Source organism: Phyllobates terribilis, unplaced genomic scaffold, assembly GCF_046119375.1.
Source record: "Phyllobates terribilis strain yellow unplaced genomic scaffold, ASM4611937v1 Scaffold_8__6_contigs__length_399053987, whole genome shotgun sequence".
NCBI classification, from domain to species: Eukaryota; Metazoa; Chordata; class Amphibia; order Anura; family Dendrobatidae; genus Phyllobates; species Phyllobates terribilis.
Window position 1 is genome coordinate 158,123,691 of NW_027362768.1, and position 71,646 is coordinate 158,195,336.

The window sequence follows — 71,646 nt, forward strand, 5'->3', positions numbered from 1 at the left end:
TGACTTGCACTTTTCAACAACTTCGTCCATGACTTGTTTGGAGATCTCCTTGGGCTTCATGGTGTTGTTTGGAGATCTCCTTGGGCTTCATGGTGTTGTTTGGAGATCTCCTTGGGCTTCATGGTGTTGCAGCCTCTGTGGCCTTTCAGAAAAGGTAAAGTGTATATACTGATAGACATGGGACACTTAAACTGCTTAAAAAAATAAAGGGAACACTCAAATAACACATCCTAGATCTGAATGAAATATTCTCATTGTATATTTTGTTCTGTACAAAGTTGAATGTGCTGACAACAAAATCACACAAAAATCATCAATGGAAATCAAATTTATTAACCAATGGAGGCCTGGATTTGGAGTCACCACCAAAATTAAAGTGGAAAAACACACTACAGGCTGATCCAACTTTGATGTAATGTCCTTAAAAGTCAAAATGAGGCTCAGTATTGTGTGTGGCCTCCACGTGCCTGTATGACCTCCCTACAATGCCTCAGGTCACCGATAGGAGATTGATGGAGACCCGACTGATATCCGGCACCCCCAATGATCAGCTGTTATTTGCTCTGGTGACAGCCGGATGTAAATTTTTTGAACAGAGCTGCAAAGCACAACACTATTCAATGTGTAGCAGCTGCTGCCAGGTACTGCAGAACAGCCCTTACCAAGAGAATAGTAGTCGTTCGGCAGAACCTGGCAGTGGCCGCTACACGTTGAACGGAGTTGAACCTACAGCTCTGTTCAAAGTGTTTACATCCAGATGGAAATAATAGCTGATCGGTGAAGGAGGAATGGACGCCAGACCCCCACCCATCTCATACTGATTACTACAGATAGATGTTGTGCACGAACAACCCCTTTAAACCATACATGCAAACTTTTGAAAAATTCTACGCAGATCAAAACTGAAAATGACATTTGCTGATAGTTTGGGGTCACAAAACCAGTGGTCGGGTGAGAAAATACAACCACTATATAGTAGTATGAATTAGCCCTAACATAGTATATACCAGGGCCATAACGATAGAAGGTGTAGGCGTTGCAGGAGACTAGATAGGTCCGAAGGTCCCTTTGCTCCAAATGAAGACTATTACTATTAAAGACCTGTAATTTGGGGGCCCCGTTAGAGATTTTGCAATGGGGCCCGCAAGCTTCAAGTTACTGTGGAAAAGGAGACTGTAGCTGAGGGGGTATGCTTGGAGTTGTAGTTGTACAAAAGGCTATAAAGCCACTGGTTGGAGGCTGCACATGCTGCTACTATGGAGCTCATGAAGTTTGGGGGGGGTCCGGTGGTTTGCCCTATCTACACAGGGTTAAAAGTTGAGGTTCCCCCACTATATACACTCTGTAATATTAGCAGACAAGGGGAAGAACCAGGTGGGGGTCCTACAAATAATTTGAAGGAGGTTGGCCTTTATCAGTAGAAGTGGGTCCTCATTTTGGCTTTGCTTTGGGGTCCTCCATGCTACGCTGACCATATACACAATGCATTTACACCATATGAATTTATTATACACAGTGAATGCCAGCGTCATTCATAGTACAGCCCATGCACCATGGCCACAGCAAACAACGTGGCGTTAGAATACGAAGCCGAGGCGAAATTATCGTTCTGGGGGTCCCACAGGGAGCGGCTGGACACCTTCACCCCCTGGTGGCATATCTGGCCCAGGAAGACGCTGCAGACCACTTTGTACCGGGCAGGGGTGAATTCCTTCTGTTTGCTGCGGATGAGGTCGGACAGGTTCTGGGCCAGCTGCCCACTAGTGATGGGGTTGTACTTGGTGTCCACCAGGTAGTTCCTCAGGATGGTCTCTAGAGCTTTCTGGGTACTGCATGGGTTGAACCTGCAGTCCAGGTCGGGGCCCATCTTGTAGGTGTTTTCATACTGAATCTCCTTAATGGGCTGATAGAGGGGAAGACCTGAAAAACTAACGCGTCCATAATGAGCCCAGGGCCCCAGAGACAGGCGCTTGTTGGAGCCCATTGTGCAAAGCGAGTTCTTGCGGGAGAATGGGACGTTGATGTTACTGACGACCGAGCTGCGGCGCGAGTACATGGCGGGGCGCTCCTCGATGCTTCTCAAACGTGCCAGCTGGCGCGGGGGCATTTCTATGGAGTGAGAGAGGCGGCGGCTGGAGAGGGGACCTGACTTGGAATAAGAATCGCCTGCGGCACCCAGAGTCGTAATGTCCTCAGAGGGAGACGTAGGATTATCTGCCATTGTCCTGCCCTGGAGACCGGGAGAGAAAAAAACTGCATCATATAAAGCGCGACCGTCATCATAAAACGAACCGTTGTGTTAGACCTCTGCCCCACAATCAGTATTTGGTCAGTATTTTTTCTCAGGAGTGGGAGCCAAAACCAGGAGTGGGTGATAAATGCAGAATTGGTGACTTGTTTCTATTCTACCTTTTCTCTGATTGTTCCTCACATGGTTTTGGCTCTCACTCCTGAGAAAAAATACTGACCGAATACTGAACAAATACTGATAGTGGGGTAGTAGCTTAATACTCCAAAACACTCTGCCCCCCCATGCCTAATGAAGGGTGCACTGCAAACAGTTGTCGAAGCTGGACAAGACTGACAAAATACTAGTTACAAAAGTTACAAAACGTCTGTGCAACTGCAACTTACGCAGACATTTTGTAACAATTCAAACTATTTTATACCAGAATTCTTCTTAAAACTGATGATCCCTTTGTGTATTTTTTTTTTTTTTTTTTTACAGTTTTCAAGATCTCTGCTTGCTGTTAGTGAATAAGAAAATGTATTCTTTAAATATTTCTGTATGGATCTGGATGTACAGTAGGGACATCATGCGCTTTTATGACCATATTCACCAGCGGGACAGAGACGCGTGCTGCTGTGTTTAGGTCACAGAGGATTGTCTACTCTGATACATTGCAACAAACAAGACTATAGGGTCAGGCTGAACTTGCAGCCTTTGTAGATGCAGTAGTACATCTACAAGGTGGCACTAAAGGGATAGATTTTTTTCCTTAGGCCACAGCCCCACTATCAGTATTTGGTCAGTATTTGGTCAGTATTTTTTCTCCGGAGTGGGAGCCAAAACCAGGTGTGGAACAATCAGAGAAAAGGTATAATAGAAACAAGTCACCAATTCTGCATTTATCACCCACTCCTGGTTTTGGCTCCCACTCCTCAGAAAAAATACTGACCAAATACTGATAGTGGGCCGTGGCCTTATAGAGTTAATTTTGTTTTTTTCCCATCACTTGTCCCCTACAAGCAGCTGCTGAATATACACAGCTATCATTTCCATTCACTGACAGCAAGCAGAGATCCTGAGAATGGTCTGCAGAGCAGAAACAAATCATTGATGTCACCGATTTCAGATGACGGTCTCTTTAATAAATGTAGAGAACCCATGGAGAAGTATATTATTATTATTATTTACTTATATAGCACCAAGTATATAGCAGCATTAGTAACAATGGCAGGAAACAGCAGAGAACATTCACCCAGCAGAAGCTCCGCTACAATGTACCAGCAGGAGTCCCCAGTAACGTGTTCTCATGGAGGCGCTGATGCCCAGCAATGTCCTGGGCGGTGGGTAGGTGGCAGCGGGTACAGGGCAGGAACCTGAGGTAGAAAGGGATCATTCACTATATCATATGACCTTCCTCCGCGGCAGCTCCCCCTGTATCTAAGCCCGTGATACATGTCCTGCCCATTATCCGGCGTAACCAGAGATGGAAGGCAGCAAGTTACAACATGTTCATTATTTGTGGAGACGATCAGATACTTAGGGGTTTAGGATAGAAGATACCAAACATTTATCCGCATCACTGTCATCTTAGCAACTAATATACTAATATGTCATTCACAGGTGAAAGTGTCTGCAGACCCCCGACCACGGAAAGTCCATTCATACCCGAAAATCTGCAGCTAACCCACATCCACTGCTACTGTCTGCTGAGCTGTGTATCTAATCCTACCATGTGTGATACTGTCTGCTGAGCTGGGTATCTAATCCTATCCTGTGTGATACTGTCTGCTGAGCTGTGTATCTAATCCTACCATGTGTGATACTGTCTGCTGAGCTGGGTATCTAATCCTATCCTGTGTGATACTGTCTGCTGAGCTGTGTATCTAATCCTACCATGTGTGATACTGTCTGCTGAGCTGTGTATCTAATCCTATCCTGTGTGATACTGTCTGCTGCACTGTGTATCTAATCCTATCCTGTGTGATACTGTCTGCTGAGCCATGTATCTAATCCTATCCTGTGTGATACTGTCTGCTGAGCCATGTATCTAATCCTATCCTGTGTGATACTGTCTGCTGAGCTGTGTATCTAATCCTACCATGTGTGATACTGTCTGCTGAGCTGGGTATCTAATCCTATCCTGTGCGATACTGTCTGCTGAGCTGGGTATCTAATCCTATCCTGTGCGATACTGTCTGCTGAGCTGGGTATCTAATCCTATCCTGTGTGATACTGTCTGCTGAGCTGGGTATCTAATCCTATCCTGTGTGATACTGTCTGCTGAGCTGGGTATCTAATCCTATCCTGTGTGATACTGTCTGCTGAGCTGGGTATCTAATCCTATCCTGTGTGATACTGTCTGCTGAGCTGGGTATCTAATCCTATCCTGTGTGATACTGTCTGCTGAGCTGTGTATCTAAACCTATCCTGTGTGATACTGTCTGCTGAGCTGTGTATCTAATCCTATCCTGTGTGATACTATCTGCTGAGCCGTGTATCTAATCCTACCATGTGTGATACTGTGTGCTGAGCTGTGTATCTAATCCTACCATGTGTGATACTGCCTGCTGAGCTGTGTATCTAATCCTACCATGTGCGATACTGACTGCGGAGCTGTATATCTAATCCCATCCTGTGTGATACTGTCTGCTGAGCTGTGTATCTAATCCTATCCTGTGTGATACTGTCTGCTGAGCTCTGTATCTAATCCTATCCTGTGTGATACTGTCTGCTGAGCTGCTGAACCTAATCCCATCATGTGTGATACTGTCTGCTGAGCTCTGTATCTAATCCCATCCTGTGTGATACTGTCTGCTGAGCTCTGTATCTAATCCTATCCTGTGTGATACCATCTGCTGAGCTCTGTATCTAATCCTATCCTGTGTGATACCATCTGCTGAGCTGCTGAACTGCTGAACCTAATCCCATCATGTGTGATACTGTCTGCTGAGCCGTGTATCTAATCCTATCCTGTGAGATACTGTCTGCTGAGCTGTGCATCTAATCCTATCCTGTGTGATACTGTCTGCTGAGCTGTGTATCTAATCCTATTCTGTGTGATACTGTCTGCTGAGCTGTGTATCTAATCCTATCCTGTGTGATACTGTCTGCTGAGATTTGCATCTAATCTTATCATGTGATACTGTCTGCTGAGTTGTGTATCTAATCCCATCATGTGTGATATTCCCTGCTCAGCTGTATCTAATCCTATAATGTGTGATACCTTCTGCTGAGCAGTGTATCTAATCCTCTCCTGTGTGATACTGTCTCCTCAGCCAGTGTATCTAATCCTATCCTGTGTGGTACTATCTGCTAATCTGTGTATCTAATCCTATCATGTGTGATACTCTCTTATAGGCGGACTTATCATTGGTGCAGTTGTATAGGGGCCCAGGAGGTAAGGGGGGCCACTACCACCTTCCAAAGCAGGTGGAATTGTGCATTATGATGAAATATTGGATTGGAAAGGGCTCGTATATTGTTCTTGCACAGGGGCCCTCGTCTGTCAGTGTCCGCTCCTGTACTGTGTGTTGAGCCGTTTATCTAAGCCTGTTATGTGTGATACTACTCTCTGCTGAGCTGTGTATCTAAGCCTGTTATGTGTGATACCACTCTCTGCTGAGCTGTGTATCTAAGCCTGTTATGTGTTACCACTCTCTGCTGAGCTGTGTATCTAAGCCTGTTATGTGTGATACTACTCTCTGCTGAGCTGTGTATCTAAGCCTGTTATGTGTGATACTACTCTCTGCTGAGCTGTGTATCTAAGCCTGTTATGTGTGATACTACTCTCTGCTGAGCTGTGTATCTAAGCCTGTTATGTGTGATACTACTCTCTGCTGAGCTATGTATCTAAGCCTGTTATGTGTGATACTACTCTCTGCTGAGCTGTGTATCTAAGCCTGTTATGTGTGATACTACTCTCTGCTGAGCTGTGTATCTAAGCCTGTTATGTGTGATACTACTCTGCTGAGCTGTGTATCTAAGCCTGTTATGTGTGATACTACTCTCTGCTGAGCTGTGTATCTAAGCCTGTTATGTGTGATACTACTCTCTGCTGAGCTGTGTATCTAAGCCTGTTATGTGTGATACTACTCTCTGCTGAGCTGTGTATCTAAGCCTGTTATGTGTGATACTACTCTCTGCTGAGCTGTGTATCTAAGCCTGTTATGTGTGATACCACTCTCTGCTGAGCTGTGTATCTAAGCCTGTTATGTGTGATACCACTCTCTGCTGAGCTGTGTATCTAAGCCTGTTATGTGTGATACTACTCTCTGCTGAGCTGTGTATCTAAGCCTGTTATGTGTGATACTACTCTCTGCTGAGCTGTGTATCTAAGCCTGTTATGTGTGATACTACTCTCTGCTGAGCTGTGTATCTAAGCCTGTTATGTGTGATACTACTCTCTGCTGAGCTGTGTATCTAAGCCTGTTATGTGTGATACTACTCTCTGCTGAGCTATGTATCTAAGCCTGTTATGTGTGATACTACTCTCTGCTGAGCTGTGTATCTAAGCCTGTTATGTGTGATACTACTCTCTGCTGAGCTGTGTATCTAAGCCTGTTATGTGTGATACTACTCTGCTGAGCTGTGTATCTAAGCCTGTTATGTGTAATACTACTCTCTGCTGAGCTGTGTATCTAAGCCTGTTATGTGTGATACCACTCTCTGCTGAGCTGTGTATCTAAGCCTGTTATGTGTGATACTACTCTCTGCTGAGCTGTGTATCTAAGCCTGTTATGTGTGATACTACTCTCTGCTGAGCTGTGTATCTAAGCCTGTTATGTGTGATACTACTCTCTGCTGAGCTGTGTATCTAAGCCTGTCATGATTGATATTTCTGTAACACTCCCCAGAGATACAATGTTGCACTAAATTCTGCTTCCACTGACATTTCAGGGATTCCAGACATGACACAGTGACCGGGAATGTGTCACATCTCACTGTGGTATGTTCATGGTTAATGGACGCAGATCACTCACCCCAAACCTCTCATGTCCGGTGACTGTACAATTGGGGTCCGTTCACACGGTGCGTTTACAACCACATTTGATAACTGCGCTCAGTTTTACCGTGAATTTCCGCGCTTTGTGATTCTTTATTCTTCGTGCAGCTTTTACAGGTGAATCATGTAACAGAAATGTGTCAAAATCGCAAATTTCGAAACCAGTAGGACAGATTGATAGTCGTCCCTCCGCCCGCTCCTATCTGTAGTCACCTGAGGGGTTAATCAGGATTAATAATTTGGATTCTGGTTACCTGTGTGCCCAGCAGCAGGGAGTCACGTATGTCCGGGGGTCCGGGGTCCTCTCTGCTCCTGCGATGCCCGTCCAGCCCTGATCTTATAAGGGGCAGCAGCAGCATGCCTGGGCTCGTCCCCAGATTAATCATTTTTCCGGCTACTGTAAATCATTGCCAAACTGGAGACAGCTCGATGCCAGCTGAGCGTGCAGAGCCCAGGCCCGCGGCCAGCCCAAATACCGGGTCACCGTGGACACCGCGCGTCCTGTCCTCCTCCTGCGCTCACATTTATTTGTTACTGAGCTGTTAATTGGGGAACAGTTCACATTTAATTAACACCCTTTGTTCGGGACTAAGATTCCTGCACGGATGCACCAGTGACGCTGCGGACTCTCCTGAAATACTCTGTGCTGCGGTGGGATCTGCTCCTTCTACTGTGTTACAGCCCAATACACGATAGATAGTGATGTACAGTGTATCTCTCCCGATTCCTCCATACACAGGAGTGCTCACTTATCACTGCCAGACAGATCGCCAAGAACCAGTGGCGTACCGCCAATGGCAGCAGGCCACGCGACACGTGAGTCGGGGAGGGCCCCATAGCAGTCCAGGGGCGGACATACCACCGGTGCAGCTGCTCCGGGGCCTGGAGGGTCAGGGGGGCCCTTGCCGGGCGGCTAATATTGAAGGCAATCTGGCCTTTTTCTCGGAGCCCGAAGCTCCGGGTCCCATGGCCAGACTGCCCTCATCACACGCGGCGGGCAGGGAGTGATCCCTGCTGCTCCGCTGCTGATAGGAGAAAATGGCAGCAGAGCTGGAGGGATCCGTCCTCTGCTTCCTGCCTGATGCTTCCTCCCATGAAGTCATCATGCATCACGCGCCTGGGTCAGGGAGAAAGTTGCCGGGAACGAGGATGCTGCAGGGGAGCGGGCTGAGAGGTAAGTTTTTTTTTTTTACTGAAACGCTGGGGAGAGGAACGGGAGAATGAGGGGATGTGTCGGACAGAAATGATGGGGATGGTGGCGATGGGGAGAGCAATGATGGGGCTGGGGAGAGCAATGATGAGGATGGTGGGGCTGGGGAGAGCAATGATGGGGATGGTGGTGATGGGGACAGCAATGATGGGGATGGTGGCGATGGGCACAGCAATGATGGGGATGGTGGCGATGGGCACAGCAGTGATAGGGATGGTGGGCTGGGGAGAGCACTGATGGGGCTGGGGAGAGCACTGATGGGGATGGTGGCGATAGGGAGAGCAATGATGGGGATGGTGGCGATGGGGAGGGCAATGATGGGGATGTTGGGGCTGGGGAGAGCAATGATGGAGATGGTGGGGCTGGGGAGAGCAATGATGGGGCTGATGTGGCTGGGAAGAGCATTGATGGGAATAGTGGGGCTGAGGAGAGCAATGATGGGCTGGGGAGAGCAATGATGGGGATGGTGGGGCTGGGGAGAGCAATGATGGGACTGATGGGGCGGGGGAGAGCAATGATGGGGATGGGGAGAGCAATGATGGGGAGAGCAATGATGGGGCTGGGGAGAGCAATGATGGGGTCAGGGAGAGCAATGATGGGGCCGGGGAGAGCAATGATGGGGTTGGGGAGAGCAATGATGGGGTTGGGGAGAGCAATGATGAGGATTGGGAGAGCAATGATGAGGATGGTGGGAGAGAGCAATGACGGGTTGCTAGGAGAGAGCAATGATGAAGGTGCTGGCAGAGCAATGGTGGGGATGGGGAGAGCAATGATGGGGTGCTGGGAGAGAGCAATGATGGGGGTGCTGGGAGAGAGCAATGATGGGGGTGCTGGGAGAGAGCAATGATGGAGGTGCTGGGAGAGAGCAATGATGGGGGTCCTGAGAGAGAGCAATTATGGGGGTTTTACTTTGCTTGTACTGTAAAGCCTTGTATATTTTCTGTGTGCACATAGCCTTTCAGTTAATTGGGGAGAGTCACAGAGACTGAATAATTTATGTTAATGGGGGGGAACAGTGCTGCTTATCACTTTATATTTTGATTACTAAGTGGCTAATAGTATATTAATGTTGGGGTACATATGTACATATCTGTAGTCAGGGACGCAGTCTGGGGGAGACACGTGTATACAGTTGGTACGGAAAGTATTCAGACCTCTTTAAATTTTTCACTCTTTGTTTCATTGCAGCCATTTGGTAAATTCTAAAAAGTTAATTTTTTTCTCATTAAAGTACACTCTGCACCCCATCTTGACTGAAAAAACCCCAGAAATGTAGAAATTTTTGCAAATGTATTAAAAAAGAAAAACTGAAATATCACATGGTCATAAGTATTCAGACCCTTTGCTCAGTATTGAGGAGAATGAGGAGAAGCCCCCTTTTGAGCTAGTACAGCCATGAGTCTTCTTGGGAATGATGCAACAAGTTTTTCACACCTGGATTTGGGGATCCTCTGCCATTCTTCCTTGCAGATCCTCTCCAGTTCCGTCAGGTTGGATGGTGAACGTTGGTGGACAGCCATTTTAAGGTCTCTCCAGAGATGCTCAATTGGGCATAGGTCAGGGCTCTGGCTGGGCCAGTCAAGAATGGTCACAGAGTTGTTCTGAAGCCACTCCTTTGTTATTTTAGCTTAGTGCTTAGGGTCATTGTCTTCTTGGAAGGTGAACATTCGGCCAAGTTTGAGGTCCAGAGCACTCTGGAAGAGGTTTTCATCCAGGATATCTCTGTACTTGGCCGCATTCATGTTTCCTTCAATTGCAACCAGTCGTCCTGTCCCTGCAGCTACAAAACACCCCCATAGCATGATGCTACCACCATGTTTCACTGTTGGGATTGTATTGGGCAGGTGATGAGCAGTGCCTGTTTTTCTCCACACATACCGCTTTGAATTATCACCAAAAAGTTCTATCTTCGTCTCATCAGACCAGAGAATCTTATTTCTCACAGTCTGGAAGTCCTTCGTGTGTTTTTGAGCAAACTCTATGCGGGCTTTCATCTGTCTTGCACTGAGGAGAGGCTTTAGTCGGGACACTCTGCCATAAAGGACCGACTGGTGGAGGGCTGCAGTGACAGTTGACTTTGTGGAACTTTCTCCCATCTCCCTACTGCATCTCTGGAGCTCAGCCACGGTGATCTTGGAGTTCTTCTTTACCTCTCTCACCAAGGCTCTTCTCCCACGATTGCTCAGTTTGGCTGGACGGCCAGGTTTAGGAAGACTTCTAGTGGTCCCAAACTTATTCCATTTAAGGATTATGGAGGCCACTGTGCTCTTAGGAACCTTGAGTAATGCAGAAATTCTTTTGTAACCTTGGCCATATCTGTGCCTTGCCACAATTCTGTCTCTGAGCTCCTTGGGCAGTTCCTTTGAGCTCATGATTCTCATTTGGTCTGACATGCACTGTGAGCTGTGAGGTCTTATATAGACAGGTGTGTGCCTTTCCAAATCAAGTCCTATCAGTTTAATTAAACACAGCCGGACTCCAATGAAGGAGTAGAACCATCTCAAGTGTCTGAGCAAAGGGTCTGAATACTTATGAGCATGTGATATTTCAGTTTTTCTTTTTTAATAAATTTGCAAAAATTTCTACATTTGTTTTTTTTCAGTCAGGATGGGGCGCAGAGTGTACTTTAATGAGAGAGAAAAATGAACTTTTTAGAATTTACCAAATGGCTGCAATGAAACAAAGAGTGAAAAATTTAAAGGGGTCTGAATACTTTACATATCCACTGTGTATACAATATACGTGACCTTGTTATTTTCTAGGCTGGAGATCATCGTGACAAGACGAGTCGTGGCTGGGAGATGTCGTCATGAAGGTCTGACCAGACGGAGAAAAAACAGCAGAAACCGTCTCTGATCAGATGAGACGTCAGCGGTAAGTGCCTGGATGTAAATATTATTCTGTATCTGCACTGTGTGGCTTGGAGTGATAATGTTATCTGTAAAATCTCTTAGGCTGCATTCTCGCATTTGTGTGAAATGTCCGTGTGCTGCCAGATTTTTTTATCGGATGGTCCACGGACTCGTAAAGTTTCATAGATCCATTCACACATCCATGAAAATCACGCATCTGAGAATGAGATCTGTGAGGGTCAGAGAATGTCCTGTTCTGATCTGATTTTGAGGATTAGAATAGGACATGCTCAATGCATCTGTAAAAGCGGTAGCACACCGACACTGCACACAGATGCAGGAATGTAACCTTATTATGTATAGCACAGTCCCTTAGTATATAGTGTACTCACTTATTATGTATAGCGCCATCTTTAGTTATATAGTTTCCTCTTTTATTATGTATAACACTCTCACACTCTCCCTTATTATGTACCATTCTCTCTAGCTCTAGGGGGCCACAGTTGGGGGATCATACTGTGTTGGGGTCACCATACTTTGCCCTGGGAGTTGAGGTGGGGTACAGTAGGGACATTATACTGCGCAAGTAGAGGAATTCACCATGGGGGGATCATTCTGTGTTTGGGGGACACTTTTGTTGGCATCACACTTTATGGGGGAAATGAAAGAGGAATCTAGGACTTCAGCAGGAGGAAAATTACTATGTAAAGGATGGAAAGTTGTGAGATCTGCTCTTCTGTGACCCCAACAATTATTTACATTTTTGGGGGTGGGTGGGGGCCCAATTAGTACTTCTGCTATGGGGACCCATGATTCCTATGTACGCTCCTGCCAAGAACAAAAGGATCGGAGGTCCAAAATCACGCCAGACACTTATCAGGGAGTCGGGACTGTCGGCCGAGCCCCCCCGATATCTGTGATTTCGGCTGACATTAGTTTAATGTGTATGGGGGGCTTAACTGTCAGTCTGTGACCATGCAAAGGACTAGCACATTCCTTTCCTGAAATACTCTGTGCAGCTGAGGACCCTGCTCTTGTCACTATATAGCTTTCAGCCTGTAAACTCCGAGTATATTAGCACACTCCTCTCCTGAAATACTCTGTGCTGCTGGGTCCCTGCGCCTTCTACTATAAAACTGTCAGCCTATGACTTACCACAGGACTTGCACATTGCTCCCCTGAAATACTCTGTGCAGCTGAGGACTCTGCTCTTGCCACTATGTAACTCCCAACTTATAACCTCCCAGTATATTAGTATATGTTTTATCTGAAATACTCTGTGCAGCTGAGAACTCTGCTCCCTCTTTTATGTAGCTCTCAGCATATTAGCAGACTCCTCTCCTGAAACACTCTGTGCTGCTGGCGACCCTGCACTTTCTATTATGTAGCTCTCAGCCTGTAACCTCCAGTATATTAGCACACTCCTCTCCTGAAATACTCTGTGCTGCTGGGGACCCTGTTTCCTCCACTATATAGCTCTTTTGTCCTCCCACAAACAAGACCTGCACATTCCCTCCCTTCTGAAATACTCTGTACTGCCTGGGCCCTGTTTCTCCTGTGAATCTCTTTGTCAGTTGCCTCTCACAAGGTCAGAATAGTCCCCTCCAAAATACTTTGTGCTGCTGTGGGGCTTTGGTTCTTTTACTATGTGAGCTCCCACAAGACAGCAAAATTCTGTCCTGAAATACTCTGTGCTCCTGTAAATCCTACTTTTTGGGAATTTACACTCCTGCAGGGGCCAGTACTTTAGTCAGGTAACACTGACCCACAAAAGCTTCTCATAGCTGCATGGAAGCGACGCTTTGTGGGAACTTTCCTGGTGGCCATAATGGTGACCACCCAACTTTTCCGGAAGCAGATAAAGCTCCAGGGTTTGTAGGCTGAGGATTGTCTGCACATTGTAATGCTATGACCATGGTGCAGACTGTGAGTCATCGCTGTACCAGAGACTGACCCGCTGAGTCTGCACAGGAATGTCACATCAATGAGCATCCGAGACTGGAAATACACAGAGGATCACCGCAGAGCCACCCGAACAGTATCACACAGGATTGGATTAGATACACTGCTCAGCAGACAGTATTACACAGGATATGATTAGATACACAGCTCAGCAGACGGTATCACACAGGATAGGATTAGATACACAGCTCAGCAGACAGTATCACACAGGATAGGATTAGATACACAGCTCAGCAGACGGTATCACACAGGATAGGATTAGATACACAGCTCAGCAGACAGTATCACACAGGATAGGATTAGATACACAGCTCAGCAGACGGTATCACAGGATAGGATTAGATACACAGCTCAGCAGACCGTATCACACAGGATAGGATTAGATACACAGCTCAGCAGACCGTATCACACAGGATAGGATTAGATACACAGCTCAGCAGACAGTATCACACAGGATAGGATTGGATACACAGCTCAGCAGACAGTATCACACAGGATAGGATTGGATACACTGGCTGAGCATACAGTATCACACAGGATAGGATTGGATACACAGCTCAGCAGACAGTATCACACAGGATAGGATTGGATACACTGGCTGAGCATACAGTATCACACAGGATAGGATTGGATACACTGGCTGAGCAGACAGTATCACACAGGATAGGATTAGATACACTGGCTGAGCAGACAGTATTACACAGGATAGGATTAGATACACTGGCTGAGCAGACAGTATCACACAGGATAGGATTGGATACACTGGCTGAGCAGACAGTATCACACAGGATAGGATTAGATACACTGGCTGAGCAGACAGTATCACACAGGATAGGATTAGATACACTGGCTGAGCAGATAGTATCACACAGGATAGGATTAGATACACTGGCTGAGCAGACAGTATCACACAGGATAGGATTAGATACACTAGCTGAGCAGACAGTATCACACAGGATAGGATTAGATACACTGGCTGAGCAGACAGTATCACACAGGACAGGATTAGATACACTGGCTGAGCAGACAGTATCACACAGGACAGGATTAGATACACTGGCTGAGCAGACAGTATCACACAGGATAGGATTGAATACACTGGCTGAGCAGACAGTATCACACAGGACAGGATTAGATACACTGGCTGAGCAGACAGTATCACACAGGATAGGATTAGATACACTGGCTGAGCAGACAGTATCACACAGGATAGGATTAGATACACTGGCTGAGCAGACAGTATCACACAGGATAGGATTGAATACACTGGCTGAGCAGACAGTATCACACAGGATAGGATTAGATACACTGGCTGAGCAGACAGTATCACACAGGACAGGATTAGATACACTGGCTGAGCAGACAGTATCACACAGGACAGGATTAGATACACTGGCTGAGCAGACAGTATCACACAGGATAGGATTAGATACACAGCTCAACAGACAGTATCACACAGGATAGGATTGAATACACAGGCTGAGCAGACAGTATCACACAGGAGAGGATTAGATACACTGGCTGAGCAGACAGTATCACACAGGATAGGATTAGATACACTGCTCAGCAGATAGTATCACACAGGACAGGATTAGATACACTGGCTGAGCAGACAGTATCACACAGGATAGGATTAGATACACAGCTCAACAGACAGTATCACACAGGATAGGATTGGATACACTGGCTGAGCAGACAGTATCACACAGGAGAGGATTAGATACACTGGCTGAGCAGACAGTATCACACAGGATAGGATTAGATACACTGCTCAGCAGATAGTATCACACAGGACAGGATTAGATACACTGGCTGAGCAGACAGTATCACACAGGATAGGATTGAATACACTGGCTGAGCAGACAGTATCACACAGGATAGGATTAGATACACTGGCTGAGCTGGACTCTCTCTGCTCTGGCTGCAGCCTGTGTCCGCCCAGACTTTCCTTCCAGCCTCCACATCAGGCATTTCCTGGCTGTGTCTGGGATCTCTGTGGGGGGATTCCATGTGCAGCTATGTCACAGCCTCCTGAGAAGGTTGGGGTCTTTCTGCAGGGGGACACTTCATCCCTCCCTGCTGCATTGAGGGGCCTCATTAACAATGAACAGTTCAGGTAAGTGGCCCTGCCAGGCTGAGTAGCTGAGACTGGGGCCCCTGTGTGGGCAGTGCAGGCCACCCTCACTGGCAGCTCTGTGTGCAGCTATGGAGGGGGCACTGCTGCCACACAGGAGGGCAGAAGGGAGGTGGCACCACCCACTGGTCTCCACAGCAGAGGGCATCCTGGCAGCAGATACAGGGCTATGGCCACAGAGGGGGCACCCCGTATTGGTAGGAAGGGTCCTCTGTGCCCTCAGGTGTCCTGTGGCCAAGAGCAGCAATGTTTCTGCAAAAAAAAAAAAAAGTGCCCACTTTTCCTAATCTTGCACTAATCCTTAAAGTACCAGGTAGTCTGTGCTTTCCTGAAAATCTCTGTGCTGCTGGGGACCTTGAGCCTTCTATTCAATTTCTCAAACTCTGACTTCCCACTTCTCTACTGAAATACTCTGTGCTGCTGGGGTTTGCCCAGAGAGTGTTCACTAGTAACTCTGGTAAGGATAGGGTTAATCGCCTCTTGTCGCTGAGGTTTTGGCGCTGTGTCTATTTCTCTTCAGAGTTGCTTGAGAGGTGGAAAGACCCAGTTGTGGTCACAGTGAAAGTGCAGCACGTCAGCAGGGTCCTCTGTGCGGGGCGGCACTGCAGGGGTTAAACAGGAGGGCTCTTCTTTTTTTTTTGTGGCACTTTTCCCACAAAGTTCTGACAACCAGCACAACCCAGCTTTTCTAGAATGGGATACTCCTGAGTGGCCGAACACGTGGCATCAGTACGAGAGCGGGGACGGTGGCTTCGGCGGGATCACACGTGACGGTCGGGTATTTTCTGGCCGCCCCCTGTTTCTTCGGTCGCTGACTTTCATCTTCCTACACGTTGCAGCAAGTGAAATTTTGCTGCGACTGCAGGAAGTTGTCGGTGTGGAGCGCGGGCGTGAGGTAAACATGATGGAGGGACGGTTTGTGGTGTGACGCAGATGTTGTGTCATTGTCTGCCACAATCACATCCCACACAATACAATGGCGGCCGCCGCTAAATATATCTCATAGGGGTGTGTGCTGGATACATATGGCGCAGGCAGGAACCTTGTGCCCAAAATAGGCACATGTGAATTACATGAACTGGAGAGGGGGGTCCGAGACCAAAATGTTATGGGGGGCCACTTTATTTAGAGGGTTACTGTCGCTGCTGTGTAGGAGCCCCATGGCAGTCTGTGCTGTTGGGGGCGCTGCGGTTGTCGCTCCTCTGGGGGGTGCTACGGCTGTCGCTGCTGTTGGGGGCCCCGCGGCTGTTGCTGCTGTTGGGGGCGCCGCGGCTGTCGCTGCTGTTGGGGGCGCCGCGGCTGTCGCTGCTGTTGGGGGCGCCGCGGCTGTCGCTGCTGTTGGGGGCGCCGCGGCTGTCGCTGCTGTTGGGGGTGCCGTGGCTGTCGCTCTTGTGGGGGGCAACGGGGCTGTTGCCGCTGTTGGGGGCGCCGCGGCTGTCGCTCTTGTGGGGGGCAACGGGGCTGTCGCCGCTGTGGGGGGCGCCGGGGCTGTCGCTCTTGTGGGGGGCGCCGGGGCTGTCGCTCATGTGGGGGGCGCCGGGGCTGTCGCTCATGTGGGGGGCGCCGGTGCTGTCGCTCTTGTGGGGGGCGCTTCGTCTGTCGCTACTGTTGGGGGCGCTATGGCTGTCTCTGCTATTGGCGGTGCTGCGGCTGTCGCTGCTGTTGGGGGCGCCGCTTCTGTCGCTGCTGTTGGGGGCGCTGCGGCTGTCGCTGCTGTTGGGGGCGCCGTGGCTGTCGCTCTTGTGGGGGGCAACGGGGCTGTTGCCGCTGTTGGGGGCGCCGCGGCTGTCGCTCTTGTGGGGGGCAACGGGGCTGTCGCCGCTGTGGGGGGCGCCAGGGCTGTCGCTCATGTGGGGGGCGCCGGGGCTGTCGCTCATGTGGGGGGCGCCGGGGCTGTCGCTCATGTGGGGGGCGCCGGTGCTGTCGCTCTTGTGGGGGGCGCTTCGTCTGTCGCTACTGTTGGGGGCGCTATGGCTGTCTCTGCTATTGGCGGTGCTGCGGCTGTCGCTGCTGTTGGGGGCGCCGCTTCTGTCGCTGCTGTTGGGGGCGCTGCGGCTGTCGCTGCTGTTGGGGGCGCTGGGGCTGTCGCTCTTGTGGGGGGCGCCGGGGCTGTCGCTCTTGTGGGGGGCGCCGGTGCTGTCGCTCTTGTGGGGGGCGCTTCGTCTGTCGCTACTGTTGGGGGCGCTATGGCTGTCTCTGCTATTGGCGCTGCGGCTGTCGCTGCTGGTGGGGCTGTCGCTGCTGTTGGGGGCGCTATGGCTGTCTCTGCTATTGGCGGCGCTGCGGCTGTCGCTGCTGGTGGCGGCGCCGCGGCTGTCGCTGCTGTTGGGGGCGCTGCTGCTGTCGCTGCTGTTGGGGGCGCTGCGGCTGTCGCTCTTGTGGGGGGCGCCGGGGCTGTTGCTCTTGTAGGAGTTGCTGAGGCTGTCGCTCTTGTGGGGGGCACCGGGGCTGTCGCTCTTGTAGGAGTTGCTGAGGCTGACGCTCTTATGGGGGGCGCTGCGGCTGTCTCTTATAAACTTAAAACATACTGTTCTCTACCTGATGAGCTCAGGAGCTGATACTCCCGTGTGCACAAGAATGATCCATCACTGCCGCCATCAGTGAATCGCTCTGCCTGGAACATTTCTGTTAATATTTAATAATCCGTTGATAATATTGTATCTGCAGCGGTGACCTGTGCGAAGAATTATTAACTTCGGGCCTGTCCGTGCAGGTTCACCCCCTGGGGCATCTGCTAGGTGAGGGTCATCCCCTGGGGCATCTTGTAGGTGAAGGTCACCCCCTGGGGTGTCTTGTAGAAGGGGGCATCTTGTAGGTGGGGGTCAATCTTTATTTTTATATAGTGCTAACATATTCCACAGCGCTTTACAGACATTATGGGCGCTGTCCCCATTGGGGATCACAATCTACATTCCCTATCAGTATGTCTTTGGAGTGTGGGAGGAAACCGGAGAATTCAGAGGAAACCCAGAAAACATGGGGAGAACATACAAACTCCTTGCAAATGTTGTCCTTGGTGGGATTTGAACCCAGGACCCCAGCGCTGTTGATTCTTTTCTCTTCTGGAGTTACCTCTCCCCACATTATAGAAAAGGGGCTCATGAGGCAGTATCGCACATGATGGGATTAGATACAGCATCTCAGTAGACAGTACTATATAGAATACAATTAGATACAATGGTTTTACAAACAGTATCACACATAATAGGATTAGATACAGCAGCTCAGCACACAGGATTGGATAGAGCTGCTCAGCTCACAGTATCACACATGATAGCATTAGATACAGCAGCTCAGCAGACAGTATCACAAATGACTGGATTAGATACAGTGTCTTGACATTTGCTCAGTCTTATAAGCCGCTGTTGGATCTTGTTTTCTAGTGACGTCTCGTTCGTGGTGGGGAAGCAGCGGCAGGTGGTCCACGCTCATCGCTGTATCCTGATGTGTCGCTGTAAAGTCTTCCACAGAATGTTCAGCCACCAGCTGCAGGCAGCGCAGACCCCCCAGGAGATGCAGGTCCCCTTCGTGTTGGCAGACGTGCAGCCTGAGGTCTTCCTGGCAGTCATAGAGTTCATCTACACCAACAGTGTGACGCTGAACAGTGTGATAGTGAGTATCCGGATCAGGCGGATCAGGGTGCGGAGGGGATATAGACCTTAATAGAATGCATCTGACTGTGCCAGAGACATCTCACTGATACACTGTAACCAGCCCTCTGCTGTGCACACAGGGATTGATCAGGGGTGAGGGAACGCTTAGCTAATTTAAATCTCCTGGTCCAGATGAATTACATCCTATGGTTCTGAAAGATATAGCAGAGGAAATTGCAGAACTGCTAGCCAGAATCTTTGAAAATTCCTGGAGAAAGCCCTTCTCCAATCTTCTGGGATTTCTATCTTCAAAAAAGGAAAGAAGATGGAGCCAGGAAATTACAAGCCAGTGAGCCTCACTTCTGTACCAGGAAAGATCTTTGAACAAATTATTAAACAGCATGTATGTAAGTACTTGGGTAAGAATACAGTAATTAACCAGAGACAGCATGGGTTTGTAGCAAACAAGTCATTCCAGACTAATCTTAATTTCCTTCTATGACGGAATCACTGACTGGGTGGATCAGGGAAATACAGTAGATATAGTATATCTCGACTTCAGCAAAACATTTGATAAATTATCTCATACTATCCTTATTGAAGAAATGACCAAGTATGAAATTGACAAGGCTACGGTTGGTGGATTCATAACTGGCTCAGTGATCGTACTCAAAGAGTGGTAATAAATGGTTGCACATCCAATTGGAAGAGTGTTTAAAGTGGGGTACCACAAGGCTCTGTCCTGGCCTCAGTGTTGTTCAACATTTTTATAAATGATCTAGATAAGGGAACTGAAGGTAAACTAATCAAATTTGCAGATGATGCAAAGCTAGGAGGGACAGCTAACCCTAGAGAAGACAGAGAAATGATTCAGAACGATCTAGATAAGCTTGAACACTGGGCAGCGACTAATAGAATGGTATTTAACAGGGAGAAATTCAACATTCTACATCTGGGCAAGAAAAACGAAAATGACATCTACAGAATGGGAGGAATATAACTAAGCAACCGCATGTGTGAAAAAGACGTGGGTATACTAATAGATCACAGACTGCACATGAGTCAACAGTGTGATGCAGCTGCAAAAAAGGCAAACACAGTTCTGGGATGTATTAAGAGAAGCATAGAGTCTAGGTCACGTAATTATCCTCCTCTACTCCTCCCTGGTCGGGCCTTATCTGGAATACTGTGTCCAGTTCTGGGCACCACATTTTAAAAAATACATTGAAAAACTGGAACAAGTTCAGAGAAGAGCTACCAGGATGGTGAGCGGACTGCAAACTATGTCCTACGAGGAACGGTTAAAGGATCTGGAAATATTTATCTTGTTAAAAAGAAGACTGAGAGGAGACTTAATAGCTTTCTACAAATATCTGAAGGGATGTCACAGTGAAGAGGGATCATCCTTATTCTCATTTGCACATGGAATCACAAAGCAATGGAATGAAACTGAAAGGGAGAAGATACAGATTAGATATTAGAAATGCGTTTGACAGTGAGGGTGATTAATGAGTGGAACAGGCGACCACGAGAGGTGGTGAGTTCTCCTTCAATGTAAGTCTTCAGAGGCTGGACAGATATCTGTCTGAGATGGTTTAGTGACTCCTTCATTGAGCAGGGGGGTGGACACGAGGACCCTGGAGGTCCCTTCCAACTCTAACATTCTGTGATTCTAGGACCAGTGGTGTAACTTGAAGCTTGTGGGCCCCAATACAAAATCCCTACCAGGGTCCCCAACTATCATGGGTCTTTAATTGTAAAAGTCTTTTCATATAGGCCATAGGGATCTTTTGGGCTCCTTTAGGCTGCAGGGCCCGAGTGCAATTGCATCCCCTGCACCTATAATACTTACTCCCCTGATCAGGACATCAAGGAGACATCATAAAAAATACTGAAAAATTGCAAAGTTGCAGAACTTTTCATTCTTTAACTTCTTTCACTCCCCACCCTTATGGGTATTTGTTCCTCCTGGGGCCAGGTGGTGCGGAGGGCACATACAGCCTATGAGATCTGTACCATGGTGGCTGCATTGCACAGTACTTCCAGCATATGATGACCTTTGACTCTTCAATCTGGCATGTAACTATCCAATAAAAAATTGTCTGGATCATTGTGCGTTTGATTGGTGAATGTGGAAGAATCAGGAGGCTCAGGATGAACAGACTTCTAGCTCCCTCCCATGTAATGCTGCAGACCACAGAATAAAGGGAGAACACAGATTATAAATGATAAGATGAAAAATCCTTTGTATTTTCAGTTGTGACATCCTTTCTCCGTGCGGTGACCTGTGTTTATTCCCTTGCGTGGTGGGCGCCTGGACGTGTGTCCTCTTCGTGTTGCAATAGTGCAGGAAGTGGCTGCAATAACCGGCGTTGAATTATTTCTTCCTATTTCTGCACTTCTACTCGTCCAGTCGCTTATGAAATCAAGAGACAAAACAGGGTCAATGACGGTGGGGGGATTTATATCGGCCCGGTAGCTGCACCTCCTATAATTTCTCAATTCTTCCTCTCTGGTTCTTACAAATGTCCTCCAGCCTTCATCCGTTTCTAGGAAAGATGGGTGAGTAACAATATGGCCGGCATCACATATTTCCTACAAGCAGAACTAAAGCTGGGTGACAACTTTGTAACGGGGGTAGTGGGGGGGGGGACCTGGGAAGTGGCCATGTTGGTTGGCTGTCACTTTGTAGATACCGATGACCCCAGGTCTGATATCGATTTTTCGGGAAGTTGTGTGTCGCAGACATCTGTGTCATCGTCTGACGGACATTGCAAAATTGCACTAAAAATAAAAGTTACACAAGGCATTGTACATAGGGAACATTACTCCATTCTACAGTACAAATCCGGGTGGTCCGACAGGAGACCATATGGGTTATTACATAATATCCGGGGACTTGTCATGTGACTCCTGAAGGAGAATATTGTCTAATAACAGCAAAAAGCAAGTCCAGCGCTATGTTTAAAGGGGTTGTCCACTTTCTACAAACCCTGTCCATAAGGCATGCTACATAATATGGAGATAAAGGGGGCTCTATTTCACCACATTAATAATATTAGGGGGATGCTACCAATAGACCTGACAAGTCCATATATAAGACCGATGTGGTCACACACTTAGGTTAGGATAATCACATAACTCACAGAAGACAATAGGACAGTAGTTCACTCGCCGGCGCTCTGTGCTCATTCGGTCATATCAATCATCACATATTTACTAACCCTTTTTCTTCTGCAGGCATTGGAAGTTCTCACTGCCGCCGTAGAGTACGGGCTCACAGACCTGAGAAAGGTAACACTGAGGATTGTGGGGTGGTTTTGGATAAAAATGATTATGTTTTTTTGTAAAGATGGTAAGCGAAAAATCTGTCTAGTTCTCAATGTAACCATTTAGAATAGAATAGTGAGTGCAGCTCTGGAGCATAATACAGGGGGTAACTCAGGATCATTACAGGATCAGTAATGTAATGTATGTACACAGTGACTGCACCAGCAGAATAGTGAGTGCAGCTCTGAAGTATAATACAGGAGGTAACTCAGGATCATTACAGGATCAGTAATGTAATGTATGTACACAGTGACTGCACCAGCAGAATAGTGATTGCAGCCCTGATCAGCTGTTGCTCACTGTGGTGATTGTGAGTGTGGTGGCTGCAGATTCTGCTGTGTGCTCCAGCTCTCCTGAGAACCAACACCTCTCCACCTGGGGATCTGCTCTCTCTCCTACCCAGGGAGGGAGTGTGTTTCCTGGGATGAGTGATGGAGCCGAGTCCCAGGCTTCTGCTTCCTGAACCAGGCCGGCGGGGGGCAGGAGAAACCAGCAACCGGCCTGCACATCGGAGGACTCGGGGGTGAGACGCTCCACCAGGAGTCGAAGCAATGTGGCTCCTACTCCCCCCGGGACTGTGGAGACTCCCAGAAGCCGCAAGGCTTCCAGCATGGAGGTAAAGCCTGAAAGCGGCGTGCATGATGGCGCTCCTTCCGGAGTAAAGCTGAGTGCTCACGGAGGTGAGGCCGACCTCACTGAGGGGGGTTGGGGGCTGCAGAGACCCCGGGAGTCTGTGTCCACCTATGCCTCCCGAGTCATGATCCACATCCGTGAGTATGAAGATGCGAGTAAGCTCGTCAGGAGACTTCGGGAGGAGCTGCGCTGTACAAGCGCCAAAGCTGCAGGTGCCTCCAAACAGATGAAGGCTAAACTCCAAGCCGAAGTAAAGAGGCTAACATCTGAAATTAATGTGCTGGAACTAAGAAAAGCCACCATCAGAGAGCAGAGTGGTCCATTCAAGGAAAAGCTGATAAATGAAGACCGCTTCAGAGAAATGGCTGATACCAGAGAGCAAAGGCAGATGGGGCTGCAGCCTGAGAGCCAGGTGGATGATGAGAGTGATGATGACCAGCAGGAAGCCCCACCTGGCAGCCTGCAAAGTCACTGCAGGACAGGCGACAGTGACATCCGGTCGCAGTTCTGCCGGCTCTGGGGAGGACAGTGACAGCAGCGGCCAGGGAGGGGCGCTAATGGCGGAAATAAAGCTCCTGGAGTCCCCAGTGTGCATCCAAAACTTCCATCTTGGTGACGATTTACCAGAAGAGGCACCTGGGGGCCACAGAAGGGCTAAGATGATCAAGCCAAAGCTGCAGCAAGCGGTAAGCTATGTCTATGCCCCCCTTCCTGTACCCCCTGAGTCGGCGGCAGGCTCAGCTCGCTGTATAAGGCCCGTTGCCCAGCCCAGCCTGGGTTCTGCTGTGGATCCGGTGCAAAGGCGCGGGGAGATTGCACAACGTGGTAGTGAGGCGCAGAGCTCCGTCTCTGCTTGTAGTAGCGGGGACGCAGCAGGAGGTGCATCAGCCGAGAGGCTGGACAGTGAGGGCGGCCCGGCGGCGGGCGTTCGGTCAGGCCACGATGCTGTGGTGCGCTCCTCAGTGGGAGGTGGGAGCGGCCCGGTGTCGGGGGCAGGTCCGGTAGCCTCGGCGCCTCTGAATGCTGTTGCCGCTGATCACTTAGTTGAGAAGCGGCAGCAGTGTGAGGGGGCTGTCGGGGCTGAGCGTTCCGGTCCTCCCACAAAAGTGCTATTTTGTGTTGGCGTCACTGGTCCGGAAGATCCTGATGCTAAAGATCAGCGGCGCCTCACAGCAGCTAAAGATCAGCGGCGCATTGTACCGAATGCTTAACAGAAATTACCGACTGATGATGTGGAGGGCACACATAAGACCAGGGGTGAGGTCGCCTCCAGTTCTATGGAGGTGACTGAGCCCCTTGTGCCTGATGATGCGGAAGTCAAAATGTCATCCACCATTTTTACTGGTCCAGCAGGAATGAATGTGGTGGTGGGTGTGAATGAGGCTAATTCATTGTCTAGTGGTGTGGTTGCTGGTTTGGTGGAGGGTGAGATGGAGGTGGGTAATGGGGCTGATGTAGTCACTGGTCCGGTAGCCCCCCCCGGTGGTGGCAATTCCTGTCCAGAGTTATGCCAGTGTCACCTCCGGGGCAAACAGGGCATCCTCCTCCTCCTCGTCTCCGGGCTTTGGGGACGGCATGTTGCAACAGTGCCTTCTGGAGGCTCTAAAGAAGGGGGAGAGATCACTAATGGTAGAGGGTCGAGAGGTTGATCTATCCTTCTGGATAGAGAGGCATGGGCTCGGGGCCTTCCGAGAGCAAAAAGGGGGGGATACAGTTTGGTCCCTCCCAACAGCCGGGCCAGGTAGTGTGCGTAGGAATGTGGTCTGTCTTCGGTGGAGGGGCAGTGATGCATGTCCTCCAAGGTCTAAAGTTGTGGAGCTCCTGCTGAGGATGGGCTTCAAGGCCATTGACATCTACGCCTTGATACATCCCTATTCCATGCCTGAATTTGATGTCAGCTTTGTTCGGCCGGAGGGGCTTGAGCTCTTCTGGACGAATTATGAGTTGGCAAAAAATGAGCCCGGTTGGCAAGACTTTGCCGTTCAGGCAGTGTCTCGCCAAAACCAAATCAAGAAAGTGACCGTGATGACTCTTAACGAGTCACTTTCTTGTTATGACATCATGACGTGGCTTCGTCGGTATGGAGAGGTGGTGGAGATGCCAAAAAAAAAACGCGACGAGTTTGGTATATGGTCAGGGGCCTGGACGTTTATGGTAAAACTTAAGCATTCAGGTGGTACGGTTGCCCACATTCCATCATCTGCCTTCCTGGGTAGGGATCGTATCCTGGTCTTCTACCAGGGGCAACTGAAGCTCTGTCACAGGTGCGGCGACCCCACACACTTCAGTGCAAGCTGCACTGTGCAGAAATGTGCGTTGTGTGGGGGTGTCGGCCATCTTGCTGCCTCTTGTGTGGAGATTAGGTGCCACCTGTGTGGTGAGTTAGGTCACCCATTCAGCCGTTGTCCTCGCTCCTTCGCTAATGCAGTCGAGACCCCGGTGGGAGAAAGCCGTGAGGCCGATTCTGCTGGGGAGGGGACTAGCAGGGGTGGGGGAGCTAAGGGGCCAGGGAAGAAAAGCAATAAAAAGACGCCTGCCCAGCTGAGGTGTCTAGACAAGCGCAGACAGGAGAGGGAGCAAGGCGAGCCACAGGATACTGGGGTGGCCCCTGTCCTGGATGCCAGTGTTGCTGCTGAGGCCCCGAAGGATGATGAGTTGGATGAGGAGGTCAGGAGGATCCACAGGGAGGAAACCGCCTCTGCCTCAGAATCCTCCCATTATGAAAGTATGAATGAGGATAATAAGCGGTGGCTAGAGAACAAGCGTAAGCTCGGCACCAAAAAGAAGAGAAAGAAGGGAGATAAAACATCTTCTCCCGCTCTGACCAAGGTACCTAAGGAAGGTAAAACTGACTCCCCTCTAGTTGGTTTTTCTAACCGGTTCCAAGCCCTTGATAACATCTCTTCCTCAGAAGAGGAGGCTGAGGGTGAGGTTCCGGCTCCGGCGGAGCTTACAGGGGGCGCCGAGTCTCCTTCTCCTGGGGATGCAAGGTCCTTGGGGGGAGGGACTGGCCCAGAGTCCGGAGACGAGGACGAAAAAAGAAGGAAAAATGTGGGAATGGACACATCTGTATCATTAAAGAGGGGGAAGGATTCCTCCTCTGAGGCAGAGGATAAGGGGAGTGGGAAGAAGAAAGCCATCTAACTCAATCACCAATGATGGCGGTGCCCACTCCGTTGACACTGGCATCCATTAATGTCGCCAGCATTAAGTCAAATATGGCTAGATTTGCGGCCTTTGATTTTCTCAGCCGGGTTGAAGCTGACATTTTCTTTTTGCAAGAGACGAGGCTGCCAAATATGGCAGAGGTGTTTATCGCTAAGAGGGAGTGGAGACACGGGCCCTCCTATTGGTCTCTTGCGGCCGAGCCGTATAGCGGAGTGGCGGTTCTTTTTACCGCACCGGTAGAATGCCGACGGGTTATTGAGTTAGAAATGGGGAGGTGCCTGATATTAGATGTCCTCATGAAGGGACAAGAGCTCCGGCTCATTAACATCTATGGTCCCCAACCTAAGTGGGACCGGAAGTGTCTCTTTATGAGGATCAAGCCCTACCTTTTTACGAGTTGGCAGGTCGTCTTTGGAGGGGACTTCAACACTGTCACGAGGCCCCGGGATAGAGGAGGTTCCAGAGACAAGCTGACTTATGATGGCGTCGCCCTTAATAGTATAGCTAGTGAGGCTCGCCTGGTGGATGTCCACATCCGGCACACCCCAGGCCACGAGGGATTCGCCTATCATAGAGGTAACTGTAGGTCCAGGATAGACAGGTTTTATTTAAAGGAGGAAGCCGTCTCTTCAGCAGTATCTGTTGTTGAGGTGGAGTTCTCCGATCACTGTTTGATTTTGTTTTCTCTGAATGTTACAGAGACTCCCCGGATGGGAAGAGGCTTTTTGAGGCTCAATTCGTCTCTCTTGGAAGAAGCGGAGATAAGACAGTCCTTTGAGGATTTTCTTCAGAGCCAGGTACCCTTACTGGATCTTTGTAGTAGTAAGTCAGAGTGGTGAGAGATGTTCAAGAAAAGGGTGGCGAGATTCTTCCGCCAGCTCTCGAGCCTCAGGAGCCTGGACAGGTACCGCCTGTATCAGGGCCTGAGGAGGAAACTCGAGCATCTTGTCTCAACTGGAGGTAGCCATGAGGAGATCTCCTGAGTGAAATCTTTGCTAATGGGGTGTCAGTATGATAGACACGCATCTTTGGTTTTTGAGAGGGATTATGGGAAGTACCGCTCGCCCGACCCTTACAGAAACTGCAAGATGTCAGTGAATAGTAAAGTTGTTACAGGACTGGTTGACACTGCGGGGTCCCTGAAAAGATCCAGATCAGGGATCCTGGAGGCTGTTAGATCCTTCTACTCGCACCTCTTGGGGAAGAGGGATCTGGATTGGGATGAGATGTCGGCTTTTCTGGCTGAATCCGTCCCCGAACCAGGGGTAGATCCCTCTCTTGGCGTTTTGACAGAGATGATCAGGGAAGAGGAAGTTAAGTTGGCGATTGAAGGGCTTGCCCTTAAGAAATCTCCCGGTCTAGATGGCTTAACATCTGAATTCTATAAGACCTTTAAGGACGCCTTGGTTCCCCTCTTGACTGAGGTATTCAATGAGTGTCTTTCCTCGGGCACTCTGCCAAAGTCAATGAGGAGGTCTGACCTGATCATCTTGTCAAAGGGTAAGGACTCCTCTTGCATTGAGAATTGGCGTCCCATAGTTCTTCTCAATGCAGACAGGAAGGTTTTGGCAAAGGTTCTGTTTAATCGGCTGGTGAAATTTGCGCCCCGGCTCCTTTCGGGAGCCCAGCATTGCTCTGTTCCGGGCCGCCGTACAATTAGTGCTGTACTCTGTGTCCGAGAGGCGGTGGAGCAGGGTAGGACTGGTCACTGGAAGGGGTACATGCTGTCATTGGACCAGGCTAAAAAGTTTGATTGGGTTAATCATGAGTACCTCTGGTCTGTCCTTCTGAGGTATGGCCTGCTGGGGGGTTTGTTGATTGGCTTAAGACCTTGTACGCTGGGGCAGAGAGTTTCCCTCTTGTGAACGGTTGGATTGGCAACTCTTTTGAGGTTGGGTGTGGTGTTCGCCAGGGTTGTCCCTTGAGCCCGCTACTGTATGTGTTTGCGATTGACCCACTTCTTAGGAGGGTGGAGCGTGGACCGTAGGCTGGGATCGGGATGGACCGGGCAGCACTGGAAGCCACTCTGAGAGTGGTGGTGTATGCCGATGACGTCACCGTTTTTGCTTCCTCTGATGGGGAGGCAGAATGGCTGATGTCAGAGGTAAATCGCTACTCGGAGGCATCCGGGTCTAAGATCAACCGGGATAAGTGTGAGAGTCTCTGGCTGGGAGGAGGAGATCCTGGTTTTGATCTCCCGGACACCCTTCCAGAACCCAAAGTCTCTGCAAAAGTTCTTGGCATCGAATTTGGCCAGGGGGATTACCCCAAACAAAATTGGGACAGCAGGCTAGAGATCGCCACTCAGAAGGTGAACCAATGGAAGGGTTGGTCTTTGACCCTAAGGGAAAGGGTAAACCTGATCAAAACTTACCTGCTCCCTTTGCTGATCTATCTGGGCAGTGTGTGCATCTTGCCAGAGCCTCTCTGGAGTCGGGTCTACAGTTTGTTCTTCCAACTGTTATGGGGGAATAGACTGAACATGGTCAAAAGGGAGGTTACTTACCATACGAGGAGACTAGGAGGGTTGGGTAAGGTCAACCCTGTGGTATTCCTTGCGAATACCTTCATTAAGATCAATATTGCAGACCTCTGGAAAGAGAGGGCTCCTCCATGGGTATTCTCCTGTAAGGGATGGTTTCAGCCTTTCTTCCAGGAATGGGAGACAGGAGGGCAAGTGAAGGATCTCCGCACACCGCATGGACATCTCCCGACTTACGCTACCGTGGTTCTGAAGGTAATTCGCCGGTGGGGTCTGGGAATGTGGGAGGTCAGGACTCTGCCAAGGAAGCTCCTTGACAAAAGGGTTCTGTTGACCCATTTTCAGAGGCCTCTGGCGCTCAGGGTTTGCCCAAGTCGGGATCTTGGGGTGGGGCTGCATCTTTTGAATTCTATCAGGATCCCCTCGAAGGTTTGGGACTTGGCAAGGCGCTGCTTCCATGGGAAACTGTGTGTGAGGGAGAATCTGAAGTGTAGGAGCTCTGAGGACAGGAACTGTCCTCGGGAGCATTGTGGTACCATGCTTGAAAGCATGGACCACTTCCTGCTTCATTGTCCCTTTAACACAGAGGTGTACAACAGGGTGGGCGCCTCCATTGGCTGGCCCCGGCTGGCCTGTCTCTCTTATGCGGAATGGGCCTATGGAGCATTCGGGGACCTGGGTGGTCGGGACCACTGCACCTTATTTCTAGTTAGCGCAGTGGTTAGGTATCACACGTGGAACGCACAGTGCTTAGTATCGACGCAGCGGAAAATCCTCCCAGTGGACGATGTGTTTAGGACCATACTCGGTGACCTGGTGAAGGTGCGTTCTCTGGAGTATGAGAGACTGGGTACACGGAGGGCCGCTCTCCTCTGGAGGGGCTTTTCTTTTAGTGTGCCCTAGTCTGGTCATCTCCTCTCCTTGTGGTGGGCTGCTGCTGACACCATAGATTTTTGTTTTTGATCAGTAGACAGTGATGTAGGGCTGCAGGCGCCGAACTTGGGCTTTGTTAGTTGTGGTTATTGTATTGTTTGTTATTGTATTGTTTGTTTCTGTATATATTGTATATATGGGTTTGGGTGTAGGTGTTAGGTTGGGTGGTGGGAAAAGGGGGGAGGTGGGTTCATCTTGTGGGACACTGGTTATTTGGGTGAAAAACTGGCACTGCCTGATCTGTCCTATGGACGTTGGACATGGACTGAGGCATGAGGCGCAGGACCAGCTCTCAGGTCAGTGCCAGGGAGGGACTGGTGGGCTCGAGTGTGGGGGGTTTTGTTTTGTCTTGTATATATTTGTATAGTTAGTATTTATTTTATTTAAAAAAAAAAAAAAAAAGAATGTATATATTAGTTTGTATATAATTTGTCGGTTATTGTTTATTATATTGTTATTATTTGTTTGGTAACCGGACCAGATGTCATGGTGTAGGTAGTTATTATTGTGTATATATGTATAATATGTGTGTGAGGAGAGAGGGAGCGGCTGGACCAGTTTCATTACATTGTTTATTTTCTGGTTATTAATTTTGTTATGTTTCTGTTATTATTATTGTTATGTTTTTCATTTTTATAATAAAAGATCTACAGGATGTAACTCAGGATCAGTAATGTAATGTATATACACAGTGACTGCACCAGCAGAATAGTGAGTGCAGCTCTGTGGGATAATACAGGATGTAACTCAGGATCAGTACAGGATCAGTAATGTAATGTATGTACACAGTGACTACACCAGCAGAATAGTGAGTGCAGCTCTGGGGGATAATACAGGATGTAACTCAGGATCAGTAATGTAATGTATGTACACAGTGACTACACCAGCAGAATAGTGAGTGCAGCTCTGGGGGATAATACAGGATGTAACTCAGGATCAGTACAGGATCAGTAATGTAATGTATGTGCACAGTGACTGCACCAGCAGCATACTGGGTGCAGCTCTGATCAGCTGCTAGTCAGTGTGCTGATTACTGGTGTGGTGGCTGCAGATCCTGCTGTGAGCTCCTGATCTCTGAGAAACCAACACCTCTCCACCTGGGGACCTGCTCTCTCTCTTTCCCAGAGAGAGAGCGGGTTTCTGGGATGAGTGAAGGAGCCAAGTCCCAGGCTTCTGCTTCCCGAACCAGGCCGGCGGGGGGCAGAAGAAACCAGCAACCGGCCTGCACATCAGAGGACTCGGGGGTGAGACGCTGCACCAGGAGTCGCAGCAATGTGGCTCCTACTCCCCCCGGGATTGTGGAGACCCCTAGAAGCCGCAAGGCTTCCAGCATGGAGGAAAAGCCTGACAGCGGCGTGCATGATGGCGCTCCTTCCGGAGGAAAGCTGAGTGCTCATGGAGGTGAGGCCGACCTCCCTGAGGGGGGTTGGGTGCTGCAGGGACCCCGGGAGTCTGTGTCCACCTATGCCTCCCGGGTCATGATCCACCTCCGTGAGTATGAAGATGCCAGTAAGCTCATCAGGAGGCTCCAGGAGGAGCTGCGCTGCACAAACGCAAAAGCTGCAGGGGCCTCCAAACCAAGGAAGGCCATGCTCCAGGCTGAAGTAAAGAGGCTCACCAGTGAGATTCACCTGCTGGAAATAAGGAAAGCCACCATCAGAGAGCAGAGTGGTCCATTCAAAGAAAAACTAATAAATGAAGACCGCTACAGAGAAATGGCTGATACCAGAGAGCAAAGGCAGATGGGGCTGCAGCCTGAGAGCCAGATGGATGATGAGAGTGATGATGACCAGCAGGAAGCCCCACCTGGCAGCCTGCAAAGTCACCCGCAGGCCACGTGCAGCGAGCTCCCTGCAGGACAGACGACAGTGACATCCGGTCGCAGTTCCGCCGGCTCTGGGGAGGACAGTGACAGCAGCAGCCAGGGAGGGGCGCTAATGGCCGAGATTAAGCTCCTGGAGTCCCCAGTGTGCCTCCAAAACTTCCATCTTGGTGGCGATCTACCAGAAGAGGCACCTGGGGGCCACAAAAAGGCAAAGAAGACCAAGCCAAAGCTGCAGGAAGCGGTAAGATACGTATATGCTCCCCTCCCTGTACCCCCTGAGTCGGCGGCAGGCTCAGCTCGCTGTATAAGCACCGTTGCCCAGCCCAGCCCGGGTTCTGCTGTGGATCCGGTGCAAAGGCGCGGGGAGATTACAGAGCGCGGTAGTGAGGCGCAGAGCTCCGTCTCTGCTTGTAGTAGTGGGGACGTAGCAGGAGGTGCATCAGCCGAGAGGCTGGACAGTGAGGGCGGCCCGGCGGCAGGCGTTCCATCAGGCCACGATGCTGTGGTGCGCTCCTCAGTGGGAGGGGGGAGCAGCCCGGTGTCGGGGGCAGCTCCGGTAGCCTCGGCACCTCTGAATGCTGTTGCCGCTGTTCACTTAGTTGAGAAGCGGCGGCAGTGTGAGGGGGCTGTCGGGGCTGAGCGTTCCGGTCCTCCCACCAAAGTGCTATTTTGTGTTGGCGTCGCTGGTCCGGAAGATCCTGATGCTAAAGATCAGCGGCGCCTAACAGCAGCTAAAGATCAGCGGCACATTATACCGATGCCAAACAGCGGAAATTACCGACCAATGATGTGGAGGGCACACATAAGACCAGGGGTGAGGTCGTCTCCAGTTCTATGGAGGTGACTGAGCCCCTTGTGCCTGATGCGGAGGTCAAAATGTCATCTGCCATTGTTACTGGTCCAGCAGGAATGAATGTGGTGGTGAGGGGTGAATGAGGCTAATTCATTGTCTAGTGGTGTGGTTGCTGGTTTGGTGGAGGGTGAGATGGAGGTGGGTAATGGTGATGCTGTTGGGGCTGATGTGGTCACTGGTCCGGTTGCCCCCCCGGGGGTGGCAACACCTGTCCAGAGTTATGCCAGTGTCACTTCCGGGGCAAATAGGGCATCCTCCTCGTCTCCGTGCTTTGGGGATGGCATGCCTTCTGGAGGCTCTAAAGAAGGGGGAGAGATCACTAATGGTAGAGGGTCGACAGGTTGATCTATCCTTCTGGATAGAGAGCATTGGCCTCGGGGCCTTCCGAGAGCAAAAAGGGGGGGATACAGTGTGGTCCCTCCCAACAGCCGGGCCAGGCAGTGTGCGTAGGAATGTGGTCCGTCTTCGGTGGAGGGGCAGTGATGCATGTCCGCCAAGGTCTAAAGTTGTGGAGCTCCTGCTGAGGATGGGCTTCAAGGCGATTGACATCTACGCCTTGATACATCCCTATTCCACGCCTGAGTTTGATGTCAGCTTTGTTCGGCCGGAGGGGCTTGAGCTCTTCTGGGCGAATTATGAGTTGGCAAAAAATGAGCCCGGCTGGCGAGACTTTGCCGTTCAGGCAGTGTCTCGCCAAAACCAGATCAAGAAAGTGACCGTGATGACTCGTAACGAGTCGCTTTCTTGCTATGACATCATGACGTGGCTTGGTCGGTATGGAGAGGTGGTGGAGATGCCAAAGAAAAACCGCGACGAGTTTGGTATCTGGTCAGGGGCCTGGACGTTTATGGTAAAACTTAAGCGTTCAGGTGGTACGGTTGCCCACATTCCATCGTCTGCCTTCCTGGGTAGGGATCGTATCCTGGTCTTCTACCAGGGGCAACCGAAGCTCTGTCACAGGTGCGGTGACCCCACACACTTCAGTGCAAGCTGCACTGTGCAGAAATGTGCGTTGTGTGGGGGTGTCGGCCATCTTGCTGCCTCTTGTGTGGAGATTAGGTGCCACCTGTGTGGTGAGTTAGGTCACCCATTCAGCCGTTGTCCTCGCTCCTTCGCTAATGCAGTCGAGACCCCGGTGGGAGAAAGCCGTGAGGCCGATTCTGCTGGGGAGGGGACTAGCAGGGGTGGGGGAGCTGAGGGGCCAGGGAAGAAAAGCAATAAAAAGACGCCTGCCCAGCTGAGGCTTCTAGACAAGCGCAGACAGGAGAGGGAGCGGGGCGATCCCCAGACTACCGGGGCAGCCCCTGTCCTGGATGCCAGTCTTGCTGCTGAGGCCCCGAGGGATGATGAGTTGGATGAGGAGGTCAGGAGGATCCACAGGGAGGAAACTGCCTCTGCCTCAGAATCCTCCCATTATGAAAGTATGGATGAGGATAATAAGCGGTGGCTAGAGAACAAGCGTAAGCTCGGCACCAAAAAGAAGAGAAAGAAGGGAGATAAAACATCTTCTCCCGCTCTGACCAAGGTACCTAAGGAAGGTAAAACTGACTCCCCTCTAGTTGGTTTTTCTAACCGGTTCCAAGCCCTTGATAACATCTCTTCCTCAGAAGAGGAGGCTGAGGGTGAGGTTCCGGCTCCGGCGGAGCTTACAGGGGGCGCCGAGTCTCCTTCTCCTGGGGATGCAAGGTCCTTGGGGGGAGGGACTGGCCCAGAGTCCGGAGACGAGGACGAAAAAAGAAGGAAAAATGTGGGAATGGACACATCTGTATCATTAAAGAGGGGGAAGGATTCCTCCTCTGAGGCAGAGGATAAGGGGAGTGGGAAGAAGAAAGCCATCTAACTCAATCACCAATGATGGCGGTGCCCACTCCGTTGACACTGGCATCCATTATTGTCGCCAGCATTAAGTCAAATATGGCTAGATTTGCGGCCTTTGATTTTCTCAGCCGGGTTGAAGCTGACATTTTCTTTTTGCAAGAGACCAGGCTGCCAAATATGGCAGAGGTGTTTATAGCTAAGAGGGAGTGGAGACTCGGGCCCTCCTATTGGTCTCTTGCGGCCGAGCCGTATAGCGGAGTTGCGGTCCTTTTTACCGCACCGGTAGAATGCCGACGGGTTATTGAGTTAGAAATGGGGAGGTGCCTGATATTAGATGTCCTCATGAAGGGACAAGAGCTTTGGCTCATTAACATCTATGGTCCCCAATCTAAGTGGGACCGGAAGTGTCTCTTTACGAGGATCAAGCCCTACCTTTTTACGAGTCGGCAGGTCGTCTTTGGAGGGGACTTCAACACTGTCACGAGGCCCCGGGATAGAGGAGGTTCCAGAGACAAGCTGACTTATGATAGCGTCGCCCTTAATAGTATAGCTAGTGAGGCTCGCCTGGTGGATGTCCACATCCGGCACACCGCAGGCCACGAGGGGTTCACCTATCATAGAGGTAACTGTAGGTCCAGGATAGACAGGTTTTATTTAAAGGAGGAAGCCGTCTCTTCAGCAGTGTCTGTTGTTGAGGTGGAGTTCTCCGATCACTGTTTGATTCTGTTTTCCCTGAATGTTACAGAGACCCCCTGGATGGGAAGAGGCTTTTGGAGGCTCAATTCGTCTCTCTTGGAAGAAGCGGAGATAAGACAGTCCTTTGAGGATTTTCTTCAGAGCCAGGTACCCTTACTGGATCTTTGTAGTAGTAAGTCAGAGTGGTGGGAGATGTTTAAGAAAAGGGTGGCGAGATTCTTCCGCCAGCTCTCGAGCCTCAGGAGCCTGGACAGGTACCGCCTGTATCAGGGCCTGAGGAGGAAACTCGAGCATCTTGTCTCAACTGGAGGTAGCCGCGAGGAGATCTCCAGAGTGAAATCTTTGCTAATGAGGTGTCAGTATGATAGACACGCATCTTTGGTTTTTGAGAGGGATTACGGGAAGTACCGCTCGCCCGACCTTTACAGAAACTGCAAGATGTCAGTGAATAGTAAAGTTGTTACAGGACTGGTTGACACTGCGGGGTCCCTGAAAAGATCCAGATCAGGGATCCTGGAGGTCGTCAGATCCTTCTACTCGCACCTCTTGGGAAAGAGGGATCTGGATTGGGATGAGATGTCGGCTTTTCTGGCTGAAGCCGTCCCCGAAACAGGGGTAGATCCCTCTCTTGGCGTTTTGACAGAGATGATCAGGGAAGAGGAAGTTAAGTTGGCGATTGAAGGGCTTGCCCTAAAGAAATCTCCCGGTCCAGATGGCTTAACATCTGAATTCTATAAGACCTTTAAGGACGCCTTGGTTCCCCTCTTGACTGAGGTATTCAATGAGTGTCTTTCCTCGGGCACTCTGCCAAAGTCAATGAGGAGGTCTGCCCTGATCATCTTGTCAAAGGGTAAGGACCCATCTTGCATTGAGAATTGGCGTCCCATAGCGCTTCTCAATGCAGACAGGAAGGTTTTGGCTAAGGTGCTGTTTAATCGGCTGGTGAAACTTGCACCCCAACTCCTTTCGGGGGCCCAGCATTGCTGTGTTCCGGGCCGCAGTACAATTAGTGCTGTACTCTGTGTCCGAGAGGTGGTGGAGCAGGGTAGGGCTGGTCACTGGAAGGGGTACATGCTGTCATTGGACCAGGCAAAAGCGTTTGATCGGGTTAATCATGAGTACCTCTGGTCTGTCCTTCTGAGGTATGGCCTGCCGGGGGGGTTCGTTGATTGGCTTAAGACCTTGTACGCTGGGGCAGAGAGTTTCCCGCTTGTGAACGGTTGGATTGGCAGCTCTTTTGAGGTTGGGTGTGGTGTTCGCCAGGGTTGTCCCTTGAGCCCGCTACTGTACGTGTTTGCGATTGACCCACTTCTTAGGAGGGTGGAGCGTGGACCGTTGGCTGGGATCGGGATGGACCGGGCAGCACCGGAAGGCACTCTGAGAGTGGTGGCGTATGCCGATGATGTCAGCGTTTTTGTTTCCTCTGATGGGGAGGCAGAATGGCTGATGTCAGAGGTAAATCGCTACTCGGAGGCATCCGGGTCTAAGATCAACCGGGATAAGTGTGAGAGTCTCTGGCTGGGAGGAGGAGATCCTGGTTTTGATCTCCCGGACACCCTTCCAGAACCCAAAGTCTCTGCAAAAGTTCTTGGCATCGAATTTGGCCAGGCGGATTACCCCAAACAAAATTGGGACAGCAGGCTAGAGATCGCCACTCAGAAGGTGAACCAATGGAAGGGTTGGTCTTTGACCCTAAGGGAAAGGGTAAACCTGATCAAAACTTACCTGCTCCCTTTGCTGATCTATCTGGGCAGTGTGTGCATCTTGCCGGAGCCTCTCTGGACTCGGGTCTACAGTTTGTTCTTCCAACTGTTATGGGGGAATAGACTGAACCTGGTCAAGAGGGAGGTTACTTACCATACGAGGAGACTAGGAGGGTTGGGTATGGTCAACCCTGTGGTATTCCTTGTGAATACCTTCATTAAGATCAATATTGCAGACCTCTGGAAAGAGAGGGCTCCTCCGTGGGTATTCTCCTGTAAGGGATGGTTTCAGCCTTTCTTCCAGGAATGGGAGACAGGAGGGCAAGTGAAGGATCTCCGCACACCGCATGGATATCTCCCGGCTTACGCTACCGTGGTTCTGAAGGTAATTCGCCGGTGGGGTCTGGGAATGTGGGAGGTCAGGACTCTGCCAAGGAAGCTCCTTGACAAAAGGGTTCTGTTGACCCATTTTCAGAGGCCTCTGGCGCTCAGAGATTGCCCAAGTCGGGATCTTGGGGTGGGTCTGCATCTTTTGAATTCTATCAGGATCCCCTCGAAGATTTGGGACTTGGCTTGGCGCTGCTTCCATGGGAAACTGTGTGTGAGGGAGAATCTGAAGTGTAGGAGCTCTGAGGACAGGAACTGTCCTCGGGAGCATTGTGGTGCCTTGCTTGAAAGCATGGACCACTTCCTGCTTCGTTGTCCCTTTAACATAGAGGTGTACCACAGGGTGGGCGCCTCCATTGGCTGGCCCCGGCTGGCCGGTCTCTCTTATGCGGAATGGGCCTATGGAGCATTTGGCGACCTGGGTGGTCGGGACCGCTGCACCTTATTTCTAGTTAGCGCAGTGGTTAGGTATCACACGTGGAACGCACGGTGCTTAGTATTGACACAGCGGAAAATCCTCCCAGTGGACGATGTGTTTAGGACCATACTCGGTGACCTGGTGAAGGTGCGTTCTCTGGAGTATGAGAGACTGGGTACACGGAGGGCCGCTCTCCTCTGGAGGGGCTTTTCTTTTAGTGTGCCCTAGTCTGGTCATCTCCTCTCCTGGTGGTGGGCTGCTGCTGACACCATAGATTTTTGTTTTATTTTGATCAGTAGACAGTGATGTAGGGCTGCAGGCACCGAACTTGGGCTTTGTTAGTTGTGGTTATTGTATTGTTTGTTTCTGTATATATTGTATATTTGGTTTGGGTGTAGGTGTTAGGTTGGGTGGAGGGAAAAGGGGGGAGGTGGGTTCATCTTGTGGGACACTGGTTATTTGGGTGAAAAACTGGCACTGCCTAATCTGGCCTATGGACGTTGGACATGGACTGAGGCATGAGACGCAGGACCAGCTCTCAGGTCAGTGCCGGGGAGGGACTGGTGGGCTTGAGTGTGGGGTGTTTTGTTTTGTCTTGTATATATTTGTATAGTTAGTATTTATTTTATTTTATTTATTTAAAAAAAAAAAAAAAAAAAAAGAATGTATATATTAGTATGTATATAATTTGTCGGTTATTGTTTATTATATTGTTATTATTTGTTTGGTAACCGGACCAGATGTCATGGTGTAGGTAGTTATTATTGTGTATATATGTATAATATGTGTGTGAGGAGAGAGGGAGCGGCTGGACCAGTTTCATTACATTGTTTATTTTCTGGTTATTAATTTTGTTATGTTTCTGTTATTATTATTGTTATGTTTTTCATTTTTATAATAAAAGATCTACAGGATGTAACTCAGGATCAGTAATGTATGTACACAGTGACTACACCAGCAGAATAGTGAGTGCCGCTCTGGAGTATAATACAGGATGTAACTCCGGATCAGTAATATAATGTTAAAGTAAAGTATTTCTTGGATCTTCCATTTTTTTGCCTTGAGGATATTTTCTGAGCCTCCTGGCCAGCAGTGAGAATTCTTCACATGCCACTAGAGATTTCTGAATTCCTCGCTGTCAGGTGCTTTTACTTATTAGACGTTTGATGTGCTGCTGAAATGCCGTTATCACTGAGTGCCGGTGCGCAGTGCAGGGTAATGTTCTGCTGATCTGCTCCCAGATGGTAAAAGATCATATTTCCCTCCCCCCACACTAACTTTATTTTGAAATTCCTCTTTAAAATTTGGCCAATGATTGACCTTTTCAGTGAGATGTCTTGCTGCGCCTCCTCACAATATCTTTGTATAATGAAATGTTTTGCACCTTTCTAGAAAGACTTTGGCCCCGGTTCATCAAGGTTAACATTTTGTATTAAAGCCTTTATTTTACTCACTTTTATTGCACCATCATATTCCACAGCGCTTTACAGACATCATCATCACTGTCCCCATTAGGGCTCACAATCTAAGTTCCCTATCAGTATGTCTTTGGAGTGTGGGAGGATATCGGGGCAAACACCGGGAGGACATATATCTCGTTGCTCCCCTATAGTACAGTGCGACAACCGGTTCAGCACATGTACCTTCACTAACTACAGGAGATCGTTAGGATAGCAAATACTATGCGAAGCGGAAGGAATGATAGGAAGGAGAAACTGAGTGTTCAGTGATATATCCATCTTGAGACTGTATAGGAGTCTCAAGGTGGTGCTACAGTATATAGGTGGAGTGAACATCCCAGGATATAGAGTGTGTGAGTTGTGGGACAGAAACAGCTCTGCCTCTTCTTGAGAAATGTAGTTTACAGCCACAGAATGAGAGATGGCAAGTTCAGAACGTAAACAATAACAAACCACAAAGATGGCTGCACTGCAGGCAAGTGAAAATAAAGATGGCAAGGCGCTTAGAGGGCTCATTCTAGGGATAGCCAGATCTGGTTTTTGTTTTTTTTTTGTGCCCAGAAAATCACTTTAAAAAAGGTGGGTAGCTGACTAACAAAGTTGGTAGAAAGTTATAGAAAGTTTTATTATACAGGAATCAGCTCTGTAAAAACAGAAAAAAAAGCTTCTCACTTGTAGTTGAATTTAACGTTGTAATAATTGCAGCTGATTCTTCCTGTGAGAATTTGTATCCATACAGGATCCTATTAATAATCCGACAGGAAATGTCTGACGTCTGGGACCAAACTGTGCACAGCTGTTGCCCCATACTGTCACCTCCTGTCACTGTGCTGCTGCTATCAGTCATGTGTAACAATGCAGCGTATGTCTTATATACTGTGTATAGTGTATATCATATACTGTGTATAGTGTATATCATATACTATGGATAGTGTATATCATATTCTGTGTACAGTGGGTACGGAAAGTATTCAGACCCCTTTAAATTTTTCACTCTTTGTTTCATTGCAGCCATTTGGTAAATTCTAAAAAGATCATTTTTCTTCTCATTAAAGTACACTCTGCTCCCCATCTTGACTGGAAAAAAACAGAAATGTAGAAATTTTTGCAAATTTATTAAAAAAGAAAAACTGAAATATCACATGGTCATAAGTATTCAGACCCTTTGCTCAGTATTGAGGAGAAGCCCCCTTTTGAGCTAGTACAGCCATGAGTCTTCTTGGGAATGATGCAACAAGTTTTTCACACCTGGATTTGGGGATCCTCTGCCATTCTTCCTTGCAGATCCTCTCCAGTTCCATCAGATTGGATGGTGAACGTTGGTGGACAGCCATTTTCAGGTCTCTCTAGAGATGCTCAATTGGGTTTAGGTCAGGGCTCTGGCTGGGCCAGTGAAGAATGGTCACAGAGTTGTTCTGAAGCCACTCTGTTATTTTAGCTGTGTGCTTAGGGTCATTGTATTGTTGGAAGGTGAACCTTTGGCCAAGTCTGAGGTCCAGAGCACTCTGGAAGAGGTTTTCATTCAGGATATCTCTGTACTTGGGTGCATTCATGTTTCCTTCAATTGCAACCAGTCGTCCTGTCCCTGCAGCTGAAAAACACCCCCATAGCATGATGCTGCCACCACCATGTTTTACTGTTGGGATTGTATTGGGCAGGTGATGAGCAGTGCCTGGTTTTCGCCACACATACCGCTTAGAACTTTTAGGTGATAATTCTATCTTTGTCTCACCAGACCAGAGAATCTTATTTCTCATAGTCTGGGAGTCCTTCATGTGTTTTTGAGCAAACTCTATGCGGGCTTTCATATGTCTTGCACTGAGGAGAGGCTTCCATCAGGACACTGCTATAAAGGACCGACTGGTGGAGGGCTGCAGTGATAGTTGACTTTGTGGAACTTTCTCCCATCTCCCTACTGTATCTCTGGAGCTCAGCCACGGTGATCTTGGGGTTCTTCTTTATCTCTTTCACCGAGGCTCTTCTCCCACGATTGCCCAGTTTGGCTGGACGGCCAGGTCTAAGATGACTTCTGGTGGTCCCAAACTTCTTCCATTTAAGGATTATGGAGGCCACTGTACTCTTAGGAACCTTGAGTAATGTAGAAATACTTTTGTAACCTTGGCCAGATCTGTGCCTTGCCACAATTCCGTCTCTGAGCTCCTTGGGCAGTTCCTTTGAGCTCATGATTCTCATTTGGTCTGACATGCACTGTGAGCTGGGAGGTCTTATATAGACAGGTGTGTGCCTTTCCAAATCAAGTCCTATCAGTTTAATTAAACACAGCTGGACTCCAATGAAGGAGTAGAACCATCTCAAGGAGGACCACAAGGAAATGGACAGCATGTGACTTAAATATGAGTGTCTGAGCAAAGGGTCTGAATACTTATGACCATGGGATATTTCAGTTTTTCTTTTTTAATAAATTTGCAAAAATTTCTACATTTCTGATTTTTTTTTTCAGTCAAGATGGGGTGCAGAGTGTACTTTAATGAGAAAAAAAATAACTTTTTAGAATTTACCAAATGGCTGCAATGAAACAAAAAGTGAAAGATTTAAAGGGGTCTGAATACTTTCCGTACCCACTGTATATCATACACTGTGTGTGTGTGTGTGTGTGTGTGTGTGTGTGTGTGTGTGTGTGTGTGTGTAATTATATACTGTGCATTGCGCTTTTGTTTTTTCCTCCCATTCCTCCAAGAGTCATAACTTTTTTTTTTCCATCAAAGCAGCCGTAAGAAAATGTTACTTTTGCAGAACGAGTTGTAGTTTTGACTGACACTAATTAGTTTGCCACATAGTGTACTGGAAGACAGGGAAAAAATCCAAGTAGGATGAAATTATAAAAAAAATTGAAAAAAAAAGCAATTCTGACATCGTTTTTTTTTGTTGTTGTTGTTTTTACAATATTGTTTGTGACAACATTAACATTGCAACACCATTACACCATTAACAATGAGGTTATTAATGGTCGTCTGAGGAAGGTTCTGCCGCCCTGAATGCACTTGGGCAAATCATCAAGGTCCTCTGCTGGCAGCTCCTGTGCAATCATCGACCTAGATGTGTTAGATGGGAGACAAGTTTGGAGACGCTGCAGCCTTGGTAGCACGTCTAAGCCACGCAGGCTGCTCACTGTAGCACAGACAACATGCGGCCTGGCGTTATCGTGTTGAAAACAGCTCCTGGGACCAGGATCAATCATGGAAACAGTGGTACTTATCCCAAGAACCATTTTTCAACATGACAACGCCAGGCCGCATGTTGCTTGTACTTGTGTGAGCAGCCTGCATGGCCTAAACGTGCTACCAAGGCTGCAGCATCTCCACACATCTGGGACGTCATTCATCTGTAATTGCACAAAGAGCTGCCAGCAGCGGATCTTGATGATTTTCCCAAGTGCATCCAGCGGCAGGACCTTCCTCAGACGACCATTAATAACCTCACTGATAGCAGCCGAGGCTGTAAGTGCGAGGATTTCTACATGTGGAACTCATACTCCAGATTGAAGAAATTGAGATGTTTTGAAAATTTTGTTCCCATTTGTTTAATCATTTGCAGATTAGTAACGCGTCTATCCATCCTGTGATTTCCATTACTCCATGACTTTTCCTATTTGGTGTTGCAATTTCAATGTTGAGGAGTGAAAATAATGCAAAATGACATTCTATGAAGCCAAGTAGAGGCTTGGCTTCATAGGAGGACCAAGATGGCAGTGATGGCAGGCTGCCATAACAATCCACTACCACCCCATGATGGAAGAGAAGGGAGCAATAGATGTCAGTGCATGTAAATGCCACTGTCAGTGGTTGATAGTGGCATATAAATGGTTAAACAGCAGTGACTGGAGTTATCCCTGGGTCCTGTGTTACCGGCAGACGCCGGGTCCATAATTTTACTGTGAGAATACTGCCGTGATATTACGAGGAGACTTCTATGAAAATTATTATACTCCTGTAGATGAAAGTGAGCACGCCAGTAAATGACCCACACCTAGGAGTCTGCTCCGGGCTGTAGGCGTCTGTAATTATCTCCAGATATCAGGAGACCTCAAAGTCCCTGCTTATAATCCAGGAACGCAAAGATAGAAACGGGACGTCGTCATCCAGGGGGAAACAACAAAGCGGGGTCCCGTAGACAAATCAGGACCTCTCCTTGTGCTTAGTCATGCTGCACACCCCAATACCCAGACAAAGGGCTTCAGCACATGGTCGCCCATCCGCTCATCCTGCTCCTGAGCAATTTTTTTAATGCCAAGATTCCCTGTGTAGGTATTACAATATTAATAGTGAGCGGGCGTGTAGGACCATATTCACACCGGCTACATCCTCACTTTCTCTTCTTACTTATATCTCTCCATTTTTATGCCTATGTTTGTCCTCAATTGTGAGATATTAGAATAGATCCTACTGATTTCATTTTTATTATAAAATGTTTCAAAATGTGTCAGTGATTGTATAATTGTAGGAAAATGTCCCATTCATCATTTATCATTCTCCTATCGTGTATCATCTATCACCGAATAGCCATCATTTGCCACATATCATTTACCATGTCAATCATAGAATATTATCATTTATCATCCATCATCTCTTGTTTATCAAATCATTTGTCAAATATTTCATCCACCATCCATCATCTATCTTTAAATAAACATCATTAATCATCCATCATCTGTTGCCAGTCATCCAGCATTCGTTATGTCATTTATCATAAATCAATTATTTATCTATCATTTATCAGCCATCATTCATTACCCATCGTCCATGTCATTAAGTAAACCTCATTTATCATCCATCTGTCGTCATGATTCGTCCCTCATTCATCTTCTCATGTCATTTATCATAACTCTGCTATAATTTATCTGTCATTCATCATCCATTATTTGTCATCTGTCATTCAGTAAGCATCATTGATCACCTGTTCCCAATCACCCATCATTCGTTATGTTATTTATCATAAATCAGCTATCAGTTATCTGTTATTCATCGGCCATCATTTATTGTCCATGATTCATTGTCCATCATTCAGTAAATCCCATCTATCAGGAATCATTCTTCATCCATTCTATATTAAGCTTCATCATCCTCTTTTATTCATTCTTCATTCATTCTTCATAATCATCTTCATTTATTTTCATTCATCTTCATTATCCATTCATTCTTCATTCATTCATCGTCATCATTCATTCAATCATCATCATTTTTATTTCCTGTGTTCTACAATGAAGTCACTGAGACAATGGATACAAGTCATGGGATCACCAGACATCCTCCATCTTTCCATTTATCATCCCACTGACTGCTCTGATCACACCGGGGTGGTGATTTCCGTTTATATTGGGGCTTACTGAACCCCATTAACGTACAGTAGGGTCAGTCAGGGAGTCACTCGTGGTGCATTCAGCGATATATTTCCAGGTAAAATTAGTGGAAACTTCCAAATGACAAGAACTTAGTCCATTCCTAAACATAAAGACCGGAGCAGAGGCGGGAAATCTACAATCCGAGCGCTGAACAGTTGAACAAAAACATTCGGATGACTCTGGTCATTAGTCCATGGTGGCCGGACCAGTGCCACCAGTCCTCTTTCTTGTAGGCATCTCCAGCGCCTCCTCTGATTAGGTGGTCCTGCACGAAGCCATCGGCGTGTCTTGATGCTTACATGGTTTCGCTCTGGGTTTGCTCATCATAAAAGGCACTGGTGATGCCGGCGGTAAGGAGGAGGTATGCAGGATGCTCGTGTGGCAACACCATGGACTGCTAACATGACCACGAGACCTGGGTCCTGCAGATCTTTTCCACAACTTCCAGCTTTGGCGCGGAGCATGTCCTACATTCCATCTGCGCTGCGCAGGGATTACAGTTTTCTTGATGACAAGCTGATTTTGTCTTCAACAACAACAAAAAAATCCTTAGGCTATGTGCCCACGATGCGGAAATGAAGCAGAAAATTTCTGCAGCATTTCTGCATCTCCCTGGCAGAAAAAACGCATGCGGATTGTACATGCGGATTGTACATGCGGATTTTACATGCTTTTTTCCTGCCAGGGACAAGCGGATTTGAAGCGTTCTTCACATGCATTTCCCCATGCGGGTTGTCAAGCGCTTTCCAAGCGATTTTAGCATCACTTGGAAAGTGCTTGACAACTAGGTCACACTATATAAATCCATGCAAACAGCATGAATTTATATAGTGTGACCGTAAAAGAATGTTTAAAAATAAAAAAATTAACCTATACTTACCTTCCGATGGCCCGGCGTGTGTTGCTGCGCTCTTTCCTGGCTGCCAGCTGATCGCGGGACACTGCACTGAAAGACCTGCCGTCACATGACTGTGACGTCACCACAGGTCCTTCAGTCCTGCCCGCAAGCACAGGGAAGGAGACCGGGGGCCGTCGGAAGGTGAATATAATCTTTATTTTTTATTTTATTCTTTTTTTTACAGGTACAATGGTACCCAGGTCTGGATGACCTCCAGAACTGGGTACCATCCGCACATTGAAATGCATATAATCCGTGAGTACAAATGTACTGACACGGATTATGTGCGTCTCAATGCAAGTCAATGGCGGCAATTACGCCGCGCTTCCGCGAAATTAATGGACATGCTGCGGATTTTTGAGCACAGCATAAACGCTGCAGAAAAATCCGCAGCATAGGCATTGAAAGTGCGGAATTGCATAGGGGACTATGGCAGAAGGCTTAGGCTGTGTGCCCACGTAGCGTTTTACAAGCGTTTATGCTGCGGAATTTCCGCAGCATAAACGCTTGGGAAACGCTTGGTAATCCGCCCCCCATGGTCCCCAATGACAAGCCGCACTGTCAATGCCCATGTTGCGGATTTTACCGCAGCGTTTATGCTGCGCTCAAAAATCCGCAGCATGTCCATTAATTTTACGGACACGCAGCGTAATCGCCGCCATTGACTTGCATTGAGATGCATATAATCTGCGTCAGTACATTTGTACTCACGGATTATATGCGTTTCTGTGTGCGGATGGTACTCAAGTCCGGAGGAGAGAAGACTCTCATCCAGACCAGGGTACCATAGAAACTGTAAAAAAAGAATTTAAAATAAAAAATAAAGTTTATACTCACCTTCCGATGTCTTCCCGGTGTTTTGTCTGCTCCGGGACGGTGTCTTGCAATGTTCGCGTTGATGTGAAGGACCTGCCATGACGTCACTGAGTCATGTGACCCATCACATGGCTCAATGACGTCACCGCTGGTCCTTCACACTACCGCAAGCAGTGCAAGAGACCGGACGGAGCAGACAAAACACCGGGAAGACATCGGAAGGTGAGTATAAACTTTATTCTTTTTATTTTTCACCATTCTTATTCTTATGCGCTTGATAACCCGCATGCAGAAATGCATGTGACTCACCCCCTGGGCCGTGGGGTACTCGGGACCGGGCTTCAGGGCAATGCCGGGAGTAGTAGTGGCGACCCGGTCCCGTGGCTCAGGGTGGTCAGACCAAATTGTGTCAGTCTATTTATATGGTTTGCAATGTCCGACTACGCCACCCGTGGATTGCGGTCAGAGTGAACCGCCGCTGCAGGGCAGACCACTGAGGCTGGTGTTGTGGGTGCAGCAGAGAATAGTATTACTCCCCACGGGAGGAGTGTAGCCTCAGGGCAGTGTAGAGCGATGATGGTGGTTGTGGTGCGGGGCGTCCCAGTACTAGTAGTGCTGTACGCGGTGAGGAAGCACAGAGACAAGTTGTTGCAGTTCAGGTTCTTTACTCACAGTTCTCATCCAGGTCACTTGTGCACAGGTAGGATCGCCTGAGCCGTGCTGCGTCCACCAGGCAGGGGGCTCGATCAACCCCCAGGCAATTCCGGAGTGTGGCACAGGACTCCCTTCTATCCTTTCGTCAGCCGTGCCCCACCAGTGACACTACTTCTGTCCAGCTGCCTCGGGTCGTCTCCTGGGAGGGCTGGGTGCCCACTTCCCTGACCCTATGTGGTGTGCCTTCCTAGTAGGTGTAGTGAGGGGTCGCACCAGTAAATGATCACGACCACCGGTTCTTGGCTAAGGATTAGTCACTTCCACCAACTTGGGATCCGGTACCCTGTTCTGCCAACCCGTCACCCGCAATCGCCTGGGTCCTTAGGGTTCCTTCTGCCTTCGTGTCTCTGGGCCTCTCCTGGTGGTCTGTTCCTTCTTCTCCTCCTTCCTCTCAGGCTCCGGCCTTCACCCTAGGCCTGCCTTTGAGCAGAGCTCCTTTGGAGCCTCCGCTCCCTGTCTTCTCCTCTCACTGACTGGACTGAACTTCTCTACACTAGAACTAAGATGGTGCCCACCTTATATACCTCCCTCTCTGTGTATGAGCCCAGGTGACCTGCAACCAATGGGCTCCTACCTATGCCCAGAAACCAGCCCCTATCTGCTCCCACATCACTAGGTTCCCCCCCTCCCCACTCCAGGCAGGGAACAAGGTCACTCATGCCTCCATTTATATTAATGGGAGCACCATCGAGCTGTCCCCCCCCCCCCCCCCGAATGAGGAGTGTAATGTGTGCAGCTAACAGAGCCCTGGTCCACAAACCATCCTTACCCGGGAGTGGGATATCACACCTCTGGATGAGGTGCAATACCTCTGTAGCAGCCGAGCCCTCGGGGCGCTACACATGCAAAGACGCTTCACAAACGCTTCTACCTGGCGGAAAACCGCATGTAAAAACCGCATGCGTTTTTCCTGCCAGGGAGAAGCGTAAAAAATATGCAGCATTTCTGCATCGTGGGCACATAGCCTAAGAGGGAAAAGTCCGATTTGCTTCTGGGCACGGCGGCACCAAACCCCGGCAATTACATATCTGAACTGGGAACTGATGTGTTAGTATGGTTGCTGCCATTATGGGGGTCTGAGCGCTGGCCGTGACATCATGGGGGGGTCTATTCTCAACTCCGGATGTCTCTACGAGGTCAGCACAAGAGCATGAAGGCTTTGAAGTAAAATGACATGAAGAAAGAGTAGGTGGGGGGAGTTCGGGGGTCTCCCTCCCGTGAGATCATCGCTTCCTCTTCCTCCCAGCTGCTTGTCATTAGAGAGGACGAGCCATTGTACTGCGGTCACCGCAGCCGCACTATAACTTCCTTATGGGAAGCCATTGATCAGACGGACGCTTCCTGTATGTCCCAATGTCCACAACCAAGAGGACGAAATATTAACCCTAATGAGGCAGCAAACAATGGCGCAAGAGCATTATAGGGGGAGCGGCTGATATCAGTCTTCTATATGGAGGTTATATCCATGCTAGAGTGTTATAGGAGGAGCGGCTAATATCAGTCTTCTATATGGAGGTTATCAGTCTTCTATATGGAGGTTATATCCGTGCTAGAGCGTTATAGGGGGAGTGGCTGATATCAGCCACCTATATGGCGGTTATATCCGTGCTAGAGCCTTATAGGGGGAGTGGCTGATATCAGTCACCTACATGGCGGTTATATCCGTGCTAGAGTGTTATAGGAGGAGCGGCTGATATCAGCCACTTATATGGAGGTTATATCCGTGCTAGAGTGTTATAGGAGGAGCGGCTGATATCAGTCACCTATATGGAGGTTATATCCGTGCTAGAGCCTTATAGGGGGAGTGGCTGATATCAGCCACTTATATGGAGGTTATATCCATGCTAGAGTGTTATAGGAGGAGCGGCTAATATCAGTCTTCTATATGGAGGTTATATCCATGCTAGAGTGTTATAGGAGGAGCGGCTAATATCAGTCTTCTATATGGAGGTTATCAGTCTTCTATATGGAGGTTATATCCGTGCTAGAGCCTTATAGGGGGAGTGGCTGATATCAGTCGCCTATATGGAGGTTATATCCGTGCTAGAGTGTTATAGGAGGAGCGGCTGATATCAGTCACCTATATGGAGGTTATATCCGTGCTAGAGTGTTATAGGAGGAGCGGCTGATATCAGTCACCTATATGGAGGTTATATCCGTGCTAGAGTGTTATAGGAGGAGCGGCTGATATCAGTCTTCTATATGAAGGTTATATCCATGCTAGAGCGTTATAGGAGGAGCGGCTGATATCAGTCACCTAAGTGGAGGTTATATCCGTGCTAGAGCGTTATAGGGGGAGTGGCTGATATCAGCCACCTATATGGCGGTTATATCCGTGCTAGAGCCTTATAGGGGGAGTGGCTGATATCAGCCACCTACATGGCGGTTATATCCGTGCTAGAGCGTTATAGGGGGAGTGGCTGATATCAGCCACCTATATGGCGGTTATATCCGTGCTAGAGCGTTATAGGGGGAGTGGCTGATATCAGTCTTCTATATGGAAGTTATATCAGTGCTAGAGTGTTATAGGAGGAGCGGCTGATATCAGTCACCTATATGGAGGTTATATCCGTGCTAGAGCGTTATAGGAGGAGCGGCTGATATCAGTCACCTATATAGAGGTTATATCCGTGCTAGAGCGTTATAGGAGGAGCGGCTGATATCAGTCACCTATATGGAGGTTATATCCGTGCTAGAGCATTATAGGAGGAGCGGCTGATATCAGTCACCTATATGGAGGGTATATCCGTGCTAGAGGGTTATAGGAGGAGCAGCTGATATCAGTCACCTATATGGAGGTTATATCCGTGCTAGAGTGTTATAGGAGGAGCGGCTGATATCAGTCACCTATATGGAGGGTATATCCGTGCTAGAGGGTTATAGGAGGAGCAGCTGATATCAGTCTCCTATATGGAGGTTATATCCGTGCTAGAGCGTTATAGGAGGAGCGGCTGATATCAGTCACCTATATGGAGGTTATATCCGTGCTAGAGCGTTATAGGAGGAGCGGCTGATATCAGTCACCTATATGGCGGTTATATCCGTGCTAGAGCCTTATAGGGGGAGTGGCTGATATCAGCCACTTATATGGAGGTTATATCCGTGCTAGAGCATTATAGGGGGAGCGACTGATATTTCAGCACTGAAGATGTGTGACATAAGGAAGAGATCATCGGTAGGAAAGTTTGTTACATGGCTGATAACAGAGAGAAATAGATTGCATTCACCTGTCGTGTGGTCAGCCTCTCTCCAGCTTAGATTGGCTGATAACAGGGAGCAATAGATTATACAGCTACACAGCAAATGGAAGGAAATGTAAAATCTAATCTTATAAATTATAATAAATCTATTAAAGACCCCTGATGGCCTTTTAGGGGAGGATTGTAAGTTGGGGGCGGCAGAATTGTCCATAAGTGACAGGCAGGGGAGGGGCGGACTGGAAGCCACGAGGGTCTCCCCATAAGGGTCTAATCAGGAGGTTTGTGACTGTCAGCAGCTTCTCTCTTAGTCACGCTCCTCCTGACATGACTGTACTGATCATCACGTCTGCTAGGATTCCCCCAGGGGAACCCCAAGTATAACCCTCCCCACCTCCACAACTTTCCTATCCCCGTTCCCGCAGCCAAAACTTCTGCCTCTGCGGCTCTCTGTACTGACATGACTCCCGGAGACCCCCATGGGACACCCCCTGAGTCTGGAATGATACATTGTATGTACCGATCTTTCCGGCAATGATGAAATGTAACCTTCCCACTAAGTGATGAGGGTTTCATTATTTGTAGACACTTACAATTGTCGTATGGATAAAGTGCCAGCAGTACCAGAAGTATGGTGGTCTGCGGGCCTGACTGCCCTGACCAGTGCTATATGGGGGGGGGTGATTGTAGCGTATGATTGTACGCAGCAGCTTCTGAGATCACTGGGGGACACGAATCGGTGACCCGTAATCCTGGGACTTGTGGAATTGATCAATGCCTCGGATGACATACACCGTATCACAGCAGATTGTTCCCACGGATCGCCATATCTGACAATGTCCAGGATGTCATCGCTGTCTCCCGAACTCCAGTTTGTGTCATTATACTTGTTCTAAAGCAAACACTAAAGTGATTCACAAACTCTCAACATTACACGTGGATCTGCTGGATGTGTCAGGACGGGTCCGCTGAATAATGGGGTGTATGAGGGAGAGGATGGACCTTTTCTGACTCCTCCATTGGGATTATATAGGAGAGTCATGAGGTTTCCTCCTTTTTAAAACTGTAGGTTTTTTATATCATAGTAGATCTATCTATTGTCTAGAGCTCCAAGTCCACTGCACTGACAGTTACATAAAAGATTGTCTGTCTACAGCCACCACTAGAGGGAGCTCCCTGCATACAGAGATACATGATGAGATTCTGACTGTATCCATCTTCCACTAGGGGGAGCTCCCTGTATACAGAGATACATAAGATTCTGTCTGCAGCCACCACTAGGGGAAGCACCTTGTATACAGAGAGACATGATAAGACTCTGTCAGCAGCCACCACTAGGGGGAGCTCTCTTTACACAGAGATGCATGATAAGATTCTGTCTGCAGCCACCACTAGGTGGAGCTCCCTGTATACAGAGATGCATGATAATATTCTGTCTGCAGCCACCACTAGGGGGAGCTCCCTGTAAACAGAGATACATCATACGATTCTGTCTGCAGCCACCTCTAGGGGGAGCTCCCTGTATACAGAGATGCATAAAGTGGTGCATTATAATATGGTGTCTATTTGCAGCCACCACTAGATGGAGCACTCTGCAAACAGAGGTTCATAATATCGTGTCTACATGCAACCACCTCTAGGGGGAGCTCCCTACATACTGTGTTATTATTGCTTGTAGAATCAGTATGTAGTGTGCTCCCCCTACTGGTGGAGTATATGTACTTAACCTTTGTATGTTAACATATACAAAAGTTTACGCAATATCATAATGTCATACAATTTCTTTAATAGTGTATTTTATCTTTTAAATGAAGTATTATAAATAAAATTGCGTTATATCTTCTTCTTTAAAGCCGTACCTGAACCTTAGTGTTAAAAACGTGGCAAAACAGTGGCTGCAGTCTGACAGAAGTTTATCATGTAACTGTCTATGCAGAGGATTTGGAGCTTTGCGTCAGAAACCCAGAGCTCAAACTGCGTTAAAGTTATACTATGTAACAATCTGGAAAAACCTTTGGGTATTTTTAGTTAAATGTTCACTTTTCTGGTGTTATGTCAATGGAGAAAAACAATTTCTAATATACCTGGGGGCCCATTGATCAAGCCATGGTAGGTTCCCTTCTTAGTATTTCAGTTCTCTGAGTTTTCTCTTCTTGTCTATTTTCCAGCTTTGTGTGGATTTTATCAGTCGGACGCTGACGGTGGACATGGCTTGTGAAGCTTTACAGGTAGGAGACGGCGCAGTGGGCTTATTATACAGGATTGTGATTGGTATCCACAGCTGCAGAGGCTGACGCTTACAGCACGTACCTGGGTGTCTGCAAAGCATCAAAAAGCACCCTAACATCTAAGGGCCTGATTCATCAAAGCTTTTACCCCAGAATTCTGCAGTATAAAGCTTCGAAAAGTCACAAAATTTTGGCGCAACTCAAGGCTGCACTAAAATTTTTGGTTTTGGAGCAATTGAGCTGGAGTGGAAACACTGGCATTTTTCAGAAGCAGCCTCGGCTAGAAAAACTCACTGTGTGCACATACATTATAGAGAGTTCTACAGTTTTGTTTAGATCACAGGATTATCTAAACTGATACACTGTAACAAATCTTCAGCTAATGGAGCAGAACTGGACAGGGACAATATTCCATTCACTGACAAAAAAAGCAGAGATTTTAGAATGATAAGGATTGGTAGCACAAACTATATTAAAAAGTTTCAGAACTTTTGTAGCCTTTTCTCAGACTGCATGGCATATGTATAGTAACATCACAACAATCGTAAAATTGCGCATACATGCGGTTGTATTGTTATGTGCCCCTTCCCCTCACTGTTAGATATTTTCACGATACATTTTATTTATATACTTCCCTTTTTGGATTTAGTTCCAGTATGATTTAGTCTCTCAGATATCGTCAGCTGAACGGCGGCACATGAACATCCATCAGTCATCGTGCCACCATGAACCTGCAGAGCAATGATCTGCACTCACAGAGGGGACAAACCTCTCTAAATGTCATGTTCCTACTGTGACGCTGGTGGCAGTTATCTGGACGCGTCACTCGCTACTGTAGACATTTTCCGAATTCTTTGTAAATCTTCTGAAAAGCGGAAAAAAAAAATTCTGACACAAGATTGGTGCCTGACCCCCTCTAGAGCCGCCTGTCCCAGTCTAGAGCCCCCTGACCCCCTTCTAGAGCCGCCTGACCTCTAGAGTCACCTGACCCCCCCCCCCCCCCCCCTCTAGAGCCGCCTGTCTCAGTTAAGAGCTACCTGACCCCCCTCTAGAGCCACCTGGCATCCTTCTAGAGCCGCCTGATCCCTTCTAGAGTCACCTGACCCCCCTCTAGAGTTGCCTGACCCAGTCTAGAGACATCTGACCCAGTCTAGAGCCTCCTGACCCCCTTCTAGACCCCCCTCCCTCTTGAGTTGCCTGGCCCCCTCTAGAGCTGCCTGTCCTAGTCAAGAGCTGCTCGACCTCCTTCTAGAGTTGCCTGACCGAGTCTAGAGTCGCCTGACCCCCTTCTAGAGCCGCCTGATCCCTTCTAGAGTCGCCTGGCCCCCCTCTACAGCCGCCTGTCCCAGTCTAGAGCCCCCTCCTGACCCTCTTCTAGAGCCGCCTGACCTCTAGAGTTACCTGCCCCCTGACGCCCTTCTAGAGCCCCCTGACGCCCTTCTAGAGCCCCCTGACGCCCTTCTAGAGCCCCCTGACGCCCTTCTAGAGCCCCCTGACGCCCTTCTAGAGCCCCCTGACGCCCTTCTAGAGCCCCCTGACGCCCTTCTAGAGCCCCCTGACGCCCTTCTAGAGCCCCCTGACGCCCTTCTAGAGCCCCCTGACCCCCTTCTAGAGCCCCCTGACCCCCTTCTAGAGCCGCCTGATCCCTTCTAGAGCCGCCTGATCCCTTCTAGCGTCGCCTGACCCCCCTCTAGAGTTGCCTGTCCCAGTCTAGAGCCCCCTGACCTCCTCTAGAGTACATCCAGTCATATCTCTGAAATACCAGTAACCGGCTTCTGAGCTCTGTATCTAAGCCCATCATGTGTGATACTGTCTTCTAAGCTGCTGTATCTACTGTATCAAAGTTTTTCTTCCATTACTGTCTGCTGAATTATTGTATCTAACACTATCATGCGATACTGTCTAATGAGCTGCTGTATCTAATTCTATATGTGAGATACTATCTGCTGCTTTGTATACAATCCTATCATGTGTGATACTGTTCACTGCTGTATCTAATCTTATAAGGAGTGATACTGTCTTCCGAGTTGTAGTATCTAATACAGTCACGTGCTAATCTGCTGTATCTCATAGTATTATATGTGATACTGTCTTCTTTGCTGATCTATCCAAACTTATGGTAGATAGTGCCAGCTGAGCTGCTGTATCTAAGCTTTAATCAGTTGGATTTGTCTTGCTCTCACTCTGATTTGCAAAAAATATAAAATAAATGGACTATAAATCATTGGTTTCCAGTCTACACCAGTACCACATGAAGGGCCTATTAATGGGAGCCGGAATCTTAAACCAATTCCCAGGAAGTGAAGTAGATGTCAGCAAATTGTTGCCCCCAGTATAATACCCCCAACCCTCAATTTCCTCTCTAATTATACAAACACACTAAATACTATATTATATAATGTATACTTCCTGATAATAGCATAATCTAAGAGCCCCCATTGTCCCTGCCCTCTTTCCTGGAGCCCCATATATAATAACAATTCATCATTTTTGTTCTCTGTCTCACCCCCCATCCTTCTGCGGAAGATTTGTAGATCTGTTCATCCTCCTTGTTCATGAATTGAATATTAGAACTGCAGTAAAGACTGACACATTCACAGAGTGAGCTGTATGAAGGATTGCGACTTTGCATTACAATGCAGATTTATGAGCTATTCAGAGTTTATGGAAAGTGGAATGGCAGCACCCGGCGAACCCAGGCAAGTGACAGGGCCCGGGAGGCCAAGTCTGGAATCTGCGATATCCGCCATTCAGCCCCATGGTACATTTTTTGTGGTGGTAAATAGCAGCAAGACTGGCTGCAAAACTGCTTCGATCAGAGCTAAGTCCATTTGCAGCAGTTTAACCTTTTAGATGCTGCTGTCAATCAACATCAGCAGCAGCAGTTAAACGGTTGGAAATGGGGAAAGATTTTTTCTGATGCACATCGGCCCCCACAACATGATTTCTGTGTGGTGATGCTATTGTCATGGCTGCTGGGGGTCCTACTTGTAGGCTCCTGTATCTGGCATGTTTGTACACCTATGAAGCCTGTGTATGGCTTTATAGGAGATCAGTAATTTTACTATTCATTATATGTAATATAACCATATTGTATGAGCAAGCAAGTGGTCAAGTCCCCTACAGCAAACAAGAGAAAATGGAAAAAAAAAAAAGAAAAAATCTAAAAAAAAAGAAAATTATTATTTATATAGATATTTATATATATATGAAAAGCTAATATAAAAGATAATATCATCCCACCCCTTTTCCCCAGAATGTAAAATAATTAAAAGAAACGTATTAGACATCTCCACCTACATATCCGTCTAAACAAATAAAATATTATATTTACTTAATTACTGCTGAAAAAAAAAAGTCAGAGTCACTTCCCCCCCAAAAAATGGATTAAAAAATAATGGTAACGATAAAATCTAAAGCTCATAGCACAAAAAAAAATTGATAAAGCTCTATGGACTGAAAAGTAAAAATGCTAACTCTTGAAAAGCAAGGAGGAAAGATCAAAAGAGAAAAGGAGCTCCTGAGACTCCCAAGTCACCAATGTGCCCGCATAACCCTGGAGCCTGTACTGGCAGCCATTGGTGGTGGTCACCTCTGTAGAGTACCGAATGTGACGGACGCTGATGTAACATTGCTATGATGTAACACTGATTGTCCATGTCTTACATTTGTTCTCGGTTTTCAGGCTGCGGTGAGTTATGGTCAGAACGACCTGCAACAGAGATGCCTGTCGTTCATAGAGCGCCATACTGTGGTGAGTAACCTCCGGGTGGTGGTGTGGCGGCACAAAGACAAATGGCCATTATATTAGGATTTTATAAGGGGATTTTTTACTGAGATGTAACTAGCGTACCCCCAAACAGCAGCTTCATGTGGATTTGTTTCGGGGGTATTTTTGTGCCATTTTCTCCCCGCAGTGGAGGGGGGGATGGGATCTCCTGGATTGTAAAGTGGAGGTCAGGGGGTCTTCCAGATCCTCTCACTTGAGTACAGGCTGTGACAGATCTACTTGGCCTCCTCCTCCTCCTTGTATTGTGTCTTTGTCGTGCCCCATTGTTTTTTATGGTCGGCTCGCAGGCGGCTCACATCTGCCGGGTGAACGTTATTTAACGCCACGACATGAGCCGGGAATATAAAGGCAACAAACAAAAATGTTGGGTGTATTCTGGGGACATCACTTTGTGCCATTTGTCACAGCATTGAGAGAGAAGTAAGGTGAAATTCGCAGCAGATGGCGTCCATTTTTTGCTAGTGCAGACCCCTCAGGCCAATCTGCGCTGTCTGATTCATAGACATGGCTGCCCACAAGATGAAGACGGGTCGCAGAGACTATTGTAGATGAATCTGTTGTTCGCATCCAGCAGGACGATGTAAGGGCGGAGGATACAGATTCTCCCATAATTTTGTGCATCAAAATAATTCTGCGGAAATTTCACCAAAAAAACAGTGCTGAGCACAGGGTGGGCTCCAGGGTTCTGAGGACGCCGTGGGCACTCATCACTTTCCATTTTTCCCCCTCGCCTTATAAGATATTACTTTTTTTATTTTTTTATGGCGTTTTATTTGTATTACTATTTTTCAGCCCATATGACTTTCTTATCTCTTTTATTCCATTTTTTGGAGAGGTAAAGTGACCAAAACACAGCGATAATGGCATTTCAATTTTTTTCTTGTTTTGGCACTCATTGCCTGGAATAAATTCTTATAACATTTTACTAGTTTAGACAGATACACCACGATACCAAATATGTCATATTTATTTTTTTCAATTTTATTTCCGTATCAGAACTTTCATGTAAGATTTTTTTTTTTTTTCATTAGTCCACCGGGATCAGTTGAAAAATACACTGCGATATTGTAATATTGCAGTGTATTGTACAATTTTCCTTCTCCTATGATTAATCATGGAGGTCATTTATACACCTTAATTTTGACCAACCTGGTGTAGCATTTTAGTTTTGGGGTACGAGGCTGTGACAATATTTAGATATGATAAAGGCTGGTTGTCAGCAGTGCTATAAGGTGCACGGATCTCATGGCTGATCACAATGTAATTATAAACCCGACAGAGCTGTGACAACCTCTTGGACATGATATGGAGGCTAGTTGTCACCATCAGTAGATGAATAACTGTTAAGTCCCCCATACACATTAGACTAACGCCATATGAACCTTCTGATTTCGATTGGTTTGGCCGACAGTCTATGGGGGCATCCCTATTGTCCCCCGACAGATGTCAGAGGACAGAAGGATTTGATTTCGGACTGCCTATCCTATTGTTCTCTAAGAGATAATTCGTCTGAGTCTGGCAGCGGCTCTCTCGTAGAGAACATTGGCAGACTAAGCGCTCCTGCGTATGAGATATCGGCGAACAATCGTCCAAACCATCGTTGTGACAACTTCAGTCTCAGACATGATATAAAAGCTGGTTGTCAGCAAATAGAGGGGAATGTATGTGAGGATGTCACTGATTATGGATTCTGGGCCGAGATGTCCCTCATCTGTCCCCTGAGTGGGAATTATCCAAACAGGATGTAAACTGAGAATAGACATCTTACGATCACAGTTGCTGTCCTCAGCGCTGACCTCCAACCTTTTCTCATGATTTCTCCTCCTTACAGGAAATCATTAAGACGCAGAGTTTCCGGGAACTCTCCGATCTTGGAATTGTCAATATTTTACAGAGCGACCGGTTGTCTATTGATGAGGTCCCCCTTATCCAGGCAGTCCGGGAGTGGGCATATGTCAGCTCGGTAAGTATCCCGGTGTAGTTGTGTGTCGAAAGTTGAAATTTTGAAATAGAAAACATCCTTGCATTTTGCCCTTGGACCCATTGACATCAGAGGCATGAGCTGTTTTTGTGCCTTACGCCTCAATGCTGCAAGAAGCACCTGGTTAATTTAAAGACTTAAAAGGCTTGTCTCAATCTTGGAGGTTATGCCCTAATTCACTAAAAAGAGAATAACTTCTCGACCTCTGGGACTTCAACCAATCCTGAGAACTGGGGCTCTGAAGAGCCCTGTGTAGATGGGAACGATGGTCATATTGTAATACCATATGTGCATTTTAATACTTACCTTTCCTTGTAAGGTGGTTCTGGATGTCCCAGTGTCTGTGGTCGCTCAGGACGCAGTGCGAGAACTACGCCTCATCCTCCTGTCACCAGATGAACTCACTACACTAGAGCGGGAAAATGGCAAAGACGACCTCATCCCTGTGAGATGCGAGGATAGGGCTTTCCTCATCGTATATTATAACCTCCTTCTTCTAACCATATCTTCTTATTATTAGGAAATCCAGATCGCTCAGGCCTGGAAATTTCACGCCCTGAAAAAAGTCAGCGACACCCACCCTCATCATTTTCAAAGGAGGAAGGGGACATTGGGGAGAGAGCACCACCGTTACTTGTACTCTCCCTCTAAATAATCTAGATAGTCATCTCTTGGGACCAAAAAAGGATCTTCTATGACAGCCAGACGAGGAGTTGGATGTAGAGCGAGGGGAGACTTTAGTGACCTCGCCCAGAATTGAGTGTGAGCTCTGATGGCAACAGCTACCAGTTCTGGTCATAACACTAGCAGGAAGCTGCACCAAGGAACACTCTACCGCACTGTAAATAATTCACAGAAAGATTTTAGATTTTGTTATAATAACCATAAAAATGTTTCCAGAGTTATTTTATTGAAGTGTGAAGCACAGTGTTAACAGCTTCTGATATTGCAGCACCCGCAGGAATCTTCTTCTCCTGGCTGTTCTAGGATCCTGACTGTCTAACTATGTAATAATACTGGAGCTGAGCATGTAGTGCTGTATACAGCTGCAATCACAGTTATTCAGCCCCCGTTGAAAATCCGGATTACTTGCTAAATTTACAAACTTTGGTTTACTCCAAACAGAATCAAACAAGAACAATGTGAATTGCTCAACATAACTAATATCTTCAAATTCAACTCAAAACGCCACTTTTACTGACTCCTGGAGTTACATAATTATTTGCCCCTTTATGACAAGTGCATTTAGTACTTAGTAGTGCCCCTCTAGCTGTTATAACCTGCTGCTGGCGTGATGCATAGGCAGACACTGGCTTCTGACGGCGTTTCTGAGCAATCACAGTTCTGGGATGTATTAAGAGAAACATAGAGTCTAGATCACGTCAAGTAATTATCCCCGCCTACTCCTCCTTGGTCAGACCTCATCTGGAATACTGTGTCCAGTTCTGGGAACTACATTTTAAAAAAGAGATCGAAAAACTGGAACAAGTTCAGAGAAGAACTGCAATAGTGAGTGGACTGCAAACTACGTCCTACGAGGAACGGTTAAAGGATCTGGGAATGTTTAGCTTGTAAAAAAGAAGACTAAGAGGAGACTTAATAGCTTTCTACAAATATCTGAAGGGATAGTCACACTGTAGTGGGATCATTCTTATTCTCATTTGCACAAGGAAACACGAGAATCTATGGAATGAAACTGAAAGGGAGAAGATACAGATTAGATATTAGAAAAAAAATTTTGACAGTGAAGGTGATCAATGAGTGGAACAGGCTGCCACGAGAGGTGGTGAGATCTCCTTCAATGGAAGTCTTCAGAGGCTGGACAGACATCTGTCTGAGAAGGTTTAGTGACTCCTGCATTGAGCCAGGGGGTTGGACACGATGACCCTGGAGGTCCCCTCCAACTCTAACATTCTATGACTTTTGGCCCACGCCTCATGAGCGATGGCCTCCAGTTTACTAATATTCTTGCATTTGCTGCATTCTCCTTCTTCCAAATCCAACAAAGATTTTTTATTGGGTTCAAGTCAGGTGACTGTGAAGACCACTTCAGAACCTTCTAGGACAACTTTTAAAACCAAGTCTTGGTGGTCTTTGAGATAAGATTGGGGTCATTGTCCTGTTGGAAGGTGTAATGATCCCAAACTTCAGGTTCCTCACAGATGTTTTCTCTTAGCAGTTCCTGATACTTGAGTGACTCCATCTTGCCCTCCACTTGTTGCAGGATTCCACTGCTGGTGAAAGCAAAGCTTTTTCCAATGTTGCATTGCTCAGAGACAACCACTCTTATTAATTCTGTTTTACATTTTCACCACAGATCCCGCCGCCATGTTGTGCACAGTACATTATTATTCACTCAATGTCACGTTTGTAATGTAAGACAAGACTCAGATCCTCCCTGGAGAGGACGGTGATGGAGCAGAGGAAATGGCCATGGCTATTAATAGACCAAACACGGCTAGAAATAGACTGCGTTGTTACTCATCACCTTAAGACATACTACGAGGATGCAGGATCCCATTAGGGTTTATTTACTAATGGGAGAAGTCCTAATAACTCCCTGTGATCAAAGATTAGTTTAATCCAACCACAAACATAACCGTGGAAACAAACACTAGATATGTTGCCCATAGCAACCAGATATTTTTCAAATGCAGAGTAGGAAACGAAAGTAATGATCTAATTGGTTGTTATAGGCCCATAGTAACCAATAAGATTCTATTTGTTATTTTCCCAGTGCAGGTGGCAAACAAAAAGCAGTGATCTGATTGGTTCTCATAGAGCCCCTTGAACCAATTAGATTCTTGTTGTCATATTTTTCTAGTATAGGTTTTAGGAAATAAAAGCAGTGATCTCATTGGTTGTCTTGGGTGTATATAATCCAAATCAGATTTCATTTGCCATTTTTGTCATACAGTTGAAAACAAAAATAAAAGATGTGATCTGATTCGCTGTTGTGGGCAACTTCTACGCTCCTCACCTTCTGGCAGGGAAGCAATGGGGAGCATTCAGTCCACCTTCCAATATGGTGCACTGCTTGGATGGCACAGGCTCGGGAGCTGAGCCCGCTCCATACAGCGCAGGAGTCACTGCACCCTGCATTATCACAAAATGTACAGGTGATCAAGCAATCACAGATTATCCTTCCCTAACTAAAAATTAAAAAAAAAAAAAAAAAAAATCTAAAAATTAAAAATAATGATTAAACAACAAAAAATAATAATTAAAATCTCAATATATTTGCCCCATACAGTGGAGGCCAAAATGAAAAAAAATAAATAAAATCAAAATTGCTGAATTTTGATTACGACACCTCTCCAAAAAAAAAATTGAATAAAAACAAAAATTGGATTTGGATTAAAATCTAATAATGTCAAAAACTACGGCTCTTACCACAAAAAAAAAGAATAACAATAGTTATGACAGATTTTAATTTTGTAATTTATTGTTTTTTAAAGGGAACCTGTCACTTGAAAAAACGCTATTAACCTGCTGATATGGGGTTAATCTGCAGGTTAATAGCGTTCTGAACCTGCCCGACGCCGGCACTTATAGCCTCGCTGCTGGAAGGAAATTAACTTTATTGCTCCCGGCAGTGTTTGGGTTTCAGTCACCGGGACGGCGCCGGCACAGGTTGTCACTGCTTTGAGTATAGAGAGCGGCAGCTGTAACTGCTACCCCGGCCCTGACGGCCATCCGGCTCTAATGATGAGCGGGTTACAGCAGCCGCTCTATATACACAGAGCGGTGACTGACACCACGCCGGTGCCGCCTCCGTGACTCAAATCCAAACGCTGCCAGGAAGGAGGAATAAAGTTAATTTCCTCCTGGCAGCGGGGCTCTCAGTTTCAGAATGCTATTAACCCCATATAACGTGACAAGTTCCTTTTAACTAGTAAAACAATATAAAATCTATAGAAATTTGGTATCACCATAACCAAGCTGACCTGTAGAACAAAGTTATTTTATCGAAAAGTAAACAACATAGAAACTAAATCCATGAAACAATGGCGAAATTGCTGTGTGTGGTTTTTTTTTTTAAATTCCATCCCATTTTTTACTAGATTACATGGTAAAGTGAGTGGGCTCATTCAAGACGACAACTGGTCCAGCAAAAAACAAGCTCCCAAATGTCTATGTTGACTTAAAAATAACAAAAAGTTATGGTTCTTGGAAGAAGGGGAGGGAAAAATGAAAACTTAAAAAATAGCAAAATATTACCCGGTCCTTAATTATGCTGTCAATGGAACCAGCCGAGAATTTACTTGTTCTTGCAATGACTCTGTCCCCTGCAATCCTTACAGATGAAATCCTGGAAATTATTTTTCTCTGTGGAAATATAGTTTTTGTTTTTTTTCCATTTTTAGTTCAGTAGTTTCTGGATATGTCATTTTTCTTTAATGTAAATCTACCCTATAGGGAGTTTTATCGGCCTCCGGCGGTGTGTCGGGGTGGGGTGTGTGGTATAATAGGTTCTTTTATAATGAAATTACTGCACGGTTTTGTTCCAGTATCGGAGGTCTGGTGTCTGTTGGATAAATATTCATTGAGCACGTGTCGGCCTCATTGTGGGGGGCTTCATCCTCACAACCAGACAAGCAGGTGAGAATCAGATGCAGTGCCCTTTGACCTCCAGACAGCTGGTGGGGGGTGAGGGACCCCGGACGGAGGGCGCTGTCTGCACCTGTGCCTGCTTCACAACAGACATAAAGCTTTTGTTTCCACCAGTCAAGAGTTTTTTTAGGCAAAATATCCACTTGCCACCGGTCAAATATCCCCCAATGTGACCAGAGTGCTAATATTTATTATTCTTAAAGAGGACCTGTCACTTGTCATAAATATGTAATTTTTAGGTTTTTTTTAACCTGGTGTAAATGTCACTTTTCTCCTGAATCCAGCGTTGTTTTTATTTTGTTCCTGTGCCTCTCTTCCTGAGATATGGCCTCTTCGTCCCTGTATATGAATCTAGTATTTTAATCCAAGTGGGTGTGATCCTCAACTCTTCTCTGTGGGCGTGTTCTTGAGGATCAAACCCACTTGGCTAAGAAAACAAGATTTATATACATTGAAGAATGGGTTATATCTCAGGAACGGAGAGGAGCAGGAACAAAATAAAAACATTTCCGGATTCAGGAGAACAGCGGCATTTACACCAGGTGAAAAAATAAAATAAAAAAAACACATTTATGACCTGTGTCAGAGTTCCTTTTTACAGGGCTGTTTTATATAAATTAATTGTTATTAATGCATCATATGGGCGTTCTGTAACTTTCTGATAAACTTTGTCTTTGACTTTTCTATTATTAGGATCTTTATGCATATTTTCAGCCTCTGGATGTCATTGAGGATGACTGTCATTCACTGTCAGTAGGCAGAGAGCAAAAACAACCTAAAATGCGCTCATGTGCAAGGTATAGACTCAGCTATGATGTATATATAGTGAGGAAAATAAGTATATGATACACTGCCGATTTTGCAAGTTTTCCCACCTACAAACAATGGTGAGTCACAGAAAGTGACATTGTATGATTTTTACATAATTAAATTGCATTTTATTGCATGAAATAAGTATTTGATCACCTATCAACCAGCAAAAATTCTGGCTCTCACAAACCTGTTAGTTTTTCTTTAAGAAGCCCTCCTACTCTGCACTCATTACCTGTATTAATTGCACCTGTTTGAACTTTTTACCTGTATAAAAGACTCCTGTCCACACACTTAATTAATCACACTCCAATCTCTCCACCATGGCCAAGACCAAAGAGCTGTCTAAGGACACCAGGGACAAAATTGTAGACCTGCACAAGGCTGGGATGGGCTACAGGACAAAAGGCAAGCAGCTTGGTGAGAAGGGAACAACTGTTGGCACAATTATTAGAAAATGGAAGAAACACAAGATGACTGTCAATCTTCCTCAGTCTGATTGACTGTCAGTCTTCCTCGATCTCGCCTCGTGGGGTAAGGATGATTCTGAGAAAAATCAGGAATCATCCCAGAACTACATGGGAGGACCTGGTCAATGACCTGAAGAGAGCTGAGACCACAGTCTCAAACATTACCGTTAGTAACACACTACATCGTCATGGATTAAAATCCTGCATGGCACGCAAGGTCCCCCTGCTCACACCAGCACATGTCTAGGCCTGTTTGAAGTTCACCAATGACAATCTGAATGATCCAGAGGAGACACGGGAAAAGGTCATGTGGTCAGATGAGACCAAAATAGAACTTTTTGGTATCCGCTCCACTTGCCCTGTTTGGAGGAAGAAGGATGAGTAGAACCCCAAGAACACTATCCAAACCCGTGAAGCATGGTGGGGGGATACCTCAGACTTTGGATGCTTTTCTGCAAAGGGGACCGGACAACTGCACCGTATTGAAAGGAGGATGGATGAGGTCATGTATCACGAGATTTAGGCCAAGGACCTCCTTCCCTCAGAAAGGGCATTGAGGATGTGTCATGAATGGGTTTCCCAGCATGACAATGACCCAAAACACACAGCCAGGGAAACTAAGGAGTGGCTCCGTAAGAAGCATTTCAAGGTCCTGGAGTGGCCTAGCCAGTCTCCAGACCTGAACCCAATAGAAAATCTTTAATCTTTGGAGGCAGCTGAAACTCAATGTTGCCCAGCGACAGCCCCGAAACCTGAAAGATCTGGAGAAGATCTGCAGGGAGGAGTGGGCCAAAATCCCTGCTGGAGTGTGTGCAAACCTGGTCAAGAACTACAGGAAACGTCTGTAATTGCAAACAAAGGTTTCTGTACCAAATGTGACATGCAGAAGTAGTGCTGTTGCTTCAAAAGCATCCAGCAACTATAAGAGTTAACACAGTCACAGGAGACAGGGAGTGTTTAGCAGAGCCCCAGGGGGATTGTGGGGACATTGTTTACTGTTCTGTCTGGAGCCCAAGAGAAAGGTGGTGTGTGATCTGTATCTCACAGAAGGCAAGGGAACAGAATTCAGGTCAGGAGGGAAGCTAAACACAGGTCAGATAGACTCCCTGAGCTAACAGTGTGGAGTATTATAAGGCAGAAAGATAAGGACTGGAAGGATTTGTGTCAGAGATCATCTCCCTCATCAAACCCCTCCATCTCCATGCAGGATAAAGAATGCTGTGTACTATTGTGTCCTTGTGAAGGAAAAGCCTGTGGTTGTGTATGCATAGAAGTGTGCTGCTAAGAGATCTAATCTGTGCTGAATTATGCTACTGAAGAGACTGTAATACTGTGACTGCTTTAATAGACTGTACTGTGGTGAAGCCTGTTGCTTCTAAGAGTTAAATGGTACTGACCGTACTTGATTAAACTCCGCTGTTCAACTGTTTATGAAGACTCTTGTCAGATGTGTCTGGTTAGCAATTGAATCTATCGTGTGCCTGAGAGAAGCTGCAGCACATGGTCTATGGTCGCCCTGAGTAACGGTTCCCCCAGGATTCCAACGAAATCATGAAACCCGTCTCGCCCTATCTGAACCTAGCGGCGTGCATGTAACACAAATATTAATTCTGTTTTTCTATTGTATCAAATACTTATTTCATGCAATAAAATGCAAATTAATTATGTAAAAATCATTAAAATGTGATTTTCTGGGTTTTATTGTTAGATTCAGTCTCTCACAGGTGAAGTGTACCTACGATAAAAATTACAGACCTCTCCATTCTTTGTAGGTGGGAAAACTTGCAAAATTGTCAGCGTATCAAATACTTATTTTCTCCATTGTATAACGGTGAACCTTCACATAGAGACCTTTCCCCTGTATGTGGAATGTGGCAGCTCCAGCAATATAATGGTTTATTGCTGCCGTATAACTTAATGCCGCTGTTCAGACTGAGATTTTTATGTGTTATGGATTTTATGAGATGCAGTAGCATAATTTCAAGCTTGTGGGCTCCAGTGAAAAGTTTCTGGCCCCCAACTGCACAGCTCTTCAATAGTGTTTTTTTCATATATATAATATACAGTGTCTACATATATATATGCCCCCCTTAGCTTCCAGACCTAGATGCGATTGCAACCCTTGCTCCCACTGTAGTCACGCCGCTGGTAAGATGCTATGTGATATAATGCAAGTTATTAAGGCTGGAATCACACATGCAGCGCCCTATGAATAGCTCCACCTGCAGGTTATGGTTAGAACTACAGTTCTTTTAAAATGAAAATGCAAATAATTTCTGCGAAAATATCTACATTTTGCAATTGTCCGTGCGTATATAAGACTCCATGCAATGTGATCAGGCGGTGGCCCCTGCTGTTATAATATGGGCTTTAGCTGCAGGACAGGAATTTTAAAGGTTAATTAGTAGAGAGTTATTGTATAAGTTCAGAGCATCTGGTAGCTAAGTATATAAGGCAGTAACTGCAGGAGCTGAGTTCAAAGGTCGGTGGGTGAGGGGTAATCCTGACACTGTTATCAGGCCAAATAGTGTTATGGTGTGAGGAAGGGAAATCCCTGGAAAGACTTTTACACCCCCTCCCCTCCATGTGTGGAATGCAGTGACTCAGGCCAAGGAATGAACCATAAACTATTGGAAGGGGAGGTCTCCAGTAATGTACTACCGTGAGTGTTCTGACACCTGCTGGACATAGCTGGGAGGTGCAGCTGTAGAACAACATTTTCTGCAGAAAACCAACCCTGGTCCAATGTTATTTTCATACAGGGGATTGAAATACCAAGGAAATTATAACATGCAGATGTGAAGTCTTGCCGATCTTTGTAAACCTTATTCCCCTGCTTCATAGCTGATGTATTTTTTGGCATGATTATGAACTATGATCATAGCGATTAACCTGTAAAAGGCAAGAAGAATGTGCAGAAAATCTGGAACAACCAATGCAAATAGTCTGGATTAGAAATGTTTTTGTTCATTATTGCTATTTGCTATGTGAATGCTGCATTTGAGTTGCCAAAGACATGCGACAAATCTACAACAAATGTGATGTGAGTTATAGTGATGTCAGTAACAGAGTAATGCCTGCACCATTGCTAACAAGCAGGTAGGGGTGAGTAGCACCTATTATATATGATGCACAAGGTCACAGAGGAGTGTGCAAAAAGTTCTAGTTTGCTGTCAAAGTAGTTTGTCCAAGGTGAGGGGGCCTAACTCCATGAGAAGGCTAGAGAGAGGGTGAGGATTTCCACCATATAGAAGAGCATAGGGGATAATTCTTGTAAGTGAAGACTGCATCCACCAGTAAGGTTAAAATTACCCAACCACAGGGGGCAAGGAGTCGCCACCCCAGAGGAAGCCATGGAGTAGACTGATGCCTGTGAGTAAAGAGGTTTAGAGCCGCAGAGACGGCAAAGAGACAGTTATATAGTAATCGTTAAGGGTGATGGAGAGTTGCTGAGGCCAGCACTGAGGAAGTGTGCTGTGTACGTGGACTGTGAGAAATAGATTGTGTCTGAGAGAAGGAGGAGCTGCAGAGGAGATTGCAAGCAAGCTGTATAAAGTGTCAGTCCACCATTATTACTAATACTAATTGTTTATGTTCAAGCCAGGATGATACCGCTGGTAAGACTCTGAAACCACCAATTTGGTTGCCTTTGTGAGTAAATTATTCTGAACTGTCTTCTGTGTACACCTGCATTTCTTCTGAGTACTTATCAACATTGATGTTGGCAATATAGAAAAGCTCAGTTACTGGTTTTATTGGATATAATGATTATAACTCCATATAACCAGTATACCCAATATAACCAGATTGCCTCTACATACCCAATATAACCACCTCTATATAAGCAATATGCCTTCATGTAACCCATACACCTCCATATAACCAGCACATCTCCAAATAATCATTATACCGCAATACAACTAGCATACCTCCATAAAAGATTTAGTCCCAGTACAGCAATTCCAGTATGCTTCTAACTAGCCAGTACACCCCCAAATTACAAGTATCCCTTCATAAAACCCATGCTAATTTATACAAGCAGCGTATCTATAATTACCAGTACACAACCAAGGGGTCAGGTGCACAGATAGACTACAACATCCCAAACAGCAAGCAGAAAATGAAATAGAATCCAGAACTATTCATAGATAAACGATAAGTATTCAACTTTATTGTCCACACGTATTAAAATCCAGGAGAGACCAGAAAAGGAAAAAAAATCAACGCGTTTCGAACACTAAAAGTGTTCTAAGTTATAGCCGATAATGAATTTCACATTGATACAATATATAATATCAAACAACCAATCTAAAGATGGCAAGATAAACTCTGTAATGGCAAACCTTCATGGAGGATGCACCACAATATATGCAGTCGTCCATTGGGGGGGGGGGGGTTACATACACAATAATTATTAATGAACTATAACTTGATAAACATTACTGCATTTCATATGATATATAAAGTGCAATCCAGGATATCAAACCCATAATCACCTATATAAATACAGTAAAAAATTGCATATCATGGTAAAACCGCACCTTGTGAATAGTTACGAGCAATTCATTGTTGATGGAAAAAAAAGTCATTAATGAGATAGCAATACAAGGGAATAATAATAATTATAATAATTTTTTTTTCTATAGCGTCAACATATTCTGCAGCGCTTTACAATTAAGCGGGGACATGTACAGACAATAAATTCAATACAATTTAAGACAGTTTAAACAGTTACATTAGGAATGAGGTCCCTGCTCGCTGCTTACAGTCTGCAAGGGGGAATACAATAGGTGAAAAGTGCTTGTTATTTCAGGTCTGGCAATTATAATAAATAGGGATTTTCGTATAAGGCTGCATGATCCAGTCATCAGCCAGTATGTTTAAGTGCAAAAATCAAGTATCGCATGCTGTTATCGTGTGCATGGAGGGTGTGGAGACAGATGAATAGTAGGGAGCAGATTCTGAATAATATTTAGGAGGAGGGAACAGGGGAAAGTTAGTTTGCTGAGTTGAGGTGGTAGGCCTGTTTAAAGAGAGAGGTTTTTAAAGCGCGCTTGGAGACATGGAGGCTAGGCATCAGTCGGATCATCTGGGGTAGAGCATTCCAGAGAACTAGCACAGCACAAGAGAAGTCTTAGAAATGGAGGTGTGAGGTTTGGATTATGGGAGATGTTATTCTTAGGTCATTTGTAGAACGGAGGGCACGTGTAGAGTGATAGACAGAGGTGAGAGAGGAGATATAAGGCGGTGCAGAACTGTGGATAGCTTTGTGGGTGAGAGTGATGAGTTTATATTGGACCCTGTAGCAAATGGGTAACCAGCAACAAGGCACAAGATGGAGGCATCTGTGAAGCAGCTGGTCAGAAATAGACTAAACAATATATTAAATTCATATACACTGTGTGCCGAATTATTAGGCAAATGAGTATTTTGATCACATGATACTTTTTATACATGTTGTCCGACTCCAAGCTGCATAGGCTTGAGAGCCAACTACCAATTAAGTAAATCTGGTGATGTGCATCTCTGTAATGAGGAGGGGTGTTGACTAATGACATCAACACCCTATATAAGGTGTGCTTAATTATTAGGCAACTTCCTTTCCTTTGGCAAAATGGGTCAGAAGAGAGATTTGACGGGCTCTGAAAAGTCCAAAATTGTGAGATGTCTTGCAGAGGGATGCAGCAGTCTTGAAATTTCCAAACTTTTGAAGCGTGATCACCGAACAATCAAGCGTTTCATGGCAAATAGCCAACAGGGTCGCCAGAAGCGTGTTGGCCAAAAAAGGCGCAAAATAACTGCCCATGAATTGAGGAAAATCAAGCGTGAAGCTGCCAAGATGCCATTCGCCACCAGTTTTGCCATATTTCAGAGCTGCATGGTTACTGGAGTATCAAAAAGCACAAGGTGTGCGATACTCAGGGACATGGCCACGGTAAGGAAGGCTGAAAAATGACCACTTTTGAACAAGAAACATAACATAAAATGTCAAGAATGGGCCAAGAAATATCTTAAGACTGATCTTTCAAAGGTTTTATGGACTGATGAAATGAGAGTGACTCTTGATGGGCCAGATGGATGGGCCAGAGGCTGGATCAGTAAAGGGCAGAGAGCTCCACTCCGACTCAGACGCCAGCAAGGTGGAGGTGGGGTACTGGTATAGGCTGGTATCATCAAAGATGAACTTGTGGGACCTTTTTGGGTTGAGGATGGAATGAAGCTCAACTCCCAGACCTACTGCCAGTTTCTGGAAGACAACTTCTTCAAGCAGTGGTACAGGAAGAAGTCGGTATCGTTCAAGAAAAACATGATTTTCACGCAGGACAATGCTCCATCACATGCATCCAACTACTCCACGGCGTGGCTGGCCAGTAAAGGTCTAAAAGAAGAAAAAATAATGACATGGCCCCCTTGTTCACCTGATCTGAACCCCATAGAGAACCTGTGGTCCATCATAAAATGTGAGCTCTACAGGGAGGGAAAACAGTACACCTGTCGGAACAGTGTCTGGGAGGCTGTGGTGGCTGCTGCACGCAATGTTGATGGAAAACAGATCAAGCAACTGACAGAATCTATGGATGGAAGGCTGTTGAGTGTCATCATAAAGAAAGGTGGCTATATTGATCACTAATTTTTTTTGTTTTTGCATGTCAGAAATGTTTGTTTCTAAATTTTGTGCACTGATATTGGTTTACCTGGTGAAAATAAACAAGTGAGGTGGGATTATATTTGTTTTTTATTAAGTTGCCTAATAATTCTGCATAGTAATAGTTACCTGCACAAATAGATATCCTCCTAAGATAGCCAAATCTAAAAAAAAATCACTCCAACTTCCAAAAATAGCTTGGATATTTATGAGTCTTTTGCGTTGATTGAGAACATAGTTGTTGATCAATAATAAAAATAATCCTCTAAAATACAACTTGCCTAATAATTCTGCACACAGTGTACAGTCATGACCAAAAGTATTGGCCTCTTGAAATTGTTCCAGAAAATGAAGTATTTCTCCCAGAAAATTATTGCAATTACACATGTTTTGTTATACACATGTTTATTTCCTTTGTGTGTATTGGAACAACATAAAAAAAGAGAAAAAAAAGGTAAATTGGACATAATTTCACACAAAACCCCAAAAATGGGCCGGACAAAATTGTTGCCACCTTTCCAAAATTGTAGGTAAACAACTTTTTTTCAACCATGTGATGCTTGTTAAAACTCACTTGTGGCAAATAACAGGTGTGGGCAATATGAAAATCACACCTGAAACCAGGTAAAAAGAAGAGAAGTTGACTCAATCTTTGCATTGTGTCTGTGTGCCATAATAAGCACGGAGAACAGAAAGAGAAGAAGAGAACTGTCTGAGGACTTGAGAACAAAAATTGTTGAAAAATATCAACAATCTCAAAGTTACAAGTCCATCACCAGAGATCTTGATGTTCCTTTGTTGATAGTGTGCAACATAATCAAGAAGTTTGCAACCCATGGCACTGTAGCTAATCTCCTTGGACGTGGACAGTAGAGAAAAACTGATGAAGGGCTGCAACACAGGATATTCCGGATAGTGAATAAGCTGTCCCAATGAAGTTCCAAAGAAATTCAAGCTGTCCTGCAGGCTCCGGGTGCATCAGTGTCAGCGGGGACTATGCGTCGACATTTGAATGAAATGAAACCCTATGCCAGGAGTCCCAGGAGGACCCCACTGCTGACACAGAGGCATAAAAAAGCTAGACTGCAGTTTGCCAAAATGTACATGAGTAAGCCAAAATTCTTCTGGGAAAACGTCTTGTGGACAGATGAGAGCAAGATAGAGCTTTTCTGGTAAAGCACATCATTCTACTGTTTACCAAAAACTGAATGAGGCCTACAAAGAAAGAACACAGTACCTACAGTGAAATATGGTGGAGGTTCAAAGATGTTTTTTTTTGCTGCCTCTGGCACTGGGTGTCTTGACTATGTACAAGAAATCATGAAATATAAAGATTGCCAATGGATTTTGGGTGGCAATTTAGATTTAGTGGCCAGTGTCAGAAACTTGGGTTTGCGTCCTAGGTCATGGGTCTTCCAGTAGGACATTGACCCC

The 71,646-nt window shown here is 46.8% G+C and overlaps 2 protein-coding genes across 9 annotated transcripts; one reads left to right on the forward strand and one right to left on the reverse strand.

Annotated features, from left to right (window-relative positions):
- Nucleotides 1-819: 819 nt before the first annotated feature.
- On the reverse strand, nt 820-7,774 carry DYNLT4 (dynein light chain Tctex-type 4). Of its 3 annotated transcripts, XM_073642641.1 has the most exons (4): nt 7,487-7,616; nt 7,210-7,340; nt 3,483-3,603; nt 820-2,230 (listed from the first exon to the last, which is right to left on the reverse strand). In XM_073642641.1, exon 4 carries the CDS (start codon nt 2,219-2,221, stop codon nt 1,529-1,531), a length of 693 nt encoding a protein of 230 aa, XP_073498742.1. In that variant the 5' UTR covers nt 2,222-2,230; nt 3,483-3,603; nt 7,210-7,340; nt 7,487-7,616; the 3' UTR covers nt 820-1,528. The 3 variants fall into 3 exon arrangements, with proteins under 3 accessions (XP_073498742.1, XP_073498744.1, XP_073498741.1); XM_073642643.1 differs by lacking the exon at nt 7,210-7,340; XM_073642640.1 differs by lacking the exons at nt 3,483-3,603; nt 7,210-7,340 and having other exon boundaries at nt 7,487-7,774.
- A 260-nt stretch (nt 7,775-8,034) lies between these two features.
- BTBD19 (BTB domain containing 19) lies at nt 8,035-59,981 on the forward strand. Of its 6 annotated transcripts, XM_073643575.1 has the most exons (9): nt 8,035-8,406; nt 11,205-11,316; nt 18,774-19,002; nt 22,224-22,277; nt 51,842-51,901; nt 55,587-55,655; nt 57,523-57,654; nt 57,992-58,117; nt 58,193-59,981. In XM_073643575.1, exons 2-9 carry the CDS (start codon nt 11,303-11,305, stop codon nt 58,325-58,327), a joined length of 819 nt encoding a protein of 272 aa, XP_073499676.1. In that variant the 5' UTR covers nt 8,035-8,406; nt 11,205-11,302; the 3' UTR covers nt 58,328-59,981. The 6 variants fall into 6 exon arrangements, with proteins under 6 accessions (XP_073499676.1, XP_073499674.1, XP_073499675.1 ...); XM_073643573.1 differs by lacking the exons at nt 8,035-8,406; nt 11,205-11,316 and adding an exon at nt 15,173-15,372; XM_073643576.1 differs by lacking the exons at nt 8,035-8,406; nt 11,205-11,316 and adding an exon at nt 16,039-16,285.
- The last annotated feature ends 11,665 nt before the right edge of the window (nt 59,982-71,646 follow it).

Excerpts from the sequence above, each read along its gene's own strand:
- DYNLT4 (XM_073642640.1), bottom strand. The coding sequence starts at position 7,618 with ATGATTAATCTGGGGACGAGCCCAGGCATGCTGCTGCTGCCCCTTATA. Across the intron at positions 2,231-7,486 it reads CCCTGCTGCTGGGCACACAG|GGCAGGACAATGGCAGATAA; the intron begins GTAACCAGAATC and ends CCCGGTCTCCAG.
- BTBD19 (XM_073643572.1), top strand. The coding sequence starts at position 34,368 with ATGAAGGGACAAGAGCTTTGGCTCATTAACATCTATGGTCCCCAATCT. Across the intron at positions 51,902-55,586 it reads TGGCTTGTGAAGCTTTACAG|GCTGCGGTGAGTTATGGTCA; the intron begins GTAGGAGACGGC and ends CTCGGTTTTCAG. Across the intron at positions 58,118-58,192 it reads GCAAAGACGACCTCATCCCT|GAAATCCAGATCGCTCAGGC; the intron begins GTGAGATGCGAG and ends TCTTATTATTAG.